The following is a 72089-nucleotide window of genomic DNA, read 5'->3' as shown; positions in this document are numbered from 1 at the left end:
CAGAAAGAAGAATTTGAAAAGAGCGGAATGCTAGTTCCAAGGCAGATACAACTATTACAAGCCCACTAACTTAGTGGGTAACGCAAGAAACAAACCGCTCAGAGCATCGAGAATCCAAACGGCTAAGGAACGCATTAATCATAGCACGTTCCACAAGGTAAAAGTCCACCAACTTTCAGCCTCTCCAATGCAGATACATCAAACGGAAAGCCCAACAGCAAAAAAAGCTTGCCTGCCTTTAACAAAGCCAGACAAGCTTGAGGGCTATGACGTGTCCCCTACAAACTCGGCAACAGGATTAACATCAGAACCGACCACATAAGACGGAGACAATCTCGCAACTTCGGCTCAGCATTCAAAACAAGTCAAATACTTTCCATTAACAATGACAAACGTCATTCACAATCCATCCAGAAAGATCGGAACAAGCAACAAACTAAACACTACACTCATCTATATAAACACACCAAATACCTCAGTAGGTTCAGGTGACAAACACACTTTCATTCTCTTATTGGTATTAATTTATCAATACTCTCTTTTGACTTGAGTGTCGAAGTGCTTTGTGCAGGTGCTCCCGCCGCTGTGTTTCGCATCGCCGAGGTCTACCACCACTCTCCTCGAACGACGTATAGCTCCTCTTAGAACCGAGCAGTCGGAGAAGGAGCCATGTACCTCGGTCAAGTTGGAACGAAACACCTATAAAACAAGAAAAAGGTAAAGAAAAGAGGTATGAAAAAAATACATTCTTATCTTATTGATATTATACTTTTATATATTGCCTTAGCATCAGAATACCTTGTGTAGGTATTTATCTTTTTTATTCTACAGTGACTGAAGTATAATTCGTTTCTGCTTGAAATGTCTGAGAAGATCATTTTCAAAACGAACTATACCAAGTTGATTGAAAGATCATATACTCCAGAACATAAATAATAACTGCTATTAAGTGAACTATCTCATATGAATCTATTTTTAGTATTGTATGATCCTAACTCAACTACAAAAAATAGAAAAATATTATTCATCTTTTAAAATATCATCCTTTAAACAGTCTTTAAATTTAATAATTTAATTATAATAATTTTTAATCACTAATTTTTCATTTTTTAAGAAACGGTATCTATTGAAATTTAGTTTAATTTTTATATATTTTTTAATTTTCTCTCATTTTTTAACTTTCTACACCATTAGATTATGTTTGGTTGGAAAGAAAGAAATAGAGAGAAAACAAGTAGAAAGAAAAGAAAAAAAAAAGAAATTAAGTGAATTTTTATTTTTTTTAGATATTTTTGGATGAAAGGAAAATAAGAAGGAAAGAAATGTTATAAAAAGATAATTTTACTCTTGTATTATAAAATGTAATAAAAAAAGAAAGTGATAATATTGAAAGTAGAGAAACATAATAAGTTTTCTCTCCCTTTTCCTTCCAATATTGGAGAAAAAAACGTAGTGGGTCTCATCCACTTTTTTATACTATTTAACTTTTTCTCTTAAATTTCTCTGATCATCAACCAAACGATAGAAAATAATCATTTTTTAATTTTCTTTCCTCCCTTTTCTTTCTTTTTTATTTTCTCTCAAATAAACATAACCTTAAGCTCCTTTTAGTTATTTTATCTTGGAACGTTAAAAACACATTTTTTTAGAAAAAATACCCCAAACAAATCAAACACAGACCATTGTCTTCTTATATGCACTTGGCTTTATAGTATTCTCTTTTTATTTATTTATTTTTTTCCGTTAAACATTATTAGGTACACATCCAAAATAATAAAATATTTTTAAAACACATCCAAAAATATATATAATATAATTTTTTTGATAAAATTAAGTAAACACATCTAAAATAACAAATAACAAACTAAATATTTTGTGAACACATCCAAAATTATCAAAAATCATAAAAAGATAGATACTATGAAGCGTAAAGATAACAGAGACTATGTTTATTTAGCTATGATAGTTTCGAAATCATTCTTGTAAGAATTAAGCTTTCTCCTTCAAATACAAACAAAAACATAGATTTAAAAAGATAGAATATTTTACCACAAGAGATCGAAAAGTGTTAGTTATAATTTTTTAGTGGTGTCTTTCGAAAAAAGTGATTTGATTTATGGTATAATTTTTAATTATATTCAAGACACATCCAAAATAATAAATAATAAATAAAATATTTTTAAAACACATCCGAAAATACATATAATATAAATTTCTTTGGTAAAATTAAATAAACACATTTAAAATAATAAATAACAAACCAACTATTTGGTAAACATATCTAAAATTATCAAAAATCATAAAAAGATGGATGTGAAGATAGCAGTTACTATGTTTATTTAGCTATAATAGCTTTAAAGCCATTCTTACAAGAATGAAGTTGTCTCCCTCAAATGCAAACAAAAACATATATTAGAAAGATAGAATCTTTTACTAGAGGAGGCAAAAAAGACGAAGAGCGTGTTATACATCCAAATTCCGGCAGAAGATCGGAGCGTGACGAAGGTAGGAGAGGGACAAGAAAAGAGCGCGGCACGACGGAAGAGCACAACTTGATGGAGGAGCGCGGTGAGGGAAGAGCATGGGGCGGGTGAGGAGCGCACGGCGGAGAAGGAGCTCGGTGCAAGAGAGGAGCGAGGAGGAGTGTGAGGCACTCCGGATCTAGATTTTACTAGCAGGTGAAAAGTTTAATGGAGTGAAACTTGTATTTTGAGATATTTAAGAGATGTTTTGGAATGTATTAGGGTTTAGAAAGCTTAAAATGGAATTGTTGAATTTTAGTTTTACTTAAACTATTTTTTGAATTTGTATTTTAAATTAAAAAATATTAAATTTATTTGAATGTGTTTGTTTTAATTTTTTTTTAATTAGTATAATAAAAGACTAATTAAAGGATAAATTTAAGGGATACCTAATCGTATTGCAAAAAATATTAGCTTATTTTAAATTGGCGTGAAATATATTATTTTAATTTAAGACTATATCAAATGATAGAATTTTTCTTTTTTTTTCTTTTCTTTTCCTTTAAAAAAAATAGTGTGTTAATTTAGTGTAGCTAGGGTCATTAGGTGATTACTGAGACCAAAATGATAAAATTATTATCTCAAGAAATTGCAAAAATACATACTCAACAATGACATGTCTTTCTTAAAATGGAGTTTCATCAGTGACACCCTTATGGATATTGGTCTTTTCTAAATGTATATAAAGTTAATCATTAACTACATCTCGACTATTAAGATGAGAGTCATCTGGAATGGTGAAGAATTTGATGAGTTCTCCCCCTTAAGAGGCATCAGATAAGGAGATCCTATATCTCCCTACATTTTTGTTTTCTGTATTGAGGGGATGTCCCAACTTATTGGTGCAGCGGTGGACCATGATTTTTGGAAACTTATCAAGCTGAAAAAGGATGGCCCACCCATCTCTCATCTCTACTTCACGGATGACCTAATCCTGTTTGCTGAAGCCAGTTTGGATCAAGCCAATATTATTAGCAAGTGCCTTGAGGCATTTTGTGAAAGCTCTGGTCAGAAAGTTAGTAAAGAGAAGACTCATATTTTCTTTTCCAAGAATGTGGGGCATAATGTCTAGAGATAAACAACACTCTACAATTTGCCAGGACTGATGACTTAGAAAAATACTTAGGTGTTCCTATTCGTCACTCTAAAGTCTCAAGAAATACCTTTGAAGATATCATTAACAAACTCAATGTCAGGCTCAATTCCTGGAAAGTCTCATCTCTTTCTCTTGTGGGAAGAGCTACCCTAGTAAAATCTGTCTTATCCTCTATACCTTCTTATGTTATGCAGTCTGCCTATTTGTCTTCCTCTACTTGTGATATGATTGATTGTAAATGCAAGGACTTCCTTTGGGGAGACACAGAGCAATCCAAGAAGATACACCTGCTAAATTGGAACAAAGCTTTCATGATGAAGGCTGGATGGGGTTTAGTTGAGAAGAAAGACACCTTTTAGGTCAGAATTCTTAGATCAAAATATGGCAGTGGTAACAATGCCATCCTTAGAATAGAAAGAAAAAGGAGAAACTCAAATCTTTGAAAATGAATTTGTCAGTCGTGGCCGGAAGTCCAAAATAATTGCATTTAGAGGATAGGGGATGGAGCCCAAATTCGTTTCTGGGACCATAACTGGGTTCAGGGCCTAGCTCATCTCGATAGAGTCGCAAATAAGGTAAGTAGTAATTTTAATTACTCAAATTCATTGATGAAGTTTCTTGACGTTTCAGGGTATTAGAATACTAGGAAGCTACAAAAACTACTACTGGAGGATGCGGTGAAAAAGATAGTGGCGATTTCTCCTCCCTCTCCATGGAAGGATACTGACCATTTAGCTTAAGGCCTCTCTCCTGATGGGTCTTTCAGCACCAAGTCAGTGTACCAAAGCTTGTCTGAAGGACAACATATTCCGAATACAGTTTTTAGGTATCAAAACGTTCCTCTAGTTGGTGGCCCATAATGCCATCCTTACTAATTCAGAGAGAAGGCGAAGACACCTGACGAACGATGATTCTTGCTTGCGGTGCCATCACCATGATGAAACGGTTATACATGTGCTACGAGATTGTTCCTACGCGTAATACATATGAAATTATCTTCTCCCACCCAAATTGGGTTAACACTTTCTTCAACACGGATCTAAAGGATTGGCTGATGCAGAACCTCACTAGCAAGAATGACTGACCATGTCTCTTTGGTGTAGCTGCCTCCTCTATATGGCACTTTAGGAACAAGCTCATTTTTAACGGCCAGCCTATTCCAATGGTTACTGCTGTGAGCCGAATTAAAGCTCGGTCGGAGGAATTTTTAAAAGTCACGAAAAGCAACATTCTACCCAGGAACCTCTAGGCTATCGGGGATTACTAAATTACTTGGTAGAGACCTTCTACAGATTTTGTTAAACTTAATGTTGACGGCTTCCTTTATGCCCATAGAAATAATGCGGCATGTGGTGGAGTGTTTAGAGATGTAGCTGGTAGATTTTTGAAAGGTTTCTCATGCATTTTAAGTGGCTGCTCTATTACGCATGCAGAATTATGGGCAATCGTCCGTGGCCTAAAAATTGCGGTAGTCAACGGATATCATTCCATTATCATTGAATTTGATTTAGTTGCGGCTATCAAGTTCATTAATCATGGCTACTCCCCAACTCATCTATGTGCCCCCCTCATCCAGGACATTTGTATCATGGCAGCTCGCTTGCAGCACACTATTTGGTCACACTCCCTTTGTGAATCTAACTTAGTAGCAGACTTTCTAGCCAAAAAGGGGCAAGACACACCTCTTGGTTTACACTTGTTCGATAGAGCACCATCTGATATTAGTTATGAACTCTTTTGTGATTGTTACGGGGCCCTCCATTTAAGAGGGTCTTGATCTGTTCTTTTTTTTTTTGCTTCTCTGTTTTCTCTTCTTGTTGGGGTTTTTCCCCCTTTGATCATCAAAAAAAAAAGAAAAAAAAAACAATTGACATGTCTTACTAGGTTAATAAAAAATATTTTTATCTTTAACGAGAGATTTAATTATAGGAAGAATTTCAAATGTATCTGAAATCAACGATTAAAATGACTGAAATACCAATGTGTTAGGTATATTTGAAAAGAGATATTCTCCACATCCAAGTAATTTTGGCATCCAAGTTCATCCAAGCAATTTTAGGTCACGCGTTTTTCCGCTTTCTTCTTTTCTCACGCTTCTTCTCTTCTTCTTCTTCTCTTCTCCCCCGCACTTCTTCTTCTTCTCACGCTCGTTTACGCACGGAGCGTCTTCTTCTTCTTCGCCTTCTTCTTCACGTTCTTCCTCCTCCTCATTCTCCTCCTTCTTTTTCGTGTTCCTTAGCTTCTTCTTCACGTGTTTTCTCCTTATCGTCATTCTTTTGTTGTTGTTGCTACTGTATTTTTTTTTGTTTTTTCCTCCTTCTCTCTGGTGAAGAAGCAGTAGAAGGTGAGGAGGAAGAGTTTTGAATTGTGCATAACAGAAATGAACCAAACATGTTATTATGGTGAAACAATTGTATAGTACTAAATGAATGAAACATTATCCATTATATAAATTCAAATTCGAACAGCTTTCGGCATAATGAACCGAAAACGTACTCATGGTAAAACAATTGTATAGTACTGAATGAACGAAACATAATCCATTATATAAAATCAAATTCAAACAGCTTTATGCATAATGAACCGAACACGTACTCATGGTGAAATAATTGTATAGTATTGCATAAACGAAACATAATCCATTATATAAAATCAAATTCAAACAACTTTCTGCATAATGAACCGAACACATACTTTTGGTGAAATAATTGTATAGTATTGAATGAATGAAACATAATCTATTATATAAAATCAAATTCGAAACACCTCTGTCTACAATTTAGAGATTATCAATTTAATTTAATTTAATTCTGATTCAGAGCACCTGCGTCCATTCAATTCAATTCAATTCAATTTAGTAATTATATTCCATTCAATTCAATTGAAAAAATAATCCATTAGCAAAATGTTGGTGTTGTTGGTGATGATGATAATGGAAGAGGAGAAGAAGAAGAAGAGAATGAGGAGAAGGAGAAGCAGAAGAAGAATCTGCGTGCAAGAAGAAAAAGAAGGAGGAGGAAGAGGTATATGTGAATTTGAAAAAAAAAAGAAGATGACGTATGCATGTATTTGAAAGAAGAAGAAGAAGCAGCGTGGGGGAGAAGAAGAAGAAGAAGAAGAAGAAGAAGAAGAAGAAGAAGAAGAAGAAGAAGAAGAAGAAGAAGAAGCGCAGGGGAGGAGAAGAAGATCTAGTGCGTGTAATGACGCTCTTTTAATGAGAGTGGTTTTTGTTAGTGTTGGGCCTACTTAGATAAAACTTGAATGAAAAAAAATACTTGGATGTGTAACATAATCCATTTAAAAATTTTTCCTATATATAACATGAAAAAAAGGTTAGTTTGATTTGATTTAAGTAAACCACTTCTTAAAAATAACTCTAATTATTATTTTGGAACAATTAATTTGATATATATATATATATAAAATGTAAGCTAAGGTGCTTGCTTACCTCAGTGGGCTAGGAAAGAAAGATAGAGAGAGAGGTGCGACGGCACGCTATTAAATCTATACTTTGTTGCTCTGTTGCTATGCCACGCTTTATCCGGTTCTACATGGCCAGGGTCCACGTCTGAGGCACTCTTCCCTTTCCATACTTGATCACACAGCTGGGCCGTCGAGCTGATGTGCCTTGGGAGGATGCTTATGAGAGGCCACCTGCTGCAGAATGTAAGAAGATCATCCCGCACAGCAGGAACTTTCTGGCCTTGGGCTACAGACCTCCAATCCTCACTGCTCCTGGTGACACTGCCACACCATCTGCCGGCCCATCTTCCTCTACAGCTACACCTGCCCCAGAGCCCATCTATCATCTAGTGCACCGCCTGTTTCGACGGCTTGACCAGATGGAGCATCGCAACAAGCGACGCTATGAGCACCTGAAGCTGATGATACGATCTGGCGACATCTCCTCTGAGCCTGACATACCATCCGAGGCATCTGAGGAGGAGGCGGATGCACCCGAGGCAGAAACCCACCCACAGCAGGAGGCAGAGCAGGCAGGCACCCAGCAGGCAGCACACCATCAGGAGGCTCCACCCCAGATTCAGGCTGTAGACCCTGAGATCCCTCTTCAGTCAGCACCCCCTCTACAGCAGTCAGACCCTCAGATCACCACCACAGAGACCCCAGCTACCCACCTTTCCAGTGATGACACTCCTTCACACCCTGCTTGAATGAGCATCGAGGACGATGCTACATTTTAAGTGTGGGGAGGTCGCCATCTCTGGCGTATTATTTTGGTGAACCACTACAGACTCTTTTTCTTTTATTTTGGATATTTTTCTGTATTTTTCTCCTTATTTTTATTTTTATTTTCTAAGTACTTATACATTGCTACTTTCATGTATTTTTACTCTATTTCTGCATTTTGCATTTTTATTTCATATTTTAGCCACTTAGTTTAGTTGCAATTCTAACTTATTAGTTATAGAAATTGTGGATTGATTAGTATAGTTTACCCTTTTTAGCATAAGATAACTCAGAATAGATTGAAAAGAAAAAGGAAGTAAACTAGAGACTTTAACAGAATCAAAACAACCCACACCTTGTATATATAGCATTACATGTTAGTTAACAACACTTCATCAAGGAGAAACACTAGAACTTTAAAGCCATTCAAATAAGTTTTACATTGAGAATAATGGGAATTTTTAACTAAACATGCAAGACATACATAAGTGATAAATGATTTTTGAGCTAGAGAACACATAGCCTGTGAGTTTTGAGCTTAATTGTATGGTTACATTCAAACCATAATTTTTATTCCTGTGTGTTCCGCCCTTTTTTTATATTCTGGTGTTCTTTACTTTGTTTTAATCTATATGTCCGATTATAGAATGTAGATACATACCAAGAGAGTGATTGAGGCCATTATTTGATTTTAGCTCACTTAATCCCAAAATAGCCTACCTTTTACATCACCCTTGTTAGCCCCCTTGAGCCTTTAAATCCCCTTTTATTCTATTAGCCACACTACTAGCCTTAAGCAGAAAAACAAAATAAAATCCCAAGTTGAATCCTTGGTTAGCTTAAGATAGAAAATTATGTAAAGTTTAAATGTGGAAAAACCTATTGGGAACATGGATAATAAAAAAATAAAAGGTAGAAAAGTTGAAAAGAATAAAATAACTCAAATAAAAAGTTTTGGGAAGCATGCTCATGTAAAATCAATTATAATTGAATTACCATGTGCATTAAAAAAATGTTATGAATAAAGGGGACACAAAAAGAATTCCCCAATTATGAAATAAAGCAATGCACATGGGATAAAAATAAATATTGAGATATGAGCATGTAACATCAAAAGTGAGAAAATATGGAAAATAGGTAAAGAAGCTTTGATTTAGAAAGTATGTATGTCAGGTGAGATCTTAGTCTAATTAAGGATTCACTTATTAGCTCACTTAGCCTTATACATATACCCTTACCTTTACCTTGGCCCCATTACAACCTTACTTAAGACCTCATGATTTTTGGTATGTCTATATTTTATAATTGTTGATTGGTTAGATGAAGAACAAAGTTATAGAAAGAAAGAATAAAAAGAAGAATAGAGTGATTAACCCAATAAACACTGAGTGATTAAAGAGTAAACACAAAATCCAGTGAGGGTTCAATAGCTCATTAACATTTATCTCTGTTTAAATTGTTAATTGTCTTGCAAGTTTTTAAAATATTTCTCTCTCCCATCTCAATTGTAAAGGCACTTCATCACTATCTAAGGTTTGGCTATATATACAAGTGAATAAAAAAATTAGAATTGCATGATGCATCATTCATCTAGGTAGTTGCATTTAGATTAGATTGCATTGCATGACATTCCACCACTTTAACCTTACTTTTTACTTTGGATTTAGCATGAGGACATGCTATTGTTTAAGTGTGGGGAGGTTGATAAACCCATATTTTATGATATATTTTGTGCTTAATTTGAGTGATTGATTCAATCCTTCACCCACTTATTCATATTAATTGCATGGTTTTACTTTCCCTTCCTTATTATGTGATGTATGTGAAAAACATGTTTCCTATGCTTTAAAATTAATTATTTTAATTACCTTTATTCCCATTCGATGCCGTGATTAGTGTGTTGAGTAGTTTCAGATCTTCTAAGGCAGCAATAACTTTAAGGATGGAAAAGGAAACATACAAAATGGGAGGAAAGCACAAAACAGAGTTTCTAAAGAAACTGGCATCCACGCGATCGCATGGGCGTCGCGGACGCATGCCAAGCGCGAATCAATAGCGACGCGGCCGCATGACTGACGCGACTGCGTGACAAGAAAAGCTCCGAATGACGCGACCGCGTGACCCACGCGGACGCGTGACAGAGACCACGCACCAGAAATTGCAGAAAACACTCCCAGCGAATTCTGAAGCCCTTTTTGGCCCAAATCCAAGTCCAGAAGGCATAGACCAGAGGTTATAAAGTGTGGAAATGCACCCATTCAGAGGGAGCTCGCCAATTTAGTTACTTCTCATGATTTAGATTAGTTTTGAGAGAGGCTCTCTCCTCTCTCTCTTAGGATTTAGGACTTCTCTTAGTTTTAGGAGTAACTCTCAATCCCAGGTTCTTTATTTTTATTTATTTTCCCAATTTAGTTATGAACTCTTCATGTTAGATTATAATTTCTCTTATTAATGCTATTTGAGGTATTTCAGTTTATGATTGCTTTCTTTAATTTATGTTATTGTTGCTTTACATCTGAAGGCATTTTTATTCCAGTAAATTTACTTTTTCCTCTTTTGGTCTTGGTTAAGAAAGCAGTAACTCAGGAGTTATCTTAGCTCAACATAATTGATAACTGTTATCTTTGCTAATTGAACTCAACTTCAATAATCCCAACCTTTTCTTAGGAAATAAATAGGATTCGAAGATCAAACTAATTAGTCCCTTGACTTTTCTTTGCTTTAGTAAAGGTTGACTAAGTGGAATTAAGATTCAACTTTCATTGTTTTTGATAAGGATAACTAAGTCTAGACTTCCAATTTCTCATACCTTCCCAAAAGTTTATTTTATAGTTATTTATTTATTTTTAATTGCCATTTAAATTACTTGTCATATTTGTTCCTCATTCTTGAAACCCCAAATCTACAATCTCCATAACCAATAATAAGAACATACTCCCCTGCAGTTCCTTGAGAATACGACCCGAGGTTTAAATACTTCGGTTATCAATTTTTAAGGGGTTTGTTACTTGTGACAACCAAAACGTTTGTATGAAAGGACTTTTGAAGGTTTAGAAACTATACTTGCAACGAGGATTTATCCGCAAATTTCTAGACCACGCAAAAGTTCCTCTCATCATCCATTCAATTCAATTTAATTCAATTTAGTAATTGTATTTCATTCAATTTGATTGAAAAAATAATCCATTAGCAAAATATTGGTATTGTTGGTGATGACGATAACGAAAGAGGAGAAGAAGAAGAAGAGAAGGAGGAGGAAGAGAAGTAAAAGAAGAATCTGCGTGCAAGAAGAAGGAGGAGGAGGAGGAGAAGGTATACGTGAATTTGAAAAAAAAAAGAAGATGACGTATGCGTGTATTTGAAAGAAGAAGAAGAAGCAGCATAGGGGAGAAGAAGAAGAAAAAGAAGCGCGAGGGAGGAGAAGAAGATCTAGCGCGTGTAATGATGCTCTTTTAATGAGAGTGGTTTTTGTTCGTGTTGGACCTACTTGGATAAAACTTGGATGAAAAAAATAGGGCAAATCACATAACTAAGCCAAAGGGAGCAGAAAATTACACAAAACAGCCAAACCAAAAACTGGTTCATGAATCCACCAATGCACATTTCTATATAGTTCGAGTTAGCATGTTTCGAACTTGATTTGCATGTAATTCGAATCACATTGATTCGAATTACACACACGTACACACCCACTAATTCGAATCAGCCTAATTCGAATTACACTTTTGCACGAAACCTAAGTAATTCGAATCTGGCTTATTCGAATTACTCACATTCTGGCTCTAGTAGTAATTCGAATTGGGGTGTTTCGAATTACACTGGATTCGGCTATAAAAGAAGTTCGAACCAACCTCATTTGAATCACTTTTTCATTCTCATACCTCACCAAATCCCAGAAAAAACGACCCAAATTCGCTCCGACAAAGGCTCGAGCAGGATACTCAGCCTTTGGGGGACGATCTGGAAAAACTATATCGTTTGGATGGAGTTGTTCATATAGCCGGGGTCATCAACGACGAGGTTAGTAGTTAAAGTTTTTTCTAGTGGTTTGTGTTAGTGGTTTTGCAAGTGGTTTTGTAAGTGGTTTTGCATGTGGTTTATTGTATTGTTTTATGTTAATGATTTTGCAAGTGGTTTTGTTAGTGGTTTTGCATGTGGTTTATGTTAGTGGTTTTACATGTGGTTTATTTTAGTGGTTTTGTTTGTGGTTTTCTTGGTGGTTTATGTTAGTGGTTTTTTTAGTGGTTTCGGAAGTGGTTTATGTTAGTGGTTTATGCCAGGGGTTTTGCAAGTGGTTTATGCTAGTGGTTTTGCTAGTGGTTTATGTCAGTGGTTTTGTTAGTGGTTTTGCATATGGTTTTTGTTAGTGGTTTATGTTAGGTTTTTATGTTAGTGGTTTCTGTTAGTGGTATGTTGTTAGTGGTTTATGTTAGTGGTTTTGTAAGTGGTTTTAATTATGCGGTCCTTCATACGCGTAGCCCCAGCGATGCATCTCTAGCATGCGGCGGCAGCAGGGCATGCAACTCGACAAGAGGTACGTTCCGTACTTGCAGATGGTGGGATTATACCATCTTGCGAGACTGAACGATAGATGGTTCAGATTGGATGAGCCCCTTGTCAGTGCTTTCGTTGAGCGGTGGCGTCCGGAGATGCACACATTTTACATGTCGTTTGGGGAGTGCACGATCACACTACAGGACGTGGCGTACCAGTTGGGATTGGCGGTCGACAGACATTATGTTAGTGGTTGCTTGATGGATTTCCAGACATACATCCAGGGTGGCCGTCCAGCTTGGGTGTGGTTCCAGGAGTTGCTTGGTGTGTTACCTCCTGCGAACCAAATTCAGAAGTTTGCAGTGAACTGCACCTGGTTCCAGAAGACGTTTGGAGAGTGCTCCGAGGGAGCCGACGAGGAGACAGTCAGGCACTATGCTCGTGCCTATATCATGATGTTGTTGGGCACTCAGCTGTTTACCGACAAGTCTGGCAACCGTGTTCACATTAGGTGGCTACCTTACGTGGCTAGGCTTGAGGAGATGGGTGGCTATAGCTGGGGGTCAGCAGACTCCTGTGGTCGCTGGAGATGGACGACGCGAGACACGTATATGGTCCGTTGTACCGTTTGACCTCCCAAATGCCCTTGCGCTGCCAGAGACTAAGCCTAATCAACCACGTGCATCCATTCCTAAACTCAGAACACTTCCCAACATACCGGCGATAGTCAGACTCCACCACCTTGTACTGTACCCCGCGTCGGATGTTGTACGTCTTCACACTTAACACAGCCTCATCTTTATCTTGAAACTGCTGACCAACCTGAAACTTTGTTAGACTTGCAGACCCTTCGGCATCTCTAGCACCAAATCCAGTAGGTTCCCCAGCAGCGCCCTCCTGTCTCATGGCATCCAAGTCCAAAGATGAAAAGTGCGGATGGTACTACTGTGTGCCAGAGCTAGAACCATCTCCCGCTCCAGCTGGATCACTCGCTCCAATATCATCGCTACTGTCATCAGCAATGATATCCGGCTCCACATCATCATCATCTACATCACCCAACAATGCATCCCCCAGACCAGACGGTGTAGCACACTGTAAAGAGGTCGGCACAATATCCCCTATTCCAACCTCGCCGCCTCCACTACAGTTGAGATCAACAGCGAACGAAGGGGAGGCGACAGGCTCGACCAGAAGTTCATACACAGGGACGGACGAAGATGCACCAATAGGTCTGGAGCTAGAACCGGCTACCATGCCTACAGTGTGGATATTCCGGTTCGAACCCCCCAGCTGGATACCACATCAACAAACTTCGCCAACAGTTCAGGTGTCCTAACTTCGAGAAACTGCCGACGACAATGAAACATGACCTGCAAGTCCTCATCACTCCCGATCGTGAAACAATCATACTTCACGATTTCTTGCAGCACCGAGATTGGAATGCGATAGAAAAACTTCTTAACCCGTTTCACGCCTTCCAGACCAAGTTTCTGTTGTACAGCATTAACAAGGTCATCATAACTCGTTGTATGCCTCATAAAAATACTGAGAGGATCCTTATCGGTGAACTTCACACCTGATCGTATTTTCCTCTTAATTGATCCTCTGTGGTGAACCAACGCTATAAAACTCTCCTCACTAGCCATTTTCTCACTCTAATGAGATCAATTCACCTTCACACCATATTTATACACGACTGGCCCTATATAATTTGAACCAGCCTAATTTGAACTAAACATTATGTAATTCGAATTAACCAATTTTGAATTACTTGGGATTGCGTGCTGGGGAGTAATTCGAATCACAGCTGATTTGAATTAGTGGGTGTGTGCGAGTATACATAGTTCGAATGACATTGATTTGATTTAGATGTAGTTTGAGTTCGAATTGACCTGGTTCAACTATATAGAAACGTGCATTGGTAGATTCATGAACCAGATTTTGGTTTAGCAGATTTGTGTAAAATTTTTCTCTCCTTGGCTTAATATAGTGATTTGCCCAAATAAATACTTGGATGTGTAACATAATCCATTTAAAAATTTTTCCTATATATAACATGAAAAAAAGGTTAGTTTGACTTGATTTAAATAAACCATTTCTTAAAAATAACTCTAATTATTATTTTGAAACAATTAATTTAATATATATATATATATATATATAAAGAATGTAAGCTAAGGTGCTTGCTTACCTCAGTGGGCTAGGAAAGAGAGATAGAGAGAGAGGTGTGACGGTATGCTATTAACTCTATGCTTTGTTGCTCTGTTGCTATGCCCTTGGACAATGGCAGTGTGGCTCCGAGTCCAAATTCAATGCTATTCTACTGTCGAGACTATTTCCTCATTTGGAAAATAGATGAGGGATATATTGAAGAATATGAAGATACACACGGGTGAGGACTATGAGAAATGCAGTAGCAACGTGGGTTTTCTAGTTTGGAAGATGTGAAAAGCCAGAAATCAAACAATACATCAGAAAACCAGACCAAATCCAATGACAGTTATATTCAAGGCAAAACTAATGGAAATAGAATTTACAGAAAATACAGAAGCACCAGCCAGAATATCCACAACTATGAGAAAACTAGTTAGAAGCAGCACTTTGAGACCACCACCATCGGGGTGGATTAAGTGCAATGTTGATGCTGATTTTATTAAAACCCTTGCTGGAGGAGCAACAGCAGCAGTGTTCAGAGCTCATTCTAGTAATCTTCTCACGGGATTGAACTCAAAAATAGTTGCTGGTTCAGCTCTAGCTGCAGAAGCCTTAGCAGTTAAGGAAGCACTTATTATGGCAAAAATTTTTCAAATAGAAAATATTATCATAGAGTCGGATAGAGTGATTCTCACTCAAGCACTAAAACCAGGGACATCAATTGTGGAAATTCAACCTATACTGGAAGACATATTGGACATTGTAGGTAGCATATCAAATTGCGGATTTACCTGGGTGCCTAGAGGATGGAATGCTCTGGCACATGAAGTTGCGAAGCTCGCAGCTGTTGGTACCTTTGGCAAGAATTGGGTCACTTGCATGCCTCAAACTATTAACAATATAGTGAAGAAGGAAAGATGTGTCGTCTTCACTCCATCTTGGCGGCGTCCATGGAGGAGCACTAACACAAGTAGTGCATATCAGAGACCAATCTGGCACAGGTTGCTACGGAGGAGGAGACGATGTTCCAAAACCCAGCGGTGGCACCTGAGGCAGAGATCGGAGAGGAGTCGGAGGGAGCAGGGATGGTAGGCGCATTGACAGAGGGCGGTGACGGAGGGCTCATCGTCATTGCACGGAGGGTTCTCAACGCAGCAGCAGCAACATAGTCACGCCAGAGAAGAGTTGTGGGCAAGGACCGACGGCGTCATAGAAGCACAATGAGCAAGGACTGCCGGCGTCGTGGAGCATCTTGCAGGGCGGCGACGTGGTGAATTCTTCAAGTAGAAGATGAAGGAAGCTGCTGAATGGAGGAAGAAGAGAGTCTTGGTCCTTAGCTCCTTGTTGGGTTTGGGTTAGGTCAGATAATGGATCTGTCTGGTTCGGGTTGGCTTGCCCGGCCGAAATACTGTCCAAAAAAAAATCTATGCTTTGTTTTGTTAATTTCTTGTTTTCTTCTAATTTTTTTTATGATTAAGTTTTTTTATGCTTTATTCTGTTAATTTCTTGCTTTGTTCTGTTAATAACATTTTGTATTTTCCGTTCTTTGATGACTTTGAAGAACTGAGACCTTTCAATGGACAATGTTACTATCGGAGCGTGAGTTTCGTGTGTCTTGAACTAACTGTGCAAAAAAAGGAAAGACAATTTGAGTTCATGTTGTGACTTGTAACCACCCTATCTCATAAGGTCTGAAATTTCTCATTCCTGATGATGTTCACTGACACACATAGGTTTAAGTATATATGCTATATAAATAGTAAGTTAAAATTATAATCCATGGCGCTAAAACTTTTTAGCTTTTCCCAAACGATAAGTTTTGGGTAATTAATTAATTACCGCTATAATCAAATTTCCTTTATTTTATTAATTTATTAAGTTCACTGAATAATAAATTAGTAGAGGAACAATCCTAGATGCATTATCAATCAATAATTGATACATGATCACAATTTCTATTCTTAACTCAAAATACTCTTATCATAGGATAAATCAAACTAATGCTTTATTCATTCTTATGAAAAACCCTAAGATCAACTAAACCATTAGTTCACCTAAGCCAATTATAATTTAACCATGATTAGAAGCAATAATGTCACTCCTTTCTTTTCCATTATTGCCACGGACATCACCTCTTCCCCCCTTCTCAAACCATGATTTCATCTCATGGTTAACTAACCTAGTGGATGCTTAGTCATTAAACTCAAGTACATGTGTTGCCTTATTCACCAACATCAGCCACGAAACACACATGCAAGCTTACACCCGTTCTTCACTTCATTATCCTCACTCCACTTATTCATTTGTTCACACACAATCTGCAAAAAGGAAGAGAGAAAGAGTGAAGACCGAAGTGACCCAGCAAACACGGTTGGCTTACCATCTTTCTCTTCCCTTCAATTTCGGTAGGAGCTTGAAGAATGTAGCCCTCCTCTTCCTCCATCAACCTTTGTAGCATTGAAATTCTTTACTGGGTAAGCTAGCCTCAGCTCCCCCTTTCTTCTATCCAATTCGGTTTCACCATTATTGAACAATTCAGCCTTGCTCTTTCTTCTAGTTCGTGAAGCTCAAGGGAAATTCCTCTAGTCTCTCTATTCCACTGAGCCATTCGGTCAGAGAATGTGAGAGTTGAATCTCCTCTTTTCTGGTTGTCAGGGTTCGGCCTCAAGGCCCTAATGATAATGATGAATGAAATTAAATTATGATACATTAGGTGTTGTAGCTGAGAAAGTGAGCTTAAGAGCAAAGCATATCAATTTTCGACATCACCAAGTAAGAGTTAGGATTATTAGATTGTTACTTTTGTGGTCGTACCTGTGATGAGAATTGATGTAGTATTATATGCTTGACTGATGATAAACATGGTTCTAGTATGTGTTTGAATGATGGATAGGGTATATGAATTGTTATGTTTGGTATAATGCTGAAAGGTGAAAGCTTGACTTTGTTTAGGTACTTGAAATTGTAAAATTTATTGAATTTGTTTTCTTGGACTATGTTGGCTGTGAAAGCATCTCTGAACAACTGAAGAAAGGTTAGAAGTGTGATTTTTGGAAGGGTTATAGGTTTAAGTATGGAATATGGTATGTAAGGTTGCTGAAAAGGTCTAGATAGGATTTTTGCATAATTGGCAGTATAATAGAACCATTTCTGGGAGCAGACTAGGTCTTATTTTTTAATGAAACTATTTTTTCATGAAACTTTAACATGTTTTGAGTGTCTCATAAAAAATTTAGATTTTATTGATGAGTGGTTTGGGAGAAATGAATTTTTCAAGATTGATGGTTTCTGCAAAAAATCATGTTTCTCTACTGCTGAAGCACCAACTTCCAACCCACCTAATTTGCAATTCTGAAGAGTTTTTGAGCTGAAACTAACGACATTTTTAAACTTCATGAGCCCACAATTTACAGTTTATATTTCGTATCAAAACTCTTTTTAACCAATTAGTCATGTTGCAAAGAGTGAGGGTAGCTCGCTGGATTTTAAAAACATAATTCTGAAAAGTAGGGCTGTGTTTCTAAACTCATAACTTTTTTATGTGACATGGTATTAATCTAAAATTTAATTTTCTGGAAAGCTGGAAGAGTCTTGTTTAAGGACATGAATTTTGAAAAGTAATGGGTAAGAATTGAATTTTTAGTGAATTTAACAAATCTACTGTCCCTGCCATTCCTTGCTGCATTTTCTCAAAACACAATAACAGCATCCTTTTTAAGCAATAGCACCAGTTTAAACTATGACCAAATTACCTCAATACCAAGCTTTAGGTTCTAAAATAGTTGTATTAGGATAACCAAGGAAGGTTTAAGGTCAATGGGTGATGCGGAGGTATGTATAATTAGGCGGTGATGTGGAGGTATGTATAGCTAGGCAGTGATGCGGAGGTATGTTATATAATGTTGGTGATGTGGAGGCATAATAGAGAGAAATGAAATGAGAAAACATGTATGAAAGAGATAATAAAAACAAATAGTAAATTATGAAAAATGTATGTTGAATGGTCCTTGTGCCAAACTGCTAATGTGAAAATGCCCGCTTAACGGATAGCCTGAGATTACTAATACAGGAATGTTCGCCTAATTGATAGCACTGTTCCTTACTGTGATGCACATTAAAATGTTATAGTGATGAGAAATAACTGACACGGGTAACCGTGATGCCAAGGTGTCTAACTGACACAGTAAAGGGACCATATTCGGGGTTCACTCCGAGTAACGTCGGATTGCGAGTAGACAACCGACGCATGAGCTCATGGCCTGCGCTAGGAACAGGCATGCATCATCTTGTTTGCGCATATGAACTTCTTGTGAATTATTTATTGTCATTTTCTATTTGTTATACTATTTACTTTTTGTATGTATGTTTGTGCTCTGTGTTTCTGTGTTTGTTCTTTTTATGTTTCACAAGTAATGCACAGAACCCGTTCCGCAAAAAACTGGTTCGAAAATTGATAGAATTAGCGGTTAATCAGTGAATCATTTAACCAGTCAAATTTTTAAAAAGATTTTTTATTTTTAAATTACTAAAAAAATTAAAAAAATAAAAACAAAACCCCTTCTCTCTATCACACAATCCTGGGATTCACAGACCCAAAACCCCCTTCTCTTTGCCGCCGTCTCTCTCTACGGCCAGCGCCCAACCTTGCGCCCCGTCGTCGCCAACAGTGACAGATAGAGGGTCAGCTCAAGCTTTTGCCGGTCAATCATCTTCTCCTCTACGTCATCGCCTCTGGATTTGCTGATCGAAGCTCGTGGCCATCTTCTCTGCGTCATCATCATCTCCTCTTCAAGCGCGGTCAGTTTGATTCTTCCCTTGTTGGTCAGTTTGCTTCTACGTCTCGTCTCGTCTCGCCGTCAGCTTGGTTCCTCCCTCCTCGGCAGTCGAGTTTCATTCCTCCGTCACTGTTGGTAAACTCCGTTTGTTCAATTTTTCAATGTTTCTTCTAATTTTTACTTCTTTATTGAAAATTCTGTATTTTTATTTTTTAGATCCTTCCCAAGTTTAGTAACATCTTGATTATCTTTTTTCAATAATCCTATTTCTTGCTTCGATGCTGAAATTTTTGCTCTTTTATTTTCCAAATCTTTCATCAACTTAGCAATATCTTGTTATCATTTTTCAATGTGTCTTCTAGTTCTTGCTTCCTTATTGAAATTTCAGTGTTATTAGCCATAGTTCTAAAAATCGAACCAAATTGGTTGGTTTAATTGAATTAACAAGACCAATCACTAAATTAATTCGAGTAGTTTTATAAATCGCCTGATAAAAAATCAATCGAATCAATAGTTAATCGATAAACCGTTAAAATCGGCCAATTTTTTAAAATATTTTCGGTTCGATAAAAATCTCTCCAAACAATGTCATTTTGACTTTAAAAAAAAATATGGAAACTCTAATTCTCTAAATCCCCAACGGCTGTAAGCCGGTAACCCAATCTCACTCCCACACTCCTCTCCTCTCTCCTCTCTCCTCTAAAACTAAAGTGAAAATTTGAAATTGAAAGAAGAACCCTAGTCACCCAATCGCGCAGCCCGCAGCCCCCGCAGCCCCGCGTCGTTGTCATCGCCGAACTCTTCTCCGCTGGGAAGCTCCGTCGTAGGAAGCTCCGTCGCTCGTAGAAAGCTCCCTCGCCGTCGTGTGGATGCTCTGTGACCGTCGTCGTCTCCTCTGTTCGAGCTCTTCTCTCTCTCTGTTCGCAACCTTGCTTGTGTTTGGATTTTCAAGAATAGGAAGCATGTTGAGATTCACTGTATCAACTGGTACCTGAGGTAAGAAATTTAACAGCAATAGCAAAATAGAAAACAGAATTGAAGAGTGGATCAAAGTGAGGAAAGGTTTAAAATCTAATAAGTGCATCTGTTGAAGAATGTTTAAGACCTTAGTCAGTGGTTGATAACATAAAATGGTAGCATTATCTTTGATGTTCTAGTAGATTGTCACCTATGTTGTATATATAACTACAAATATATTCAAGTCATACCATTATTTTAAATGTTAATCAGAGCTTCTCTTGCTGAATATATTTACTTGAAAGTTTTCCTTGTGCCCACCACTTTTTGAAACACAAAACAGAGTTTTCATGTTGAAGCTACATCCTATATTTAATTTGTACTTTATGGCTGGAAATTTTATGCTAGTGGTGGCAAAAAAAGTAAGTGCCTGCATACCTAGGACCTTTGCTTTTGTTCAAAAGTAAAAGATTTGATTAATTGTCATGACTCCATGATTTAGGAATCCTATATTATACATCTTTCATGCATTGCTTAGTGTTTTCCAACATGAATTGATGGTGCCTGCTGCACCTTATGCATTAGATTATGCAGTACTGATAGAAATAACCATTGGGGATAATCATATGGACAAAAAGTAGACTCACCAAGTTGAGGTAAACGAATAAAATAAACTGCATTGATCAATGAGAGTAACACTTACCGTAACAGAAAGTTATTAAGCAATAAACATGGACTGACTTGATTCAATTCAACTCAATGCGCCAAATTGTTTATGCTGGAATCAATTGTGAGTTATTTATGCTATGATTCTGATTTTGCATTGTTTATAGTGATTTTTCTGATTTGAGTTGTTGATGGTGCTGTGGTGCAGAGTTTCACTCCATTGTTTATGTTGGAATTTTTCTTTGTTTATGCTGATTTTTCTGATTGAGTTGTTTCTTATTCCGATTTGTCATTTATGTGCATTTTGATTTTTATTAGTTATAAATTTTTATGTTTGAATATGTTTGTGAATTTTTAATGATAAATTATGGATAATTTATTAGGTAAAATTGTAAAATTTTATCGACTTAAAAATCATTAAATTTAAATATTTAAAATTATATATTAAAAGATAAGAGACTTGTAACACCGCCAAAAACTTAATATATAAGTTTATTATATATCTAACTCTTTTTTCCTAGAACAATATGTCTTTCATTTCCACTCACCACTGACTCAACGGTCCATTTAACAAGTAAAATGTACAACTATTGAAATACTATTATTGCAAGCATGATTTGTTTCTGAGGGACAAGAGCAGCCTTATGCATGCAGACTCATAATTATAGGGATTAGCGAAGGTGAGGGTGTATGCATTTACTGTGAAGCAACTTAAAAACACGGAATAAAAATCACCTCAAGTTCACTAGCCAAATTAGCATGCTTGCTCCTAAGAGCCTCCATTATGTCTTTTGCAGCATCAAAAGCACTGGCAGCAGATGCCACAAAACCTAAAGCACCAGCACGCCTTAACGTATTCTGCCCAGCTTCATTGAGGTTTGCGACTTTGCGGTACCTTGCTGCAGAGGTTGATCATTACCATTATGCATGCTGCTTTCTGCACTTGTAGACCTTTCAGCTTCTTGCCCATGTGAGTTTCCACCATCATGGGATCCAATTCCACTTCCACCCGCAGATTGAGAGCTTTGGTGAACTTGAACATCAGATGACAAGGCGGTACCACCCGGACCTTGTACTCTTGTGCTACCATCGGCCAACCCACCAAGAGAGCCTCCACTAGAACCAGATACACTTTGTTGTGCTCTTTGCTGAACCATTGCTAGTGGAAGATAGGGAAGAATGCAGATTTGACGGCGACAGGGACAGTGACTGGGGTGGAAGGGTCGAATAGAGCTGGCGCCGGTGGGAAGACACTCGCGACGGCAACTGGCGGTGGCTGCGATTTTGACGGCTGAAAGGAAAGGTAGCTGAGCGAACGGAAAGCTGGCTGAAAGGAACTTGCGATGGTGAGTGACTTCCACGGACCTTGCGACGGCGGCGGTGGTTGGGCGGAGGTTGTGCCGGAAGCTCGAGGTGGAGAGTGGAGACTGGCCGGAGACGCGGGAACTGAGAGCGAGAGGTGACTGGTGAGCGTGGAGGGCTGAGGCTCGAGAGTGTGCTGTGGGTGTCTAGGTGAAGGCCAAAAACTAGGGTTCCCTTTTAGCTGCCAAGTCAAAACGCAGTGTTTTTCACAGTTTTGGCAAAATTTCAAAAACCGGCCGGGTCACGGTTCGGTTCGACCGACCGGTTTCCGGTCGGTTCGGCCGTCCAAATTCGATTTTTGAATTTGATGGTTTTTCATTTTGGACCGCTGAACTGGTCGGTCGAACCGAACCGTGACCTGGCCGGTTTTTGAAATTTTACCAAAACTGTGAAAAACGCTGCGTTTTGACTTGGCAGCTGAAAGGGAACCCTAGTGCTTTCACCCAGACACCCACAGCACACTCTCGAGCCTCAGCCCTCCACGCTCACCAGTCACCTCTCGCTCTCAGTTCCCGCGTCTCCACTCTCCACCTCGAGCTTCCGACGCAACCTCCGCCCAGCCACCGCCGCCGTCGCAAGTTCCTTTCAGCCAGCTTTCCGTTCGCTTAGCTACCTTTCTTTTCAGCCGTCAAAATCGCAGCCACTGCCAGTGCCAGTTGTCGTCGCGAGTGTCTTCCCACCGGCGCCAGCTCTATTCGACCCTTCCACCCCAGCCGCTGTCCCTGTCGCCATCAGATCTGCATTCTTCCACTAACCCTAGGTATAAATCTAATTTGTTGAAGTATGATTAATTGCTGGTTCTAACTTATAAACATTGCTGTTATTACTTGAAGTATGATTAATTGTTGGTTCTACATTCATCATTTTATTCAGCAACACCATTCGCATACAGACCGGGTCAACACCCATTTGAAGCATTATTAAATGATTAATTGTTGAAGCTGATTGCTTTAAGCATTGTTGTCAAACTCTCAAGTTAACTCGTAAACTCGTAGGTAGTGGAATCGAGTTAACTCGGACAGAAACTCGTTTTTGGGTAGACTCGCATAAACTCGGTCAAACTCGCGAGTTTACGGGTGAGTCAGCGAGTTTGCTTTGTTTGGCCTTTTTCGCAAAAACGGAGCCGTTTTGGGCCCAAAAAAAGAGGAAAAAAGGAGCAACGTATGAACGTAACTTTAAACAGCTAAATCCCTCACTTTTCTCGCCACACTTACTCAGTCACTCTCTTCTCCAAGCCCTCTTCGCGTTTCATCTGTCCCTCGCCGCCGTTCGCCATTTGTCGTTCCCCAAATAGCTCGTCATTGTCTCTCTCTCCACTATTTCCTCATTCTCACTCTCTCATTCTGCTCTCTATTGACTCTATTATGCATGAAAGCTCGTGAACTCGTGGAGCCTCTGCCGTCGCCACGCTACCGTCATTCATCACATCCTCTTTCGGTCGTTGCGTTCATGTCCTCTGCCGGTTAGTCGTGTACTCTGTTGTCATTCGTTCTTGTCTGCTTGCATAGCACAGCAATGGCTGGTTTCTCAACTGAGCCTACTCCATTCAGCCATTCAGATTCAGGTATGTTTAAAAAGATAGTTACGGAAGGATTTGAATGTGTGTTCTAGAATACTTGTTATAATTGTAGTATTATGTTATTTATTATGTTTTTTTTATGTTGAAATTGTTGAGTTTTAATGCCTATATTTGAGTAAACATATATCTTATACACGATATATATATTTTTTACAAAAAATTATAACAGGTAAACTCATACGAGTCTACGAGTCGAGTCTAGGTCAGCTCTACGAGTTTACCTAGACTCGCGAGTTTGACAACCTTGGCTTTAAGCATAATTAATTGTTGAAGCTATTGCTTGAAGGCTGAAGCATGATTAATTGTTGAAAAACTGTTTGCTTGAAGCATGATTAATTGTTTGGATGTTGTTTGTTAAGATATTGGGTAGTGGGTTGCTGTGATATTGTAATTGGATTGTATTGTTATTATTCTGCTAAGTCTGTTCTGAATTTGATTAGTGATTTTTTGAATGTGAAATCAATCAAAGAAATTGATTTTGTGTTGTCGAAATTATTGCTAAAAATGGATTTGTTACTCAGCTGCTGTTGTTTTTTTAATCTATGAGTATGCTGTTTTTGAATTTTTGTTGATAGATTTATTGATTTCAGAGTTTAAGCTTTTAGGGTGATTATTTGTTGCTGTATTTTAATTTTAAATCAAATTGATGCTTTCAAAAAATTAACAAACAGCAGATGTCCCATGTTATTGATTTAGAGCAAGGAAATCATGAAGATGATGCTGTTGTTGGAGGTCTTGGGAGTGATGATGATGATGGTATTGTATTTCTCTGATGCAGAAGACGGTGGTCCAAGCCACTCTCTTTTCTAATGTTCTTTACTTCATTCTTTAACTGCAAAATTTGGTTTTCGATGCTTTTTAATGCTGAATTTGATTGATTCTATGGAAATTTAGACACCTTTTTGTTTATGATTCATGGAATTGAGAATTGGATTGTTTGGTACTGCTTTATATGTATATTTATTGCATGTCTTGGTGCTGAGTCTCACAAATATTCTGAATTACTTACAGCTATGGTTTCTTTATTGAATGAGATTTTATTTTTCCAAAAGAAATCATAGAGGATTAGGGTTGTGGATTTTTTAATTGAGTGATGAGTATAAAGCTGAAGATGATGATGACAAAAGTGATTGGAAACATATATTTTAAGAGTGTTTTAAAAAGACTTTTGAGTTTGTAAATTGATAAGATCATATAGTTTTGGTGTGTTTATTTATTTTTTATTTATTATTTTATTATAAACGGTTTTTCGGTTCAACCACGGTTGAATCTGTAAACTAGTAGCTAGAACGGTTTAATAATCAGTTCGGTTTCAGAACCTTGATCGTTTTTGCTAACGGTTTTCGGTTCGAACTGGTTTTCAGAACATTGGTTTTGTGCATTAGATATTAATTGTTTCTATCACTCAACAATATAGGTTGTCATCACGTTAGATTTTATCCAGTTTTCAGCGTAAAATTCGTTGGTTCTGATTTCTTTTTAAAATGATTTTCATTTTAATTTATGGAAAAACTGATGGTGATTGTCATTTATAGAGCGTATTGATTTGTCTCATTGTTTTGTTTAGCTTGCTTGCACTTCTTAGAAGAAAACTTTTCATTGTAATTCTTCCATTAGAAGGGATAAAGATCCTTAGTTCATACTTTTAATAATAATAATAATAATAAGTAGCTAAATCACCACAAATAATTTTAATTTTTGAGTGTTTCTAATGCTATTAGCATAAGCATAATATTTGTTCAAAATTTTGAATGATAAAAAAAAACCTTCAATGCATCAACAATTGTAATCTGTAAATTATTTACGTGGTATGGTTGTTGTTAGTTAGTTTTCCTTATCTATTGTCTTATTATTTTTATTGATTTCTTTAGATTTGTTTACCGCCGAATGTTCAATTGAAAATTTAGACATTGTATTTGTTCTTTTTCTTTTCCTTTGATTTTAAAGAATGCTGTCTTTTCAAATATAAATAAATAGAATTTAGCATTTTCACTCCGGAAGAACAAAGTTTCTATGGTTGAAGAAATAGTTGCACGATTGGTGAAATTTCTGTCCTCTAGTTTCAGATCATTATCTCGTTTGGAGAAGTCACGCTTGGTCTTGGAAGATACTTTGGCCATCGTATATGTCCCTTACCATTTTCCTATCTTATTTTTTTATTTTCGTATCGTTCCGACAATTTTAGTGAGATGCTTGTTTTTTTAGGTTAAACTGCCCCGAAAACAGGCTGAAGCCATAAGTGCATCAACATATGATGTTCTAAATGACAATATAGAGTAGGTAGCCATTTTGGTGTTTTACATCTTTTTATACTTGTTTTGGTCAATAAATTTTTGGGGATACTCCCATAAACATGTTACAAACATCTTTTTTAAAGTTGTTGACATGTTACATTTTAATTGGTTGTATTTAAAAAATCGGTTAATAAATTATTCTGTAAACTCGGTTTAAAAACTCAGTTTGACCCTGTTTGGTTCACATAAACCGAACCGGTTCATTTTTTTTAATTGCTGATACGACGTCGTTCAGCAATCCTAAACTCTACCTTCTCCTCCCTTAACGTCACTCTTCACTGAAGCTCTCGAGCTCTCTCATCTCTCTCGCTGTGGCTCATTGCCCTCGCACGCAAGCTCTCTCCTTCTCTCGTCTCCGGTCTCCCTCACTGTCTCCGGACTGGCACTCAAGCTCGTCGTCGCTCTCTCGGCTCCGGTCTCTCTCACAGTCTCTGGTCTCCCACTCAGTCTCGCTCGCTCGCCTTCCCTGCCGTCGTCGTCGCCGACAGCAGAAGCAGCAGATCCTGGGACTGGTCGTCATCGTCTCTCCCTGTCTCGTCACCCTCTTGCAGTCAGTCCCGCACCTTCGTTGCGCTTGTTGCCGGCAGCAGAAGCAGCAGGTCCCAGGGCTTCCTCCTCGCTGTCAGCAACTCTCGCTGTCAGCTTCCTTCGCGCAACCAGAAGCTGGTCCCGATTTGGTGAGTCCCAACAAATTCCCCTGTTCTTTCTTTTTCTGTTTGTTGCTGTGTTTGATTTTGCTGCTGAAAATATCACTGAACTACTCTTTTTGTTGCTGAAAATAATCACCGACATGAATTTGTTACTGATTATCACTGAACCATCCATAATTTGTTGTTGAAAATATCATTGAGCTAGATTTTTTGTTGCTGAGAATCATCACTGAGATGAATTGGTTCCTAATTATCGTTACTGAACTTTGATTTTGTTGCTGTCTTACTCAAATAATTAGCTAAATCTTTTTTTTTTTTTGTTGAAAATCATCACTGAGTTGAATTTGTTAGTGATTGAACCTTGAATTTGTTAGTGATTGAACCTTGACTACAATTCCTCTTGGTATGTTGCATTTCCTCTACATAACTTGGTTTTAATTTATCAATTTCTGCTTTAAGGTTTGATGGTCTTGGTGTGTTATTTCTAGAGATCTTTCAGCTGGGGCTTGTTTGGGAGTTACGGATAAAGATTCTTATTCATCTGCTTCTCAGATAACAACAACATATAAATATCATCTGTGCATTCTGCTGGTAATTTTAATCATCCAATGGATTTTTAAGTAATGTGTAAATTTAGAGGTTTCATAATCGGGTTTTTTTATAGATGATGGATATAGAAGTAAAAGTAGAATTGGCTAATGTAGTTTGTGTAAGCAATTAGAAACATACCAAAAAACATTCTTGCTCTGAAAAAGCAGCATTATTTATTAGGAAGCAACTTCACAATGCTGAAACCCAAAGGCTGAACCATAGTTTGAGAAATTCTCCATCTAAAACACCTGGTTTCTTGGATGATTATGCTTTTCTGAACTCTGGATTATTACTAAATCTCTGTATTATGCCTTTCTTTGCATGTATAATTCATATTTAACGTTGAAAAACACATTCTGTGAGTAGTGTGTTATTTCATGTGTCATTTTTACCATGATAGTCGTATTTAATTGTTTATGTTTTGTTTGTCAAGAACCTCAGGTTTCAAGCTCTGTGTTAAGTTAATAAATATTTTAGGCAACTACTCCCATGAAGATGCCAAAAATATCTTTTCATGATGATCCTTGTTTAAAAAGTGTAACTTACTTGTTTAGCAACACTTTAAATAAAAGTAATACTTTTACTTCAAATAAAAATCAAGTCCTACAATCTATAATCTAATGGTCAAAATGATGTATCTTCACATGATGACAATCATTAAATCTTCATTGGAGTAGACACCAATATTTTAATCCTCTTATGTTGCATTTGGTTTTTTATTTAAAGGATCGAGCTAATGAGATATACAGGTGGGTTGAAGATCAGAAGTCTAGTAGATGAAGAAATCAGGATGCATTATTGGTATGAATAATCAAGCTGTCAAAGCTGCCCAAGAAGCTGTTCAGAACCTTTGAAGAACCTTTTGCAGCCCTTGAAATGTAGAGCAGAAGAGAGCATAAGGGCCATATTTACAATTATATCTTAGATGCCATGGGAGCATTCTGTTTTGGCCTAATTTTTTAACCACTCTACTTGATATTAACTCAACCGTTCATTTTGGTTCACCCTCCCTATTTGATTAATTCTTGGGGAAGGAGGAGCCATTGATATAAAAAGTTGCTCGACCTTCTAAGAGTTCAAAAGGGCATAAGAATCCAAGCAAAGCAGAGTGCCACTACAAGTTGAAGCCTCTCAGTTTAACCGTTTGTCAACTAAAGCCTCAAGGACATAAATGATCCAATAATTTCAAATTATCAGCAACTCAAATTTGAATGTTCTTCCCTTTGCTTTTCATCTGTAAAAAGTTAAAGTTTAAGCATACACAGCTTGGGGCAAGAGAAAAACTGTGTCTATGTTTCTTAATAAGTGAATATAGTACTTTCTTGATTTAGTTCATTATCAACATACTTAAATGAATTGTAGCCTTCGTTCAACCGTGGCTAACTGAACAGTTTTAATATATTAAGACCATCACAGCTAAGTTATATTGTTCGTAGATGATTATAATATTTAAAAAGAAAGATAGAATAGTAAATAAAAAATCCATTATTTATATAGATAAACAAAAAAAAATGTATAATGTCAATTTAATTTTAAACTTTTACATAATAACAAATAAGATTAACACGTTCTAGTAAATACAACAAAAGAACAACAAAAGATTGAACAAATACACGTGTGTGTCATATCATCAAATAAGTAGTCAAGCCAGGATCAATTAGGCTCTTTGAATAAATAGAACTACCATAGTGATCTGAATGGAACTTCATCTGAAGTGTTTCTAATCTCTAAAGTTAGAGGTACAAAGACAAAGGCATACTCAAGTCACAAATACGAACAAAGGCAGAGATAATGCCAACTCATAAAAATCTAAATCTTGTGCACAATGTCATTAAAACAATTCAGCAGCATGTTTGTTTTGTTGGTGCTCATCAAATTAGGAATTAATGGTGTCCATCTGCGTCAAATCCATTTTAGGCTTTTGGTCCTAAATTTTCAAACAAAAAGATATTAGCTTCTATCTGATCTTAATCTTGTATGTAGGTCAACTTCATACTTACAATTCAAAATATAAAATTCCAAACCTTGCTTATTGACAATGGCATCTTTTAACATCCAACATATTTAATAAAACAAGATCTGACAAACAATTATGACAACATTTATATATATATATATATATTAAATTTGCGTGAGTTAAGACAGACTATATACAAACGAACTAAACACAATTCTAAAACAAAAGAGATAAGTTTAGACAAACCAACCTGAAACTCAGCCATCTTGTCCTTCACTTTTTTTTCAAAGAACTGCAAAAAAGTTTAATACAACAGATGGAGATAACATTAGTCAAACATTAAGCAAATAATAATTATTGTATAATACTATTACTTTAGAAGTCCAATAGTGTGATCTAATATTATAGGTAGATTTCACTTTCTGCTATCTTATCCTTTCAAAAATTAAAACAATATTGAATCCTTTCAATAAACCTTGCAAGAAATGTAGTATTAATTAAATTATTGTCTCTTTAATCTAGTATACAAAAGTTGAAAAATTTTGATAATAAAAATATTCGTAGTACTTCTTTTTTCTTTTTCTTTAAATTAAAAAAAAATTTGTTCCCTTCCATAAACCAATCATAAACCAAAACAAAGCTAACCCAAAACAGAATCACAGAGAAGGCCACTTCATTACTGTTTAGTAGTATATACACCTAAATGAACAATTTTCTAGCCTAATAAAAACAAATTTCCAGTCCTCAAATCTACCTGACTACAAAACATAGTATTTTTGAAATTCTACAAACTGTAGTACAAGCAGGGATGGTCTAGCAGATTCAATTTATAGAATATACAAACAATACAAAAGTAATTCAGTTCGCAGATTTCTACAGCTAGATAAACACAAGCAGGGATGATTTCAATACCACAAATTACAGTATAATCAACATCTCAAAGTTATGAAAGTCAAAAAATTATAAAAAAATCTCAGGACTTCAATTCATAGATTAAAATTTAACTTGTAAATGAATAGCCAGATGTAATTTGTAAATAAAACTTCTCATTGAGTATCCAATATTAATGACTATAACTTCACATCAAAATGTCCTTATTTTCAAGCATAATTGTCGTGAATAATAGTATTGCCTATAATTATTTTTTAACAGAAAATAATCTTTTATTTTCACATCAAACTTGTACAATTCTTGGCCATCTCTTTGGTCATCAAAAAATAATGGTATGATTTGACAAGAATTCTTTTTAAAGAAAATAATCTTTCGCTTATATTTGTAACTTAATGAGAAAAGGAGACAACAAAAATTAATCATTGAGAAGAGATACCAGACACAGAGCTGCAATTTTTGGTAGGGAGGAGTAACATAGTAAGCATAAAATGATTAATTTTTTATGCGTCACCTGTTTCTGTTTATCCAAAACTTGCATGTCTCATATTTTCTTCTCACCGATTAATTTTGTCTCCTCTTCTTGTTTTACTTGGATGAGAAATGGGAACATATAAATATAAACAAAAGATTATCTTTTTAAAGAGTACTTGCTAAATTATACTGTTATTATCTAATGACAAATAAGATAGACAGCCAAAAATTGAATAAGTTTGATGTGAAAATAAAAGATTATTTTCTCTAAAAAAAATTTTGCCAAACCATACTATTATTCTCTAATGACAACTAAGATATGCATGGAAATAAGTACGCTTTGATGTGAAATTATAGTAATTAATATTAGATTATTAATGAGAAGTTTTATGTATGGACTACATTTGGCTATTTCCTATCTAGCAAAAATAAGACCAAGAGTCGAAATAGAAATTATAGTTACTACACAATAGCTTAATTGAGCTCTATAAATTGAGCTTTTGTGAAATTATAGTAATTAATATTAGATTATTAATGCTTCATATTTTTACTGTGAGAAGAGAAGTTGAGAGACTAATGAAAAATGATAGAATTAAATTTTGTTGTGTTAAGTTTTTTTGTGTTGTTGACTTGTTGTTGAATGCTTCACAATTTTATTGTGAGAGAAGAAGTTGAGAGGTTGAAGAAGAGTGTTAGAGTTAGGGTTATTTGAAAAAAATTATATAAAAATAATTATTAATTTGTAGTGATTAAAAATGGTACGTAATTATACGACACTTGAAGAACATATCATCAATTATTTAAATCATCCAATTTATTTAAGTTCATAAATTTTATTATTTTATGTATTTAAATTAATTTTTTTAATTTTTGTTGTTAGTATTATATGAAAATATAATATTATTATTTTAGTATTATTTTTTTTAATAATATTTACGAATAGTTGTCTAATATAATTATATATTGTTTTATATAAATGTAAATATTATTTAAATTTTTTTTCGAATATAAATGTTATATATTCGTTTATTTTTTAATATAAATATTATTATTGATATTTATGTATTTTCAAAAATAAATATTATTTTTACTAATTATATTTATGTATAATATTTAAATAAGTAAATGTTTTTTAAAACTCTTCCAAGACGCTTCATCTTTCTTATTTATTTCGATTTATTATTTTAAGTTGCTAAATTTTTATTGGGTAGGCGCTTCACCGTGTGCTCTTAATAAATGAATAGAAATAACAATATTTTATATTCATGTAAATTATAATTATAAATATTAATTTTTAATATTTTTATTTATTTAAACTAATATTTAGTGAATAAATGTTTTTGTTCAACCAGCCAAACAGGAATTTGATGGTTCATAAACTGGATTTGTCGCTGACGTGAAATCCGCTAGTCGAAAACTACTTACGCTCGACAGGATTCTACCACGTTTCTAGAATTGGGTTTATAAGAGGATTTTACCTCTTATTAGCTGCTTTGGTGGAAAGGTGGAGGCCAGAAAAACTCATTCGTTTATATTGTCGGTGGGTGAGATTACTGTGACACTAGAAGATGTCACTTATATGTTTGGCTTACCCATTGATGGAGAGCCTGTGAGCGGATGGACAGATAGTAATAGCGACTTCGTACAGAGCCAGAGCATCGCGATATTCGGTCGCCAACCAGCTCTCATTAGTTCTTCGAAAACTTATATTAAATTGGGTTGAGTTTGGACTGTTAGTATTAGAGACGCTGAGCCATTGAATATCGAAGAGTCTATTAAAAGATACTAAGATGCCAGATTTTTTTGTAAATATAGGGGCCTTGGGTATTCAGGAGAAAACAGATCTCACTAATCTCACCCTTTATTTACATCAACAGTGGTAAGTGACACATAATAACGACAAAATATGTATATTTAATGTCTTACTAAAAAGTCGAGATACAAATATTAGATATAAGATTATAAATTTTAATTAAAATAACCCTGTCTTTTAAAATTGTTAGAATTTCACTTTTTATCGTCACAGCATTATTACCAACAACTCTTTTTTTATTAGTGGTAAAATTTGTTTTTAATGACAAAATATGTGTGTGTATTTTTATTAGTATATATGTGTATCTTTCTATATATGTCTTTACTGTTCTGAATCAATAAACAAACACACAGTCTTACAGACTAACTCCAGTTAACATCTTAATTTGATTCACTAAATTAAACTAGGAATCTCCATGTCCAAGGGTTAGAGTTTATTTTAATTTTGATCTTAGCCTTGTCAGGCTGTGTGGTAGGTGCGTTACAAATTTACAATGTTGCCGGCTTTTATCCACACATAAAAATTGGTAGAAGGAGAGGTATATGCATGATGCATGTAGCGGGCTCAAGCCTGATCAAGTTCAAGATTCCATTTACAAAGCAACTAATTAAGCAAGTGGTATATATTGACGATCGTTTCTTTTAATTTGGTCAAACAATTAATTTAAGGTAAATAAATATCCACGATCCCTGCATGTCACAGTCAAACACATAGATTGTAACGTTAACGCACAAGCATCAAATGGCGAGCAACTTAGCTTATTATTGCGTGCTAATGAGTCGTGATTATTTTCGTTAATCTCAAACTAATTAGATTATCGACATGCAAGTTAAAGGAAAATGACATGTGTTGCTTAAGACATTGTAGTGACATCGTTTTCCTCCCCGGTGCCGTCCTTCTCCTTTGTAACCTACTTCCTTGGCTGCTTGTATTTGTTGACACGACAATTATGCTTTTCAAAGCACCAACACTCAGAACGGTCAAATAATATATATTACCAATGATCAAAGTATTCCATCATGACAGTACACAAATAACAAGCTTAGCTATCATATAATAATTCAGATCATCACCATTTAATTTATAGAAGTGACTCACGTAAAAACACTTAAAATAATTTTTTTAAAGATACTTTTAATAATTAAAATTTAATATATATAATTGATTAAATTGTATTATTTTTGTCAAAATTAGATCATACAAATAAATTTGACTAAAAAATCGATAAATCAAATTTTGAATCGATTTAAATTAATATTTTTTATAAAAAATAATTATAATACTTCTATTATAGAAAATGACTAAAATACTTTTATTATATATATATATATATATAATAGGAATATTTTAATCACTTTTTATAATAAAAGTATTGTAGTTATTTTTTATGAAAAATAATATTAATTTAGATCAGTTCAAAGTTTGGTTCATTAATTTTTCGGTCAAACTAATGTATCTGGTCTAATTTTGACAAAAATAACAGTTTAATCGATTATATATATAAATTTTAATTATTAAAAAACATCTTTAAAAAAAAGCTTTAAACGTCTTTATTCAAGTGGCTCCTTTAATTTATTAAAAATGCTTGGTAGTAAAAAAGAAATCAGTCTAAATTAACTACAACTTACTTTATTTAGCATTATTAGTTATTTAGTATTATTAATTGTTGTAATGTTATACAACAATTAGGGCAGAGTAACATATCCAAATTAGGTAAGAAATACTGCTAGTGATACATCATACATGGGCCTTAGCTTGTGGAAGCAATTAAGTTGCATTGAATATATCCAAATTGAAGGTGCGGGGTCTCGTCTTTAATTAGGCAGAGTAACTAATCTTGCCGGCCCGCTAATTACATATATATTAAATATTAATACAACCAACACGTAACTCTCAACTCTCAAGTAAAGCATATTAAGATTTAGATCCCACTTCAATATCTATTATGGTGGATATTCACAAAAAAAAAAAAATGGTGGTTGCATATATTCCATTCTTATCTACCTAATAAATAAACTCTAATCAACAACTAACATAAGCTCCATTTGATGGTAATACTATATATTAAATTCCTTAAAGATCATAGCGCCAAATATATTTAATTTCTTAGCTATATATATATGAGGGTATATAACTATATATAGATGGATTTTGTTGTCTGCTCTATTATATTCCCAACATTGTGGAGCGTATCGACCACATTATCACGTGGAATATTATACTTGCGACCTAGAAATAGAAAGGTTGCACCACCCTTTGTTCGAGTACAAGATTATAATTAACGGTGAGAAGATGATATGATTAACGAATAACTTGCCATGTCCGAAAAAAAAGAGAATCTCCTGTGGCGTAATAATAATAAATATGGACGAACAAAGAATCATTATTACTACCGTAGTGTGAAGGGACGCCGCCTAGTATATGGGATAAAATTTAATTTTGAACATATTACTGTGAAATTCAACTCTGCCTATGTTTACATAGCAAGTTTCAAGTGCGGAAAAATAAAGTTGTGATAGAATTGTGACAATCTACGTAAAACTTTTGTCGCAGCAACCTATAATGTCCTTAAATTCCTGATTTAAAAAAAAAAACTGAAATTGTATGTGAATTAAACAACATAAATACATCAAAATATTTTGGGAACACAAATTAAAAAGATGCATCCGGCTAATATTGAGGTGTCCAAATAAAAAACTGCATTCGAAGCCCCATCGATCTTTGCTTTGATTATTATTTAATTTAACCACAAGTAATAGACCTTTAACCAATGTATAAGACAAGTCACAATAATTGAGGAGCATATCATCAGCATATTATATATTATATTATTTATTAAAAAGGCTTTTCTTGTCCTACTTTTAGTCTCTCTGCTGGTGATGAGGAAGGATCACTTGAATGGCTTTTGGCTGCATGTATGTCAGTATGTCTAATGTCTTATATATTAACTCATCTAGTTGGTGGGAGTTTTCAACATCGGCATATTGCATATATGATAATCTTATCAATAATTTTTAAATTCAAATAAACTTAGCTTGCCCCCTTAAAATCACCATTATCTTTTTATAATTTGGGCACCAAAAGTCTTAGCTTAATTACAGCCCTAAATATAGATGTTAGTTGATTATAGGTTCAAAGGCGTTAATCACCTTCATGATGGACTTTATTTAGAAACATAATAGGAAGAGTCCATACCGAGAGCATATTTAACGATGGTTTTAGTTCAATTTTATTTTAATTTATATCTTATAAAATGTTATATCACCATTGATGAAAACAAATGTGATAAATAATTATTTAAAACTAAATGTAGGAATTATAACTCTAATGTTTGATTTTAATTTATTTTAAACTTTATATGTGATTAAATTTAATTAATTTTTTATTAAAGTAAAATTATATATATTTTTAAAATGAGACCAATCTCATTTTGTCAATTATCTCTAATGTAAATTGAAATTTAGAACGGTTTCACTTTAAATATATGTCAAATTCAAAATTCCAAAAATACTCCATTAAAATTACTCTAACGCTATTATTATCTTATTCTTTTAGTAGTTAAAGAATATAGTTTTTGGATTTTGTTGGCTAGCAAGGTGTTACATGTATTAGGCTTTTTATTTAAATAAAATAAAGAGAGATCAATATTATCAGATTTTCCTAAACCAAATTTTAAAATGTAAATCTCCTAAATCTATTAATATATAAATCGTTCCAAGACTGTGTGTTTTTTACAATATGTAAAACACCACATCCTAGGACAATTTATGCATGGAACTCCTTCACGAAATGAACGTATATAAATTGTCCCAGAGCACTAAGCTTTTCAAGATGAATGTAACTCGTTCTAAGGTAGAATGAATTACACATTTTTTTACCTAAACAATTAGGGAGTAGCACGATTTACGTGTTTAGCACAATACATAGCAACCTAGCACGATTTACGTGCAAAAATCTAAGGCACAATAGGCTGTGACGATTTATGTTCGAATACGTAAAGCTCAAAACCCCGGGACGATTTATGAAGACAAAGAAGCTATAAATAAACGAATATGATGTATAACGAGCTATAGATGAATTGAAAATTTTGGGAGAGATGGTTGAGAGTGTGCTTTTGTTAGTTCATCACCGAAGAAAAATTGATGAAAACACAAGTGAGGGTGTTACGATCTCTAATAAAAAACATATTTGAATGTTTGTAAATCCTTCAACGAGTTTATTGGATTTACAAAATAGTATATTACAAAAGCTAGGAAAATGCGACAAAAAACATGTAAATCAAGTATTTTTTTCAGATTCCTATTTCACTTAGGCAAGATTATGTTAAGTTTGAAAAGTATGAGATGCTAGGCGATGACGACATGCGAGTTAATTATACTTTACAGTCAATCTAGATTTCCAGATTTAGGGGTTATGGAGTTGTTTGCGAGAATGGTTCGTGTAGAGGATAGCTCTGGTAGATCTGCCCTGAATCTACCAACCGGCGTGATAGAAGGGGGTTCTAACACGATTCCAACTGGTCACGAGGTTACTGCCCATGTTTTGTCCCCATCATTTGCAGCAGAATTTTTCGTTCAGGCAAATAATGCAAATGACTTGGATGATGTGCGTACTTTCAGGAAGCTTGCATCTGCAATGAGAGCAGCACCTGTATTGGATGGTGCACCGGTATTTTTGGAGGTCAGAGATAGGGATCCACTTGCTGAGGATATAGGTGATGATTGGTCGGATTCGGAACCACCCATTATTGGTGATGATACCGACGGCAAGGAAGACATAACACGAGTTGGGAGATCGCATGCTCAGTCAAGCTCTCTGACACAACAGTACCCTCCACACTTCTATCTCTAATTTGGATCTTGAGGCAATGAATCAATCGGCATTTCCAGATCAACAACTACCTGCTATTCATGGAGACGGGCTTGATATGCTTGGCACAAACGAGTTTCAAATCGGCCAGAGGTTCCAAAGCAAAGAGGAAGCTGTGTTGACGGTGAAGAGTTATAATATTTGTTGGGGTGTTGAGTATAAAGTGTTTAAGTCTGATCAATTGAAGTATCACGAAAAGTGTGTGCAGTTTGGGCATGGATGTAATTAGTTGATATGCGTGACTATGTGGCAGAGGAAAAGCTACTAGGAAGTCCGAAAGTACAATGGGCTGCACACATGTCTTAAAATAGAGATATTCACCAATCACAAGCACCCAGAGCCACCCGCACTACCTCCCCAACCAGAGCCACCACCACCCCAACTCCAACCGGACTCACCTCCACTATGTTCCCAACCTCTTTGATGTCTCTGACTTTCCCCGTCGTCATCATCATTAATGTCTTGTGCCTCATTCAACCCTAATAGATCATCGACCCCCATGCCATAGGCTAGCTGTATCGGGTGCCATCAATCTCACAAGTAGCCCTACATTGTCTGGGAAGTTTGGTCCCTGTTGTCTAGCTGGCATAGCAATATGACCCCGAATAGGAGCATCTGCAGGAATCCCAATTTGGCAAGGGTCAACTAGGTCCCGATCATGTGAAAGGAATCTATGGGATATCCTATACCACCAATCAAGATACTCAACCGAAGGTCGAGGATCTGACATCAACTAAAATGAGAGCACGCTCTGATGTCTCTAGTCCCAATACTCATGTCATGTGGTGAATACCTCAAGGAACCATCAGGTCGGTCCTCGAACATCCTTCGACAATAGGAAGTCAATGTTGATGGCTGGATTGGGGATGTGCTGAACACCCCCAAGCTGAGATAGAACTCTATCAACCTGATGTCACTCAATTGATACAAAGTAAATCAATGCAATAGTCGACTTTCATAAGCGCGTGTGCTCAGGCCTAAAGATATTAGGATGGACTACTCGAATAACCTCAAGAACGCTATACGACATTCAAATAAACTGCAACATGTCAATTAGTCAAATTCAAGTATTATGGCATAAACATCAACAACGAACCAGTATAATTGAAAGCAAGTAGTGGAAGCTTATACTTACATTATCTACACTCAACCTGTCTAGTCTATGTCGAGTAGCGATGACCCGAGGAACCTTCTCGTCTGATGATGGCAGGTACCTACCCCACTTGGAAGATTCATAATGACAAGCATTAAACTTATAAAAACAAGTATATGAACTAGTGCACTATACACATCATTCATGAAACGTACTCACCTCGATACAAGCGGCTAGAGAATGGTGTCAAACTCTCTGGGCCTGAATGTGGGTAACCTCCAAAATATCTAAGACTGCAGCAATGCTAATGGCCTAGCTAGGTTCTTAACATTCCAGTTAGCAACTCTGTAGAGACACCTATACAACCAAGACAATGTGGTCGAACCCTAGCTATACTTGCCGAGTCCGTCGAGTTCCGCAACACAGGGGAGCCACCATAAGTGAACTCTGGCACCAGATTTGTTCCCGAAAAGCATCGTGGACAACATCATGATGTAACTACACACATAAATCCGTACTATGGCCTCTGATGTATTAGCTGGCATGACTTTGAACTAGTTATGAAATCAGGAAAACAATACGGTAAACTCATCAATACAATCCTCAGGTGGAAGTTCACCAAACAACTCTTCAAACCACACCTACGTTAGCTTTCCCCTTTCATTAACTGATCAAAGTTACTAAGACATCCACTAACTGGAAATCCATCAACAGGGAGCCGAACTGATATGCCACATCCTATAAAGTTACCGTGCATTCTCCAAATGGCATGTGAAACGTGTGTGTTTCGGGACAACATTGCTCCACAAATGCACTAATCAGTAACTCATCAAGCTTAAACTAATAATCATTCATCATTGCAACATGTAGTAATCCGACACTATCTAGGTACGGCATTATACGGTCATGAATTATCATCTTTTATTGCCTACGAATGCTCCTTACACATCGAATTGGCTAATAAAACACGAATATATATTCGCAACTCAACAACGCATAATAATAATAACATATATTAAAAGTGAAATCACACTTAAACCCCACAACAACCATAATATTCCTAAGAATTTTAAACCTAAAATATTAACAAATATCTAATTTACAAACTATATAGATTACATTAAGATAATTACTAAGATAACTCAATATATTAAGGCATCAACTATGTAGATTGTAAACAAGTTTGACAACTGATATCTTCGTCGATAAATTTGACAACGTGCGCAATACCGTTCAATCAGTACATGTCTCTTTCGTTCCTCGCTATCTTTCACCAAAACTGCTTATCCCCTGCCCTACTTGGCCCCACCGTGCACTTCCCCCCTCCACTGCCCACTGAAGCTTCAACCACCATGTTTAGCAGCTGCCGTCGCCGCCCTCTGCAACCTTCTGTGCCGTGCATCGGTACCCATTTGGCCGTGCTCCGCCATTGACCCAAAGGATTTTTCTTTCTCCTCTGACATAAACCGTCTTTTTTTCTAACTCTCCTTCTTTCGAAGAGCTTCCTCGCCGTCAATGGAGGCTATCCTTGGCAAACATTACTCATGGGAAGCTATTAAGGGTTTCATTAGAAATGTAACTTGTGCTAGGCTATTGTGCCTTAGCTTTATGCATGTGAATTGTGCTAGGCTATTGGCTTTAGGTTTTTACACGTTAATCGTGCTAGGGTATTGTGAGTATACTTTTTACGCATTAATTATCCTAGGGCATTGTGAGTTATCTTTTTGCACATAAATCGTGCTACCCCTAGTAATTTAGGTCAAAGACATGTAATCCATCCTATCTGGGATAAGTTACATTCAACTTGGAAAGCTCAGTGCCTTGGGACGATTTACGTTCATTTCATGAAAGAGTTTCATGCATAAATCGTCTTAGAATGTGGTGTTTTACTTATTATAAAAAACATACAGCTCTGGACGATTTTTATATTAATAGGTTTAGGGGATTTACATTTTAAAATTTAGTTTAGAAAAATCTGATAATATTGATCCTCTTTTATTTTATTTAAATAAAAAAGTCTATGTATTACGATAAAGAAATATAAAAATGTTATTTATACATTAAAATTAGCTACTTAAATTAGTACTATATATTTGTATATCAATACATATATTATTTAGTTCATTTTAATGTGTATTTTATATTTCAACATATATTTTATACTAATTAATAACTAATTTTAATAATTGATTTTTAGTATATATATAATATAATTAATTAAAAGGGTAAAAAACCTAAACAAGCCAAAGGGAGATCAATTTTACACATATAAGCCAAAGCAAAATCTGATTCATCAATCAACCAAAGGACATTTCTATATAGTTCGAACCAAATAGGTTCGAACTCACTTTCCAAGTAATTCGAACCAAATAGGTTCGAATTACACATGTAGAACAAAGCAACATAATTCGAACCAAATTGATTCGAACCCTAACTTGATAATTCGAACCTAATAGGTTCGATTTATACTGAATAAATATTTACAAAGTAATTCAAACCAGCCTGGTTCGAATTACTCAGAATTCGTTCCAGCAAGCAATTTAAGTTACGAACATAGTTTCCGCATCATGTCTTAATAAAAATCGTAAAGTTATTTTTGTCGGTGTGCATTAGACATACATTTCGTTTAAAACTGCGGTGACAGAAAATATTCATTAACTAAAATCCCATTCAAAGCACATCGCACTAACGTTAACAAATTCTATCAGTCACCAACTACAAGCAAGAAAACCGATAATAGTGGAATCTAAACGCGAAATTGAAATAACAAAAGTACCAAAGCCACCAATACACCTAATCATTTCCTCGTGTGTGCTCTGCTCCTCCGAGCTGCGAGCAACTCCGACGTGTGTGGCCGGACTGCCGACAAAGCCCACATCTTTTTGGCCGGTTCGGATCTGCCTCGTCCATATTGGTCCGTATCCGAGTGGACCTGGGACGACCCTCTCTCGCACGCCTCTTATCGGGGTCAGGGATGACAATCGGCCCATTATATGGTGGCCAAAAACCCTCCGGAATGGGAGGTGTGAAACCCATCTGATACACACTGAAGACCGAACTAAGACGATACACCTGGTGGACGTAAGGCTCCCATGTAAGCCGTGAGTAGGCACAGCATGCCAGTGCGTGGGGACACAGGAAATGAAGTGCCTGGAAGTATCCGCAGTCACATGTGTGAGATGCAAGCGAGACTCTGTAGGTACCCAGTGAGAAAGAACCAGTCGGAGTTGTCTCTGCGACGGTGAACTCGGAGTTATCCCTGTCGTACACAGTTACCGTGAAGCACCTAGCCGTCTTCAAGTTGGCCTCTATACACTTCACCAAGTGCTGACTAAATTGTTGTCCGGTACCCATCTGCGCCTCAGCCTCCCTCCCTTTGTGAACAAATAATTCGGCCAACCTTCCGTATGTTGCCTTGACTAGCGAGCACACAGGGAGATTTCTGACACCCTTGAGGATCAAGTTCACACACTCAGATATATTCGTTGTCATATGTCTGAATCTACGCCCCTCATCACAATGCTGTGTCCACAAGGAATACTCAATCCGGTTAGCCCAGTCACACATCGCCGGGTCTTCGGTCCTAAGAATATCAAACCAGTACTGGAACTCAACCTCGGTCTTAGCGTACGCCGCATTCACAAGTAGCATCCTGGCGTCTTTGCCCTTGAAGGTGATGGCGAAATTTGCTGCAACATGTCGAATGCAGAATGTCCGGTATGCAGACGGAGGTAACCAGCCTCTGTCAGCTCAAGGGCGGCCTTGATGCCGTTATGCCTGTCCGAGATAACCAGCAGACCCGGCTGTGGTGTCACATGCTCACGCAGGTGGGAGAGAAAGAAGGACCACGACTCGGCATTCTCACCCTCGACTAATGCGAATGCAACAGGGAGTATGTTGGAGTTCCCGTCCTGTGCAATCGCGACAAGCAACGTTCCCCCATACTTGCCATACAGATGGGTGCCGTCAATACTAACTAGGGGCTTGCCATGACGGAATGCCTCGATACATGGTGAAAAGGTCCAGAATAGTCTGTGAAAATAAGCTCGAGACTCGTCCAACTATCCACCGACACGAACAGGGCTCGTCTTTAGCACTGCAACAGTACCAGGCATCGTCAACTGCACTCCTAACACCCACCTTGGGAGCTCGTTGTACGACTCATCCCAGTCACCATAGATGAGGGCAACAACCTTCTGCTTCGCCAACCATACCCTCCTGTAAGTCGGCCTAAACCCAAAGTGTGCGGCGGTAGCATTTATGAGCACTTTGATGCTGACGGATGCATCAGCCCTCACCATTGGCATAATGAATGCCGATATGACATGGTAATCCAAACTCCTGTGGTCTCTGAAATGGAGGTGGCGAGACAAGTATGCGGTCCGTTGTAACGTTTGACCTCCCAAATCCCCTTGCGTTGTCGGAGACTGAGCCGAATCAACCATGTGCACCTATTGCCGAACTCAGAACACTTGCCCACATACCGGCGATAGTCGGACTCCACGACCTTGTACTGTACCCCTCGCCGGATGCTGTAAGTCTTGACACTTAACAGGGCCTCTTCTTTATCTGGAAATTGCTGACCAACCTGAAACTCTGTCAGACCTGCAGACCCTTCAGCATCTCTAGCGCCAAATTCAGTCGTCTGCCCAGCAACCCCCTCCTGCCTCATGGCATCCAAGTCCAAAGAGAAAAAATGTGGAGGGTACTGCTGCGTGCCAGAGCTAGAACCACCGCCCGGCCCAGCAGGCACACTTACTCCAACATCATCGCCATTGTCATCAGCAATCATATCCGGCTCGACATGATCGTCCTCTGGATCATCCAAGAATCCATCTCCAACCCCAGCCGGTGCAGCACACTGTAAAGATGTCGGCAGATACCCACCTTCACCGACCTCGTCGCCTACACTGCCGATGAGATCAACAGCGAACGAAGGGGAGGCGACAGGTTGGACGGGTGGCTTGTACGCAGGGACGGAGGAAGATACAACGGCAGGTCTGGAGCTAGAACCGGCTACCGTGGCTAAAGTGGTGGTATTCCGGTTTGAACCTCCCGAGCTGGACACCGCGTCAACCAACTTTGCCAACAGTTCTGGTGTCCGAACCTCTGAAAACTGCCGGCGACAATGAAACATGACCTGCAAGTCCTCATCACTCGTGATCATGAAACAATCGTACTTTACGGTGTTCTAGAGCACCGTGATTGGAAATCGATAAAAAAACTTCTTAACCCGTTTCACACCTTCCAGACCGAGTTTCAGCAGTACAGAGCTAACAAGGTCCTCATACCTCGTCGTAGGCGTAACGATAATACAGAGAGGATCCTTATCAGTGAACTTCACACCGGAACGAGTTTTCTTCTTAATGGATCCTCTGTGGTGAACCAACATAGCGAAACTCTCCTCACTAGCCATGTAACCCCACTCTAATGATAGCAACTCACCTTCACACCATATATTACAGCTCTCCTCCTCACTAATTCGAACCAGGCTAGTACGAAATATGGTCTCTGTAATTCGAACCAAGCTGGTTCGAATTAATTTACGTGTAAATCGAACCTATTAGGTTCGAATTATCAAGTTAGGGTTCGAACCAATTTGGTTCGAATTATGTTGCTTTGTTCTACATGTGTAATTCGAACCTATTTAGTTCGAATTACTTGGAAAGTGAGTTCGAACCTATTTGGTTCGAACTATATAGAAATGTCCTTTGGTTGATTGATGAATCAGATTTTGCTTTAACTTATTTGTGTAAATTTGATATCCCTTTGGCTTGTTTAGGTTTTTTTACCCTAATTAAAAAATAATATGAAAAAGGTTTCTTTGTCTTGTTTTTAGTCATTGCCATCGTTGGCATTTGGTTAACTTTTATTTATTTATTTTTAAAATTTTCCATCGGTCGTCACCACCTCACAGATCAGATAAGAAGATGATGGATAGATTATTAACTGATATGTATGTAGTTAATGAGAATTATACTGTTTTTTGTTTTAAATTACAGTAATTCTAAAAAGACAATATTTAAAGTTATCTTATATATTATAATATTTATCATTTTAGATATATAATATTTATAATTATATATTTATTAATTTAGAATTATAGAAATATAAAATAATTAAGTCTTATTTTTAACTAAGTCTAACTAAGTCAATATTTATATATGTGCATTTTTTTGTACGATTTTATTCTTTTATTTTTTTTTCTTCTATTTTTTTTCGTTATTATCATCATCATTATCACTTCCTCTTTCTCCACCTCTTCCTCTTTTATTATCATTGTCACCGTCATCATCCTCCTCTGTATTCTTTTTCTTTATTCTCGCTGTCGTCATCTTCTTCTTCCAATAAAAAAAAACGGTAGCATTTTGTTTTATACTTTTGCTTCTTCAACGTTGTCCTTGCCTTCTTCTTCTTCCAAAAAAGAATAAGAAAAAACTACAACATTATGTTTTACGTGTCACGTATAAGAAATTTAAGTGTTAAAATTAAAAAAAATTTATGTCAATATTAAAAAATTTTGGTGCTATTTTTTTTTAAATAATCTTACTCCTCCTCCTTCTTATTTTCATAATTTTTCTTATTTTATATTCTCATAATTCTTATTGTTTAGAAGAATAAAAACAAAATAAAAAAAATCAAACTAGAATTACGCAACTTTTTGTTTATTTTTTATTTATCCTTTTTGACAATAAACACAAAAACCTTTGAAGGAAAAACACATAACTTTATAGATAGAAATATAGAAATTCTGCATGAATAAAAAAGAAAGAAGAATAAAAAAGAAAAAATATCACAATATTAAATTTAAAATTCTTAAAAAATTTTAATGTCAAAATTAAAAAATTTATGTATCATAATTAAAAAATTTTGGTATTATTTTTCACGTGAAGAAGAAAAAGTATGTGATTTTATGCGCATATCTGTGAATAATTTTTGTTGTATTTGGGTCAACTTAGTTAAACTTAGTTAATAAAAATATTTGAATGTATAACGAGACTCTTAAAATTATATAATTATTTTAATAATAATTAATAAATATTAAATAAATTAATTTTAAATTGTTTGGATTAATTTTTTATTGTGTCTTAAATATTATTGTTATATTATAATTCAGGAACGAAACTAACATAAAATTTGAAGAAAGACTAAAATTTAATTTTTTTAATATAAAAAATTAAAATAAAAAAATTTTAAAAGAGATTAAACTATATATAATTTTTTAAAAATTTGAAATTTATGAGAGTCATTACTCCCTCCAAACATGAGGGCTTCGCCCGTTTATATGTATACTAGTGTTAAACCTGTGCGATGCATGGATTTATATTTTAATTTGACATGATAAATTAAAAATAGTATTTTATAATCATAAATTTTTTAACTTCAGTATAATACTATCATCGTTATTATATAATAAGTGTATTGAATATGTTATTTTATATTTATTTAAAATAAATTACAAATAAAATAATTTATAATTTATAATATTCTTGAACGATAAGAAAAGAGAGCTAAAAAGATAAGAATATATATAACTGTATTGATAGCATATCAATTTTGCACTAAACTTTATACCAAAAAATTAACAAAAGTTTATCGATAATGGAACATTTTACTAACATCATTAGATAAACAATTGCCATATGATGTTGTGCTCTATGTTACACATTTCATTTTAAGTCTAAAAGTATAGTTATAGATAAATTAGTTAAATTTACGACAAATATTCGTACAAAAGTATAAATCATAATATGTTACTAAAACGAAAATACTATTTTTCTTACCTAAATATTATTAAAAACTTCTTTGAACATGACATTGTTGTTGATGACTTTGGATTGCTATCTTAGCCTAGAATCAGAATATTCAAGCCATTGCGACTCTTAACTCTTGACAAAGCAACGTAAAGCTGTCCATAGGTGAATACTGATTTTGCCAAGTAAAGTCTTACATGTGATAATGATTTAATTACCACAATAAAATACCTTAGTTTTTCAATATTTTTCTCCTCTTATATAGTATCCCGTCAGTTGATAATGTCCAAGTTGCATTCTAAATACAATTTAGTTTTCTAACACTATTAGATATCAATAATATCACAAATAGTTTTCTCAATTGATGACCAAACCTCGTTAATAGCTGTAGTGAATTTTCTATAGTCATACAGTAGTCCCAATGAATAAAAAAAGCATCTTGAAAGCTAGGATATATAATCCTATTAACTATCATAATAGACTCATATATTGTGCAACCTTTCTGAACAGTTAACAAAATTCTCATATAATAGATATCACCTATGCTCGGTAGAACATAGTTTAACCTCACAATAGAATACCCTCTCTTGCGTGAATGTCATTCCCTTTTTTTTCTATCATAAACAAATTGATTTGGAAACTCAACATGTTAAAGGTTGATTTGCTTTAAATTCTTTGTTGGCCCCATCCATTCTAAGAACATTGTATCTGTTTCTTTCTCTTATTCCATGATTTTTTTAAGATTGTCATCGTCTTTAAAGATGATATTTTGCTTTTCAGACAAATGAAAGGTTAATCTCATCACTGAAGGTCATCTCCGATAAATATCATATGTCAAAGTTCTCCACACAGCCTTAACTTAAAATCGGAGGTTATCATGTCAAGCTTAATTTTGAACACTCTACATAATATATATGGTCTGTTTTCAACCTTTAAGTTCTTTGGATTATTAACTCTACCAATCTCTTACCAACTCGTGTTACATGTCATTGTGATTAAGAGATCAGGATATCCATATATTTCTTACAATTGCTAGAGTATCTTGATAATTATGAAACATGTATCTCATGCTACCTGTGAAAGATGCAGATAGCTAGAATGACACATTTATGATTTATCTTACTTGGAAGCATAGATTTCATCCCTAACAACTACATCTTAAATGCTAACCTCCTGTATATATCACTCATGATCTTATCATTAAATTAATTAATTAATTAATTAATTAATATTTTTATTTGACACTCCTTTCAAACTAATGGCATGAGAAAAATTAAAATTTAATATTATTTTAAAATATAAAACTCTTTTAACCTAATCAGAAAATAAAAATTAAAAATAATTGTTTTAGTTTTATCATAAATTGTATCTATCCTATTATTTGTCAATAAAAACAAAAAATTAATTACAATTTAAAAATTAATAACCTTATAAATTATATAAATATCTAAAAATAACAATCTAAGTAAAACAACTTAAGCAAATAACTTAAAATTTGAAAGATAACCACCTAAACAAATAACTTATAATTTATAAATAAAATTTTAAAAATTTTTAATAATGACACCGTAGTAAATAATTTTCAAACATAATGTATTAGCGTTACACCAACAAAAAAATTTTCCATTTTTTTTGAACTACTAAATTAGTTCAATTTTTTAGGTACGGTAGAAAAAAAATTAGGTATAAAAAAATATATATTAGTTTTTTTAAAATAGTATAAATAATCTCACATTTTAAAAAAATAAATAATTTCATTCAATTTAATCTAATATTTTGTAGTTAGAAAATTTACTTATTATAAATTATGTAAATAAAAAAGATATTTTCAAAGACATTTTTTTATTTAAGAATTAAAAAAAATTAAATTGAAAAGTCTAAACAAAGTGTTTAAATTAGCCATTAGAAATTAGAATTAGGTTATTTTAAATAATTACACATTAAAAATTAATAACTAACTTAATTATATCAACAATATTTCATATTAGAAATATAAAACTAACTTAATATTTCATGATTTAATTAAATTTTTGAATCCTATTATTTTTTTAGTGTCGTCATAAATAATATCAATCCTATTATTTGTCAATAAAAATAAATAAAATTAAATACAATCTAAAAATTAATAACCTTATAAATTACGTAAATTTAAAAAAAATATTTAAAGAGAAAAAGATGAAATTACTTCTATTGTGCAGAGACAATCTAAAATATAACAATGTAAATTGAGTGAAGAGAAAATTTATAAATGTGACAAATAAAAAAATTTAAATTTAAAAATCGAAACGGTTAAGAAGTCACTTAATTAGGAATTAGTATTAGAATTTCAAATTTCAAATTTTTAAATAGAGTTTTCTAATTAGCTAGTGCAAATTTTAAATTTTTAAATAAAATTTTCTAATTAAACGATCGTTCTTCATTAGGAATATAGGAATTTGTTAATTTAAAAATGATTTTTTTAGTTTCTTCATAAATAGTATCAATCCTATTATTTATCAATAAAAATAAATAAAATTAAATACAATCTAAAAATTAATAACCTTATAAATTACATAAATTTAGAAAAAATATTTAATTTTTTTTAGAATATTAAATTAATTTAATTTTGTCGGAACAACATTAGAGATAGAATTAACTATAAAGGAATGTTAAATTAAAATTTTTTTAATAGTATAAATAACCTTACATTTTAATAAGATTGGTAATTCTGTTTACTTTAATATAATCTTTTGTATTTAGCATATTTGATTATAAATTATACAAATTTTTAAAAAATATTCTTGAACCATTTGCTTACTTAAAAATAAAAAAAGTATATTTTAAATTTAAATTTAAAATTTTAAACATAATACTTTAATTAAAAATTAGAATTAGATTTTTTTAAAAATAAGTACACATTAAAAATTAATAACTAACTTAATTGTATCGACAATAATTCATATAAAAAATTTATAACTTTATGAGTTATGACATTAAAGACTAAATAAAAAATTAACAAAATATCAACGGTGTGAATCGAATTAAAAAATAAAACTATAAGTAATAACCAAATAACTTCAATTTATATTTAAAAAAATTCTAAATTCCAAACATAAAAATAAAAAAGAACAACAAAATAACAACTCAAGAAAAAATAATATTTCTACCAAAACAAACATATATTTGACATTATTCTATTAGATAGACTCTAAAAAGGAATTCCAAAACATGTGCATCCAAATTCTCAATTTTCATTCTCAATCTTGATCTTCTTCTAAGTTAAAGTTTTCCTTCCACCTCCGAATCTTTCGACTCCGAAGATAGTCGCTTGGGTGGTGTAATAGCATTTTTCAACACTTTAAATTTACTATTGTCTACAACTTTATTGGAGAATTCAAGCAACAAATTATGTACAAAATACTATATTAAATTAAAGACATCATTCTCACTTTTAATTTTATCTCAATAATATTTTTTTGAATAAAATTAAACTCTAACTTTGAGAAAACAAACAAACAAAAAATTTATTTTTTAAATAAATACCTTAGCACCTTCTACTTCCTCCCCTTTAATGATTGAGAATGCTTTTGAAGCTGGAAGCAAACTACCAGTGTAGTCAACATCCTAAAATTACAATTAGTTATTAATTATTATTTATAAATTAGATACTACTAATGATCAAACAAGCAAAAAATAAATTATTTTTTAATAAAAAGTACACTTATAACTGTACTCACAATTTGAATAGGGTGAGTCTTTTTGAATTTATTCATGAGATCTACATTATCAGTCATCTTCTTAACTTTATAAAAAGATAAAAAATATGGATTATCAGATATTTGAACTTCAACGATGAAGAGAAATGGCTTATCAATTAGGTTGAGAAAAAATGTAGGTGTATCCAATAGATCTCCTTTCAATGCAGGGTATCATATAATATATTAATAATAAAAAATATAACAAATACCATTAAAAATATCATCACTAATATTTTTAGAAATAAATATTGATTGGAACTTACCAATAGAAGTGGATCAAGTATCTCTACACAACTCTTTCCCAACACCAAAATATCTTACTTGGTAAGATATTCCTTCTCTTAGCAAATTCACGAATCGAGACACAAAAGCTCTCTTAATTAAGGAGCGTGTATTATTTCTCCCTATAATTAATAAAAAAAATAAAGAATAATTAAATGGGGATAAACAAACAAATTTAAAATATAAATAATATAAAAAAATTAGTAAGAAACTCACGTCTTCATCGAGCCAAATCATCTCAATTGAGTATGGTAATTGAGAATTTTTGTAACTTGATAGTATCCATAACCGTATCACTTGTATACGTATACACAAATTGTCAATTGTAGGATTGGTCTCTGCAATTTTGTGAATACTAGCCATTAGAATAAGTAGAGTAATTTTAGATTTTGGATATATGTAAAGAAAGCGATAGATATACTTTGAATTGTGGTGTTATATATGTCTCATAACTTATACTTTTATAGTTGACTCATGACTAAAATTTTTTAAATTTAATTGACTTTAATTTAAATTTGAATTAAATTTGCAGATAAAGTAAAATAATTTAAAATTTAAAAAATAACCACCTTAGTAAAATAATTTAAAATTTAAAAAAATAACAACCTAAGTAAAATAACCCAAACAAGTAATTTTGAATTTAAAAATAACAATCTAAGCAAATAATCATTTATAATTTATAAATATAATTCTAAAAATTTCTAGTGACGACACTTAAGTAAATAAACTCTCAGACTCAACGTATGAGTGCCACGTCAGCATATGAACTTCCCATTTGTATATTATAAAGATAAAGATATAAAGATAAAGATAAAGATGTACTATTTGTCTATTTAATTTCCTTTCAGCATACAAGTCTCGACGAAAATTTTAATTTATAGGTAGTAGGATGCATATTTACACAATTACTATACATCATTTATCATTTAAACGAGTTCGGTTTGGAGTAAAAAAAAAATTAAAAAGTTGTGAATTGAAATGTAGGAACCAGGTTTAACTAAAATTTCATTTTATTTTATGGGTTTAACTAATCATTAATGAAAAATTTTAAATATTTTTATTTAATAAAAGCAAAATAAATATATTAAAAACCTAATTTTTTTATATTTTTAATATAAAAAAATTATTAATAATAAATTTATCATGTGTCTTAGAGCACATGTTAGCTAAATCTTTATTTTATTTATGAATAAAACATTTGATCGTCTATTTTTAATTTTTTACCCCGATAGATAACTTAAAAAAGAATTTTGAAACCTTTGTGGGTTTCGATTTAATTAGTAGCGAGACTTCATTTGACTGAGGCAGGTGCAACAAGATATGAGGCGAGCAATATCGATATGGCCCATTTGTTACGGTGTCATTCGAAGATGGAAAAATATTTGGAAATTTAATTTTGTCATGTCAGTAAAACCAAGAGTATAGTATATATGAATGATAGAAGATGCGGAGAATTTAAAGAAATGAGAGGATGCATGTGAATGTTAACAATAGTGACAAAATATTCCACACCAGCATAGAGTTTAGAGTTAGGACTTGGGAGCATTAACTACCGCACTTGCCGCCACGATCGGTGCAGCATTGACCCTCCGCCTCCATTCCCACATGCCATTCATATTCACTTCATTCACGTTCCTTCTGCTACTCAATCCACCACCTAATTATTATACCTATACACATCTATAATATAGTAATAAAATTGTTATTCACGAGTAGCTATAGTGCTTCACCGCAGATCTCAAGGGTTCATTTGGGTCCCTATCAAAATTTATTATCTTGCATGTGATGTTCCAACTCTTCGCGTCTATATCACCAACTCGCTACTCCTACTCATTATAATTACACGTGATCCTGTTTCTCTATTTTAAGCAGATGCATATGTTCTCTCTATATCTAAACCCTATAATCAAAGCCTTTAATTTGTGAGAATTGATTGAGCCTTAGTTGAAGATCCCATCTTAGTTATTCAAATTTCAAGCAGTAACACCCTACCACCGGATCGGAATATAAGATCTTTAGCTGGATCCAGTTACATACGATGATAATGACAGAAGGCGGACCCCGAAAAATAAATGAAAATGCTGGAACAGAGAAAACAGCAAGCATAATATAAAAAAGGCTAAACTTTTCTACACTATTTTTGCCTATCTTATTTTTGTATCTTTTAATAATAAAAACAAAAATATGTATTCCATATTTAAAAAAATGTATATATATACAGACTGTAAAATACAAATAGTGTTTCTTTTATAAAAATTGGAATTTCTCACCACTAACATTCATATTCATATTCATATTATATATTAATAAAGTAACCAGTTGGCCTATATACAAATGAACTAAGTGCTCTATGAATAACGAACCTAATTTCCTAAACTTATCTTTACCACCAAGAATCCCCCCGCACACTTTGATATCACAACCATCCTCAACGACAAGGTCAGGGAACCAGTATCTCTTAACTCGAGCCTTTCCTTTTCCATCACAAAGCATTTAAAATGGTAAGGAGCCCCAATCTCTTCCAGCTGTACAAGATACCCATCTCTTTCCACCTACCATACCCAACCCAACTAACTATAACTACCAAATTCCACCTTTAACCTTCTTATGTACACAGTCCGATCCTCGCCAAGAAAAGAATTTGTATTATTATGCTTTAAAATTCCTCATCAAGAACATGATTTGATTAGTCCCAAATTGTACAAATTCCTTCTCACAAGGCTCCCAATAGAAAGCCACACAGCTCCACCAACTGTTTGATCCTCTCTCTCTTCCTTCTGATGCCATAGCAATGGCAACTCCTTCACTTCCAAATTACTTAACCCGATTAATTGCCGAACAGATTCGATTATTTTTGGATCGGCTGTGTTTCCAATGGCGTCCGTCACATAGAACACATTTGTGGCCATGTTTCCTGCGGTGGATATCTCTGCCCTTGTCACATTCAGCGCATTCTCTCGGAAAATTCTCATCACCTCTGCTAGAAGCCCCTGTTTATCTTCTGCGCACAGCTCTAGTCGAACACCCTATAATCAAAACAAATTAACACTTAAGCAATCTTATCATATCAAAAGATTATAAAAATGTAACAAATTTGATTGAGAAGACAGCAGGGCATGCATACCTCAGATGCCCTTCTCTCAACTGCAGCCTTTAAGCATTGGATTACTCGTTGCCGCTCTGGTTCTGAACTAATTGGAGTGCCATCCTTATGTCTTATGTAAAACTCCTGAGATGACAATTTGAACATTGCCGTTAATTAATTAAGCCCATAAAACAAGCAATAGAGTAAGTGAAAATATATATAGAATTTGATAGAAGGAAGTTGAATAACAGTAAGTACCAGGTAGGCTTGGTCACCATTAGTGGTAATAGTTGCATGGAACACAACATATTCCATGTCTGTCAAGTTGCATACAAGATCGAATAATAACTTGATTCGATCCTTGCACTGCACATTCACAACCGAATAACCCCTTTCGGCCCAATTCTGAACAGTCACTAACGGAGAATCAGAAGTAAACTTGAGAATGGGAGTTCTCTCATAATCACGGTCGGCAAACATCATTTGATGCAGCCTTCTTTCCGTGTGCATGACAGACAGAGCAACAGTGGTTTTGGCACTTCTAATGTCATTGTCTCCCTTCAAAATATTTCTCAACCTCACTTCAATCCTATTTATTTTCTGGGAGTCCTCAATGGTGGAACCAGAATCACAGTCTTTAACATAGATTAGGGATGCAATGCGTCCATTGTGAGTCCAAACTTTAGCCTCAACAACATCACATTGAAGATCAGCTAGCACTGCAAATACCTCCGATAGAAGGCCGACTCGGTCTGTACCGGTTAATTCCAAAGCAGTGAGACCGTTTGAGTGATTGGTTCTCTCATTGTGAATACTTCCCAATGACTGTCAAAGCATGCACATAAAGATTCAAACTTAGATGAAACAATACTAATAAATACACATTATTATGGTTGGGTTTTGAATGAAAGAAAAATCAAGTGAGATTAATGTCAATAAATTAGAATATGTATAGTCAAAACGAAATACCTGTTCGATGTATTTTATAACGCTCTCATCTGTTAGCTTGTTTCCTTGTTGATCCGTTACATGGAAAACTGTCCAATATTGAATATATTCAGATGTTAGCGGATGAGGATTAATAATTATAATTATATCAGTTTCGGAAAAGAAAACAGAATCAAAATAGACAGAGTATGGTCTAGGTTACCATCCATGAACCACTTTCCATCGGAGGAAATATAGGCCTTCTTAATTGAAAGGTTCAAATCAGTGAGCACTTGCACTGCATCCAATAGTATACCATGCCTTCTGGCACTATCAACCTGTGAATTTCATCAACACAGAAAAATTGTTGTTATTATTTATTTTTTATTCCATGTTTATTAAGAAAAGAAAAATAGTGCCAAATGGGAAACATTTTGGGGCGGTGCAATTACCTTGACCAGAGTCGCTGTGGGACAGACAGCATTGTCAATGGCAACCCTGTTTCATGGGGAAAGGTCAAAGTCAGCGAAATTAATTTATTTTTCTTTTTCTATTTTCCGGATTTCTGTTCGGTGTCTGGAATCTGAATTAGAAGAGCGCATAGTTGAATTAAAAATACTATAAATGGGAACACAAGACATTCTGGAAGGAAAAAAGAGAAGGGCGGAAACGCGATAATGAAAAAGAAAAGTCAGAAAAATAATAAAGTATTGGCGGAGGACCAATCAAATTCAAAAGTCGGTGCCAACTTGTAAAATAAAAATTGAAAATAGAAAATAATTTCTTTCTTAATTCTTTGAAAATTCAAATCTATGCACGTTTTGTCACTATTCCGATTATGAATCTGAATCAAGAGTAGACAAGCAAGGAGAAACACACATTCTCGTCTTTCTAAAGAATTTCTTTAGATGGAAGGAAGTAATTAAGACGGTGAAGAAGATGAAGGATTTGATAGAAAAAAAAAAAAAAAAACACAAACCTGGGTGTGTTCATCCGTCTTAGAAGCTTTTCGTATTCGTTCGTACAAGCTGGCCACTCCATGGCTGATCTGTTGGGAGTGGAAACCTCGAAGGAGAAATGCGTTGTGATTCCAATTCCTAGCTTTTATATTTGCACAAATCCTTCGACTAAATCGCCGTTAAAAAACACAACTCACCAAATTCTGTTTGCTTCGCTGTGACTCCTCACTTCTCTCTCACTCTGCAACTCTCTCTCACTATTATATCCTCCCTCCCTCCCTCTGTCTCTCTTTCTCTTTCTCTCTCTACCCTCTTTCCAAGCGCCAAGCAAAGCACGCCCTTTTTTTTGGTAGACAAACCAAAGCACGCCTTGTTCTTAACTCTCGCTTCTTACACTACAAAGTCGTTCCCTTTAAATATATGGCAACTACTCAAATGAAGATGCTAAAAACATCTTTTTATGAAGATTCTTGTGTTAAAAGTGTACTTTGTTTGTTTAGCCACACTTTAAAAAAAATAACACTTTTGTAACACATCAAAATCAAACCATACATTTCATCATCTAATGGTAAAAAAGAAGCATCTTCATATAAAGACAATAATAAAATCTTCATGGTAGTATCCACCTAAATATATATAGCCGCTAATTAATATTTTAAAGATATTTTTCTCCTCACTTATTTTATTTGATTGCGTTTGGTTATAATAACATACTAAGATAAAACACCCAAGATAAAATATAAAGAATCAAAATATAAAAGTTATTATTCTTATATTTTATTTAATAATAAATTAAAATAAATTATAAAATTTAATTTATTTTTATTTTTTATTTAAAAAATTTTAGAAAATGTATCATTATAAAAATTAATAAAAATAATTAATATTTTTATTAGTATTTTTATATTTTTATTAGAATATAAAATATATTAATTTAATATCTTTAAAAATAATATTTTTATTAATGTCTAATTTGTCAAATATAATTTTATATCTTTATATTTTTTTATATTCAATATCTTATGCCCGTAAATAATTAAAAATAGTGTTTAATTTAATAAAAATATTAAAAATTAATATTTTATTTTTTGGTTTTTGAATTAATATTTAATTTAAAAATATAAAAATAAACAATTTATATATATTTAAAATTTATGATAAAAAAATAAATTAGATAAAAATTAAACACTAATTCATAAGTACTATATTAATCTATTTTATTTACTATTTTGTTACCAACTAAGATGGCAATCAATTAACAACGTAACAAGTGAAAAAAGATTGAGAAAAAAAATTAAGAAAAATAATATTAATTAATTATTAAATATTATTTCTGAATTTTTTTTATCTTACCATCTAAGTTAAAATAATAATAAATTAAGTAAACTACCAAAATAGATTTTCAAAGGTTTTGGGGCTAATGTAAAACGTGATTCACAAGTTGTAATGGGAAAAATTTTCACAAAAATTGTGAAGTTAACAAAATTATTATGTTGTTAATTTGCTTCATTTCTATTAACATAAAGTGTTAGTGTCGTTCAAACTCAATTTTACTAAGTAAAAAAAAAATCAATATTACTATCTCATTATTCACATCAATATTTTCTATTAATAAAAAAACTTATTATCAATTGAATGATTTTATCAAATTTTATGAAAGTTGGTCCAAGTAGTAAGAGGCTTAAACATGTTTGAAGGTGTAAGAAGTTATTTCTGTTAGAAGATTAGAAGACACACTCCCTAGGACAAAATAAAGTGTGCGACTCGGGTTGGGTTCGAATTAACGGGGACAACTAAAATTTTCTTAAGGTATAAAATTAGTTAGTATTAAACTATTAATACCTGATATTTTTTAGTGCAAAAATATTTTAAGATCTATGCTCAATTAACAGAGACCACGACTGTACGCAGAGAAATAGGTTTAGCTCATGGAGCACTATGACATATTCATAAGGCGTGACTAATACCTGCCCCGCTGACCCTGACCCAGCCTTCTGTTCTTCAAGTTCCTATGCATCTCTACTTTCCCTGTTCCACATCACACCCAAGTTAAAAAGTAACTCCGTAATGTATTCCAACGTGTCCATAATTGAGGATGTACACGTGTCTTTCGTGACTAATCATAGTGTTTAAGCACCCACCCTGGAAGACACGTGGGAGCCCAGAGATGTTAATTTGCTTGCCTTGTACTCAACAGGTAAATGTTGATACTTGATAGAGCTAGGTGGGGAGGTTAAGTCTTCGGTGGTCCCCAGAGAATGGAGTAAAACTTGGTGATGAAGGGTGTGGATTTGCCGACCCAAATCACGAGCACTGCACGTGACCAACACCACCCCTATTGGGTTTTCTTCTGTCACTCGTTTCGGCTTCTTTTCTTGTACTTGTTCCCTCTCTGATCATCACCTTGCTTATAACTGTATCCACGCACGCACACTTCTTTTTTTGTTTCCATTCCATATATCTGCCGCCTCTTCTCTTTCATTAACCAGCACATTTCATTTGATTAAGCAAACAGTAATCTATTCCAAATACTTTAGGGTTTTTTTTTTAATTAGGCCATTAACCAAAGGATAGGACATGATAAATGATAATACAGAGACCGCACAATATAACACCCGAGCGAATCACATAAGCTCCGATCATCTTTTATTCTTTTAAAAAACAAGCAGAATATTCTCGCATTTATCCACGAATGAAAAGGACAGACAGAAGAGAAAATAAACCATCTTCCGAAATCCTTTTTAAAAATTTAAAGAAGAATATGCGTATACATTTTAGTTTAAATTTTTTTCTTTTGTTAGATAATCAACAAAAAGTGTATTTAACTGCATTCAATTAGTATTTTTTGTTAATTTTCTGTTTAAAAAGAAGGTGAATTCAAGTTATCATAAGAAATATTAGTATTAAACTCGTGCGATGCACGGACTTATATTTAAATTTGACATGTTAAATTAAAAATAATATCTTATAAATATAAATTTTTTTAGTTTAGTATAACACGATCATCGTCGTTATATAATAAACGTACTGAATATGCTGTTTTGTCTTTATTCAAAGTAAAAAGCCAATAGAAGAGTTTAAAGTCTATAATATTCTTGAACCATAAGGAGTGAAACATGAAAAAAATAAGAACATATATAACTGTAATAATAGCATGTCAATTTTACACTAAATTTTATATCAAAAGGCTAATAAAAATTTATCGACAATCTAGTATCTTACTAACTTCATTAGAAAAGGAATTAGCATATGATGTTGTGCTCCTTGTTACACATTTCATCTCAAATCTGAAAACAGAGTTATAGATAAATTTGTTATATCTATAGTAAATATTTATACAAAGTGTAAATCATAACATGCTATTAAAATGAAAATAATATTATTCTTACCTAAATATTATTAAAAACTTCTTTGAACATGACATTTGTTGTTGATGACTTTAGATTGCCGTCTTCGTCTAGATTTAAAACCCTGAGGCCACTGCGACTCTTAACTCTTGGCAAAGCAACATAAAGTTGTCCATGGGTGAACACTGATTTTGGCAAGTAAAATCCTAAATGTGATAATGATTGACCCTAACTCTTGTTAATGGTCATTGCAAAAGAATACTGTTAATGGAAATTGTCTTCGTTGAAACTTAAATGGCAACCCTGAATTTGAAGGGATCGAGTTCATTCTTGAAATGTACACTTTATCTCCAATATTTTTACCGGTCACTACCGTCACTCCAATTACGTTGCTGCCAAGTTCGTTAACTATTAATCTTGTCCCATTGCATAAACCTGAAGTCTGGTCTATCTTTCGCAGTAGCATTACAGCGACTCCTGACTTCAAAGTTAACTTGTGATTGGGTAGTCCTGAACATTTGATGTCATTTAGGAACTCTGGTGTGAACTACTCTTGTTGTACATCTTCATTCTCATCAGCTTGACATGTGTCAGAATTTAAATACTCCTTTTCCATTCATGGAAAGATTGTCAAGACAAAATCGTTTACCTTCTCGACACTCTCAAGCGTGGGTGCATGAATTGCCCTACTCTGAAACTACCTGTAATCTGACATGTTTTGTAACAAATTTGGATATGTAAAGTCTACCAAATGAAAGAGAGGGTCATCAGTAGTTGTAATCAATAGATCATCTGGAATTTCAATTTCTGATTCATCACCAACAACAGAACCAATATTTCCATTTCCAACATCAAGTATCCAATTAGCAAATCTCTTCATTTCACCTTCATCTTGATCTGAAGAAGACATTAGAAGTCTCATGTTTGTATGCAGTTTCAGAACCTTACAAAACGACCACATATGGGATGAGTTAATAGCTGATGTCAATATATCGTGTCTACTCCCTTTCGGAATCACCGGAAGTATCTGTCTGAAATCACCTCCTAGAACAATAACCTTACCACAAAATGGTTGATGTGTCTTATGTTGATCGGTAACTGACATAAGATCCATGAGCATCCGATCAAGTGCTTCAAAGCACATTTTATTGAGCATTGGAGCTTCATCCCAAATTATTAAGCTACTTTGGATGAGCAGCTCAGCCTTCAAACTTCCATACTTGATATTGCAAGTAGATTCATCAGTAATTGTAACGGGTATTGAAAATCTAGAATGAGCCGTTCTGCCACCAGGTAGGAGTAAAGACGTAATTTCACTGGATGCGAAATTTAAAACAATCTTTCATCTAAATCGAATAGCAGAAGAAAGTCCATTCCAAATAAATGTCTTACCACACCCACCATGCCCATAAAGGAAGTAAAAACCACTAGAGTCTGTAATAACAGCATTGAGTATCTCATCGAATACTAACCTTTGCTCATGAGTTATCTTTTGTTCTATATATAAGTTTGTATGAGTCAACTCATTTGTGTCATATACTAACTCTTCCTCTATTAGCTTATTTTGAAAAAGGCGAACATCAGACATCTCAGGATATGGCATTGATTGATAGTCTCTTAAAGATCTCGCATTGCTGTTGAGTATCTTCTCAATCTGAATAAGGCAGAGGTTTTTCAATTTGTCATCAGTCATGTTTAATCCTAGCAAAAACACATGGTGATTTTATGAAATATTTAATAAGTAATTTCAAAATAAAACTATTAATATTATTAATAAAAATAAAAATTAAAAATAATAAGAGAATACAATCTTGATATAAAAAAAAGATATAGTAAAATATCTTGATTTTTCAAAATTTTTCTCCTCTCATATAGTATTCCATCAGCTAATAATGTCCAAGTTGCATTCCAAACACGCTCTGGGTTGCTAATGCTATTAGATATCAGTAGCATCGCAAATAATTTTCTCAATTGATGACCAGATGCAAGTTCAGCTACCTCATTAATAGCTGTAATGAATTCCCTATCATCGCACAGTAGTCCCATGGAATAGCAAGCATCTTGGAAGCTAGAATATGTAATTCCATTAACTGTCCTAATAGACTAATATGTTGTGCAACCTCTCTGAACAGCTAACAAAATTCTCATATAATAAATATCACATGTACCCGATGGAACATAGTTTAACCTCCCGATAGAATACCCTCTTTTACGTGGATATCATTCCCTTGCTTCTCTATCTTAAACAAATTGATTTGGAAACTCAGCATATGTCAAAATTTGACTTGATTCAAATTTTTTATTGGCCTCCATCCATGCTAAGAACATCGTACATTTTTCTTCCTCTTCTTCCACGATTTTCTCAAGATCATCATCGTCTTTAAAGATGATATTTTGCTCTCCAGGAAAATGAAAGGTTAATCTCATCATTGAAGACCAATCTAATTCGATTTGTGTGCTCCAATGAATCTATAATAATTATATAGCATATACCAAAGATTGTTTTTAATAGACCAATTAAAAAATTACATGTTTGGTCTTTAAGTAATAAAAGCATATTAACATACGCTGGCTTTGTAACTGGTCGATATTGTTTGATGTTTGTTGAAACTGTTGTTGACTTGTCTGATGACATGGGCTATCATACGCTCCACGTGTGATACCCGAATTACTAATACTATTAATATTGGCACATTGTTCTTTTTCACCTACAGAGTGTAGATTAGTAGTTGGAGACCGTAGTCGATATGGTGTTGGGTTATTACCTAATAAGATAATTCGAGACATTAGTTTTGAACAAATTTTCTCTTAAAGTTTATAGTTGAATAAATGGTAGGAAAATCAAAATATATAAAGTAAATGCATATTCACATAAGCAAGTTTCAAAAAAATCATCCAAAAATCAACCTGTATTGATGCTGCTATTTGTAATGTCCGACAATACCGATTCAAAATGCACACAATTGGAACTATCACTCGGATTTTCTATAATTTTTTTATAAACAAATTTAGTAAAATATTACGAAAACAATATAAACTAATAATTTATTACTTGTCAATAGCTAAATAATGTATAGAAAATATTGTATTTTATGAGATTTTATTTGGCCAAAATACCCATGACCCACCACGTACATTTGCTCTTTTTTCTCTGTTCCTATTCCATCAAAAATTCTAAATCAATCATTATGTTTTGTTATATATTTATATCCATGTAGTTCTCATTTTTTCTCTATTTTTTTCCAACCATTTCACCAACCATCCTGTTTGAATTTAACATTCTCACTCCTCTCCATCTCTACTCAATAAAAATAAATAACTAAATGGTCAGTTTAACTTCAATGGTGGCTTTAATTTTCTTTTCATTCTCATTTATTTAGTTACGTAAATATATTTTACGAAAATAATATATATTTTTTCACAAAAGTTTTTTTTTTCAAATAAATATAAGTTTAATCTCAAAATCAATAAATTCAACTAATAGTTAAAATCTTTTTTTTTTATTTTTTTACATAAAAAAATTAAAAATGAATAGCTTATAATTAAAAAGAGAGAAAAAGATGAAAGTACATCTATTATTGTACAGAGACAATCTAAAAAATAACAATGTAAATGGAGTAAAGAGAAAATTTATAAATGTAACAAATAAAAAAATTAAATTTAAAAATTGAAACGGTTAAGAAGTCACTTAATTAGGAATTAGTATTAGAATTTCAAATTTCAAATTTTTAAATAGAATTTACTAATTAGTTAGTGCAAATTTTAAATTTTTAAATAAAATTTTCTAATTAAACGTTCGTTGTTCATCAGGAATATAGGAATTTGTTAATTTAAAAATGATTTTATTAGTTTCGTCATAAATAGTGTCAATCCTGTTATTTGTCGATAAAAATAAATAAAATTAAACAAAATCTAAAAATTAATAACCTTATAAATTACATAAATTTAGAAAAAATATTTAAAAAGAGAAAAAAATGAAAGTACTTCTGTTGTGCAGAAATAATTTAAAAGATAACAATGTAAATTGAGTAAAGAGAAAATTTATAAATATGGCAAATAAAAAAATTTAAATTTAAAAATTGAAACGGTTAAGAAGTCACTTAATTAGGAATTAGCATTAGAATTTTAAATTTTAAAATTTTAAATAGAATTTTTTAATTAGTTAGTACAAATTTTAAATTTTTAAATAAAATTTTCTAAATTAATTTAATTTTTTTGGAACAACATTAGAAATAGAATTAAATATAGAAAAATGTCAAATTAAATTTTTTTAAATAGTATAAATAACCTCACATTTTAATAAGACTGGTAATTCTATTTATTTTAATATAATCTTTTGTAGTTAGCATAGTAGCTTATAAATTATATAAAATTTTAAAAAATATTCTCAAACCCAATTTCTTACTTAAAAATTCAAAAAAAAAAAAGTTTATTTGAATTTAAATTTAAAATTTTAAACATAATACTTTAATTAAAAATTATAATTATATTTTCTTTTTAAAATAATTAAGTACACATTAAAAATCAATAACTAACTTAATTGTATCAACAATAATTCATATGAGAAATTTATAGCTTTATGACATTAAATACTAAATTAGAAATTAACAGAATATCAACGGTGTGAATCAAATTAAAAAAAAAAACCATAAGTAATAACCAAATAACTTCAATTTATATTTAAAAAAATTTTAAATTTCAAACATAAAAATTCAAAAGAACCAAAAGAAAAATAACAACTCAAGAAAAGATAATATTTCCACCAAAACAAATATATGCTTGACATTATTCTATTAGATATACTCTAAAATGGATTCTAAAATATGTGCATCCAAATTCTTAAGTTTCATTTTCAATCTTGATTTTCTTGCAAGTTGAGGTATCTCTTTGCACTTTTGAATCTTTCGACTCCGAGGATAGTCGCTTGGTTGGTGTAATAGCATTTTCCAATACTTCAGATTCATCATTGTCTCAACTTCATTGGATAATTCAAGTAACAAATTCTGTACAAAATACTACGTTAAATTAAAGACTTCCTTCTCACCTTTGATTTTATCTCAATAATATTTTTTTAATAAAATAAAGATCTAACTTTGAGAAAACAAACAAACAAAAAATTTATTTTTTGAATAAATACCTTAACACCTTCTACTTTCTCTCCTTCAATAATTGAGAAAGCCTTTGAAGTCGAAAATAAACCACCGGTGTAGTAAACATCCTAAAATTATAATTAGTTATTAATTATTATTTATAAATTAGATACTACTAATGACCAAAGAAGAGAAAAATAAACTGCTTTTTAATAGAAAGTACACTATAACTATACTCACAATTTGAATAGGGTGAGCCTTTTTGAATTTATTTATGAGGTCCACATTATCAGTCATCTTCTTAACTTTATAAAAAAGGTGAAAAATATGGATTACTAGATATTTAAACTTCAACGATAAAGACGAAGATCTTATCAATTAGGTTGAGTAAAAGTGTAGGTGTATTCGATAGATCTCCTTTCTACAGGGTATTACATAATATATTAATAATAAATAATATAAAAATTAACATTAAAAATATATTCACTAATGTTTTTAGAAATAAATATTGGTTAGAACTTACTAATAGGAGTGGATCAAGTATCTCTGCACAACTCTTTCCCAAAACTTATTTTGCCTCCTTGCCACGAATCGAGACACAAGAACCATCTTAACCGAGGCGTGTATTTTCCTCCCTAGAATTGATAAACAAAAATCAAAGAACAATTAGATGGGGATAAACAAATAAATTTAAAATATAAATAATATAAATTTAAAATAAAATAAAAAAATATTAGTAGAAAACTCACGTCTTTATCGAGCCAAACCATCTCAATTGAGTATGGCAATGAAGAATTACCGTAACTTGGTAGTGTCCATAATCGTATCACTCGTATACGTACACACAAATTATCGATTGTAGGTTTGATTTCTGCGATTATGTGAATACCATCCATTGGAATAAGTAGAGAAATTTTAGATTTTGGATGTATGTAAAGAAAGGAGTTTGATGTACTTTGAATTGTGGTGCTACACATATCTCATAACTTATACTTTTATAGTTGACTCATAGCTAAAATTTTTTAAATTTGAATTAAATTCGCAGATAAAGTAAATAAATATATTAACAATTTTAAAGTTCTAAATTAACGTATGTAGCTGTAATTTTTGAAAAAAATCTACAAAAATTTAAAAATTAGTGCTAAAAAGAATCAACAAATTTTTAAAAAATAGTGTTAAAGTTTAAAAAATAACAACCTAAGTAAAACAATTTAAAATTTAAAAAATAATAACCTAACTATAACAATCTAAGATTTAAAAAATAACAACCTAAATAAAAAAATTTAAATTTTAAAAAACAACAACCTAAGTATAACAACCCAAATAAATAATTTAAAATTTAAAAATAACAACCTAAGCAAATAATAATTTATAATTTATAATTTATAAATATAAATCTAAAAATTTCTAGTGATGACACCTAAGCAAATAAATTCCCAGACTTAACGTATGAGCGCCACGTCAGCATATGAGCTCCCCATTTGTATTATTATAAAAATTTAAAATTTAATAGAAAAATATGTAAAATTATTTTAAAATTTTTTAAATTATTATAAAAGATTTTAATAAAAAATATATGAAACATAATAAATTTTTTTTCTAAAATTTAACAAAAAAAGATATTCAAAATCATTTTAAAAATTACAAAACTTAACAAAACGAAACATAAAAAAATATTTAAAAAGAACATCTTAAACTATTAAAAAATATCCAAAATTCAAAAAAAAATAAATATCCAAAAAATAAGAAAAAGAAACATTCAAATTTTGAAAAAAAAAAACATTTAAAAGTAGTAAAAATAATAATCCAAAACTAAAAAGAAAGAGGAGGAGGAGCACAGCATTTGGATGTAGTGTGCAGCGACCCTTGGCAGCTGGACGCACGACGGTTGGCTTTGAAAGGGAAGGGCAATGTGTGCGGCTCTGCAATGTGAGATGGCGGGAGAGAGGCATGGCGTGCGACTATGCAAAGGAGGGAAATAAAGGGTTTGTCTTGTTTTTTTTTTTTTAACTATGAATAGGATTGGGGTGAGTGAAATTAGGTTAATTTATTGGGTGCTGGTTTTTTTTTATTGAATCTTATTTTTTAGTTGACTGTAGTTGACTGTATCACTAATTGGTTCTCTATACTTTTTCTAAATTTTCTAAGAAATTATAAGTTTTGTATACCGAAAATAAGAAATGGTCAGAGTATATACTTCACTTTGTTTCATTTTTATAAGGTGAAAACTCAAGTGTAATTAATTTCATGTGAAGTTGATAGTTGAGAGCCATTAGATGATAATTTAGTCAAACTTATCAATCCATTTAATGACTTTTATTTATTAATTTCATATGAATTTAATTGCACCCAAATTTCCATCTTTTTACATTCATACATACGCATTTATAATCATTTTTCACTAAAGGTTTTTAATTTGAATAAGTATCTAGTTTGATTTGATTCATATTATATTGATTAACTATGCTAGATGTACATTAAAATTAGACACTAAAATCAATCATCAGTATAAAATATATATTAAAATATAAAATACACATTAAAAATGAGTTAAAATTCACATATATTTTGTTGAGTTTGAAAAACTAATAACAATTAATTGATGGTGACAAAACATTATTATTGGATTAAAAGTCCAATTAGATGTGTCATTCGTTTGTTAATTGTGTAAAAATTCAAACAAACCAAACAAGCCCAACAACAAACTAATAAAGCCGAAAGTGGTGAGAAATCGTGAGAAATCTGGTGGAGAAATGAATTTGGACCAAAAACAAACTTAAGGTCAAATGGATGATCCAAACCCAAGTTCATATCTTTCACTTATGGTCCAACAGAAAAGGTAGCTAATTAAGACATGAAACTTCATTTTCATCTGAACCAAATCAAAGCCACCAAACCAGTTCTTTATCTTCTCTTCGTCTCTCTCTTTTCTGTCACCCACGTGAAGCCTTCCAAAAGTAAAGCAAGAAAACAAAAATTTGATTGTGTTCAAATCAAAGATAAAAAAATGGGTTACCAAAATTAAGCAAAAAGATTATGTTAGAAAATTGTTTAATTTCCTAATTTGTTTGTGGGTAATACATATATTGATTATAATCACAAGTTATGCTATTTCGAATTAAATGACTTATATAACGGTAATCTCATTTATTATTATAAATTCTAAATTGAATAAGTCATAATTACTTTTAATTTATAATTAAATTAGAATAAAATCAGATATTATCTTTTGGACTTTAGATACTATTTTTATTTGGGCTTTAGGATTTAATGGGTGTCATGCTCAAATATAAATAATGACTTTAGGGTTTCGACCCCTAATATACCAAAGCCGCCTCATCAACTCTTTTTCCATCAGAAAAGTTGCAATTCATCCGTTCTATTAGGAATACAGAAGGTTTTAGTTGAGGAAAACTAAAACAACTCTTTTACTAATTTCTAATTTCTAATTTCTATGAGTAAAGGTTCGCTTTCGCACTATGATATATATTTTTGGTGATTCAATATAAATAATTTGGATTAATAAAACAATTTATTCTAACAAGTGGTATCAGAGCCATCCATAATTTAATCATAAAAAATATTCAGTTTTAGGATCAGTAATAGGGGACTGTGGGTTTTGGGATGGGTTAGAGTGGGTATGGAACTTCCAGTGGAGAAGGAAACTCTTCCAATGGGAGATAGAGTTACTCGATCAGCTTCGCGAAAGGTTACGTGGCGTAAGACTATCGGTTGATAGAGCGGATTCTGTTGTATGGAAATTTGATAAAAAAAAGTGTCTTTTCTACTAACTCTTTTGTGCAGATGTTACAGAACGAGACTCTCTCAAAGGACATCACGAACTACAGTTTTGCTAGTTCCATGTGGAAAGGATTGGTTCCTCCAAGAGTTGAACTATTTGCATGGTTTGTTTTAGTAGGCAGAGTCAACACGAAGGAGAGGCTGAGTAGACTTGGCATTATTAATCATAATGACAATATATGTGTGTTGTGCAAAAAGGACATAGAATCATTTCATCATTTATTTTTTGCCTGTGAGTTTACGTGACAGGTGTGATGTGCTTGGTTGACGTGTGCTGATAGAGCATGGGCCACTCCGGGTACTGTTAAAGAGTTCTATGGGAGTTGGACTAATGTTCCAGGTGGCAAGTTTGAGCAAAAGAAATGGCTGATAGGGTTCTGTGCGGTTATTTAGAATATTTAGTTAGAGCGGAACAGCAGAGTCTTCCAAAGTCTAGAGACAAATGTTGAAGGAGTAAAGATTATGTCTTTCTTGAGCTATAAGGAATGGTGTGGAGTTAATCCGTTTGGTTGTTGATGGCAATGCCGGAGATGACAACGAATTATACTCTGTAATTTGTGTTTATGTCTTGTTTTTTTGTACTTTTCCTTTATGCTCCACTTTATTGTGTTGAGCTCCCTTTGTTCAAAAAAAAAAATGGATCGATGTATATTTGTGTTCCTTACATTATGATATTGCATATATAAGAATATACATATATGTGTATCATGTGTGCGCGACTGTGCGGGTATATATATGACCTTAGTATTGTTCAACAATGCATATTATTGTCGCTATATATATATGACCTTCGTTCGATTACATATATATTGTTGTGTGCTTGTAATAAAATATAAGCATGTTTTGGTTTTTTTTTTTTTTTTTGTAAAGTACTAAATTAGTCTCTTACGTTTAGGGTGAATCCTATTTTAATCCCCAAAATTTAAAGTGTCTTATTTACATCCAAAATAATTTATCAAGTCCTGACATTAAGAGATAGTAAAATTGGTAATGGCGTGTCCGACGTGGCCGTTTAAAGAAGTAGGGGTTAATAGACATTTCAAACGGCTACGTCAGATACGCCGTTATCAATTTCACTATGACTTAACGGTAGGACTTGATTCAGGCTAATCAAAACTATTTTGGATCTAAATAGGACACTTTAAATATTGGAGATTAAAATAGGATTCACTCCAAACGTAGGGGACCAATTTAATACTTTACCTTTTTTATATATAAAATGATACTCATAAAATTAATAATTTATTCTAAAATATTAATGGAGTATTGATAAATTTTGATTGTCTTAAATTTAATTGTGTGTACTATTAATTTGGTGTAAAGTTAATTGATTATCCTTTTCGGATATAAGGATTATTGTGTATATCACTTATGCGAAAATTAATCTACCCAAAGGAGGTTTATATTTGGCCGAGTTATGTGTACACATTAATAATATTTGAGTAATAGAAAATAATATTCATTATTTATGTGAACAGTAATCGACCCAAAAAAGTTTATTGTTTGGCCAAATAATAAGCATTATACACTTTTGTTTATTTTCTATTAATTATGCGGTCAATAATCGGTTCATAGGAAGGTTATTGTTTGGCCAATTAATAAAAAATATATGCGGTAATAAATAGGTTGCGAAGTTTAAGTTTTTATGTCTGCAATCAATCGGTCCAAAGAAAAGGTTTAATGTGTGATAGGAATTTTGACAATATTTGATTACTGCAATGAGAATATCACTTACAGTTAATTTTTCTATGCAAAAATTAAAAATTAATATTGTTCTAGATATCTCAATATGAATTTTTTTTCCTATTATTTAACTAATGTTTACTGCATATTTTTTTTTCTAATCCAGAAACTATGGCTTTAGCTACCAATATTTCTGCACAAACTAGCAGTATTCCTATGTTGAATGGTTCAAACTTTAAGGTTTGAAAGGATACCATGGAGATTGTCTTCAGTTGTATAGATTTGGATATAGCTCTTCGAAAGGAGAAACCCACTTCCACTCTAGAAAATCTCAATGAGGTTAAAATAGAGAAGTAGAAGAGATCCAATCGAATTAGCATTATGATTATGAAACGCTCAATTCCTGAGGTGTTTCGAGGCTTAATTACTGAGGATAAAGATGCCAAACAGTTCCTGAAAGATGTTGAAAAATTCTTTGCTAAAAATGAAAAGGCGGACGCAAGTAATCTTTTAAGCAAACTTGTCTCCATGAGGTATAAAAGTAAAGGGAACATAAGGGAATACATTATGAAAATGTCTCATCTTGCTTCTAAATTGAAAGCACTAAAGTTAGAGTTGCCTAAAGATTTACTCATGCATTTCATTTTGATCTCTCTTTCTACACACTTTGGACTTCATAGTGAGTTATAACACTTCGAAGGACACTTGATCCTTAAATGAGCTTATATCTCACTGTGTGCAAGAAGAAGACAGGTCACACTAAGATAAGATTGAAAGTGCTCACATGGTTTCATCTTTTCAGTATAAAAGAAAGCGTGATGCTACTGCGGATGCGCCTTCTTAACAGAAAAATGCTAAGAAACAGGATCAAGTTTTAACCTGTTTCTTCTGTAAGAAGGTGGGACACATGAAGAAGGATTATACCAAATATGCTACTTGGCGTGTAAAGAAGGGTATGATTCTTACTTTTATTTGTTTTGAGGCTTGTTTAAGTTATGCACCTGTTGATATTTGTTGGGTAGATTCTGCTGCTACTACTCATATAAGTGTTACTATGTAGGATTGCCTGTGGAGCCAACCGCCAAGTGATACTAAAATATACATCTATGTGGCAGATGGTAATATAGTTGCAGTCGAAACTACAGGAACCTTTAGATTATGTTCCAAGAGTGGATTTTACTTAGATTTATTTGAGACATAATTATGTACCAACATTTAGATGGAACTTAGTTTTTATTTTTTGTTTGGACAAATCAGGTTATTTTTGTTCATTTAGAAACAATAAAGTCAGTCTTTTTTATAATTCGAATAATATTTGTTTTGGTCGTTTGATGGATAATCTATATAGGCTTAATTTGAATTCCTATAATAATGCATTACTGCAAACAGGCACAAAACAAAAACTAAATAAGAATTCGGCATCATTATGACATAAACACCTAAGTCACATTTCTAAACAGAGAATTTAGAGGCTCGTGTCGGATGAAATTTTTAGACCTCTAAATTTGGCGGAAGATACAGATTATTGGGAAGTTACTGTCATTGGTATACTTATTTTTCCTCCTATTTTTGTTAATATTTATTTTAAAAGTCCTTTACTTCTATTTTTCTTTTGTGCAATGATTAGATAGTAATTTTTTTTACCATAAACTTCTTAGAGGACGGCGTAAGAAAAGTGGCTAAACTACACGTGAAGGAGGCTATAATACTTCCTTTCAGTACAAAGATAATACTCCCATTTAACAAGGAGTTGCAACCAATTGGTTAGGCAGCTGGATTATTAAGTGGTTTCTTAGGGAGTTTGGGCGCTAATTATTCCCAGTTTTCCATATGTGAAGAGAGCTGGAAGCACGTGAACAAAGCTAAGAAGGAATATGCATACGACATGATTAAGGTACATCTTTTAGTTTCAACATATTAAGCAAATTTAGTATACAAATTTTTTTTGTAAGAACTTTTGCATGGGTAAATTATGTTGCTAGTTAAATTTCCATTTTTCGTTTTTCACATGTTTATGTCAGCATTTCTATCTTATACGTAATTGCGACTTCTTGTACTGGATTTGAGTGTTATACTTTTTCAATTTAAAGTACCCTGCTTTGGGTATTGATATTCTTTAGATTACTAGTGTTATGCTTGTTAATTGGTTTTGGTTAATGACAATGGCAAATCATTGCAGCGAGTCTTTCACTATGAGGACGATGCTGGAGGAAAAATAAAGCGAAAAATTATGCAAAGGATAGGAAAAAACTGGAAGGATATAAGACACAACTTGTATCATAAATTTTACAAAGAAACAAGGACTCTTGAGAAAAATCTTAAGCATCGCCCATCAGAAATAGAAGAAATCACTGGAAATGGTTCCTTGAATATCGCTAGAAGGAAGAAACAAAGGTAAGCCTTGGTATTTTTTATTATTTCCATGAAAACATAATTGTGTACTCATAATAGAATCCTTACATTTTATATCCAACATCCTATTCTCATTTATATTTGTTCTGTTATTTGTTCTTAGAAAAAGTATAAACAAAAAACGCTTTAAATCGGAGTAAGCAACTTTACACACATACTGGGGCTCTAAGACATTGGCAAGAAAAAAAAAGACAAAGTGATAATAAATAATTATTTGCTTTGAGATTTTGCTTAATCTTCCTGAATATGGTGTTGTTATTTATGAACTACTTGTGTCGATATCAATGTTATATGAGAAAGCACGAGAAAGGCCCATTGGTAGAGGAGAGTTGTTTATCATCACTCATAAGAAAAAAAATAGCTCCCATATCCATGCCGATGCGCGTGTTGTTGGTGTAAGTAATATTTGAAATTTTTAAACTTCTCTTATTTTATATATCGTGCTAATTTTAGATCATCATAACCTAATTTCTTATATATCTGTAGGAAGCAATTGCGAATATTGAGAGCCAAGATGAATCCTCTAAACACCTTTCGCAGAATGATTCGTTAGCACAAGTTCTTGGAAAGGATCACCCAGGATAAGT

At 33.5% G+C, this 72089-nt stretch overlaps 2 protein-coding genes and 2 long non-coding RNA genes across 4 annotated transcripts; 1 reads left to right on the top strand and 3 right to left on the bottom strand.

The window, feature by feature from the left end:
- Nucleotides 1-19746: 19746 nt before the first annotated feature.
- Nucleotides 19747-22403, bottom strand: LOC112747959 (uncharacterized). The gene is made up of 2 exons (XR_011873173.1): nucleotides 21591-22403; nucleotides 19747-20223 (listed from the first exon to the last, which is right to left on the bottom strand). It is a non-coding gene; the product is annotated as an uncharacterized lncRNA (long non-coding RNA).
- Nucleotides 22404-22666: 263 nt separating this feature from the next.
- On the top strand, nucleotides 22667-24800 carry LOC140179604 (uncharacterized). The gene is made up of 3 exons (XR_011873174.1): nucleotides 22667-22977; nucleotides 23593-23781; nucleotides 24471-24800. It is a non-coding gene; the product is annotated as an uncharacterized lncRNA (long non-coding RNA).
- Nucleotides 24801-41218: 16418 nt separating this feature from the next.
- LOC112747958 (uncharacterized) lies at nucleotides 41219-42540 on the bottom strand. The gene is made up of 3 exons (XM_025796167.1): nucleotides 42505-42540; nucleotides 42162-42336; nucleotides 41219-42114 (listed from the first exon to the last, which is right to left on the bottom strand). Exons 1-3 carry the CDS (start codon nucleotides 42538-42540, stop codon nucleotides 41219-41221), a joined length of 1107 nt encoding a protein of 368 aa, XP_025651952.1.
- Nucleotides 42541-52425: 9885 nt separating this feature from the next.
- Nucleotides 52426-55772, bottom strand: LOC112749580 (ACT domain-containing protein ACR8). The gene is made up of 7 exons (XM_025797872.3): nucleotides 55190-55772; nucleotides 54663-54708; nucleotides 54434-54548; nucleotides 54253-54320; nucleotides 53542-54108; nucleotides 53323-53427; nucleotides 52426-53224 (listed from the first exon to the last, which is right to left on the bottom strand). Exons 1-7 carry the CDS (start codon nucleotides 55249-55251, stop codon nucleotides 52868-52870), a joined length of 1320 nt encoding a protein of 439 aa, XP_025653657.1. The 5' UTR covers nucleotides 55252-55772; the 3' UTR covers nucleotides 52426-52867.
- Between the last annotated feature and the right edge of the window lie 16317 nt (nucleotides 55773-72089).

The sequence above is a fragment of the Arachis hypogaea genome, chromosome 15 (genome assembly GCF_003086295.3).
Source record: "Arachis hypogaea cultivar Tifrunner chromosome 15, arahy.Tifrunner.gnm2.J5K5, whole genome shotgun sequence".
Classification (NCBI taxonomy): Eukaryota; Viridiplantae; Streptophyta; class Magnoliopsida; order Fabales; family Fabaceae; genus Arachis; species Arachis hypogaea.
This window is presented reverse-complemented; position numbering and strand designations above follow the sequence as displayed.

Bases quoted from the DNA above. Each gene is read 5' to 3' on its own strand.
- LOC112747958 (XM_025796167.1), bottom strand. From the start codon at position 42,540: ATGCCTGGTACTGTTGCAGTGCTAAAGACGAGCCCT. The intron at 42,337-42,504 runs GTTCGTGTCGGT...GCGATTGCACAG, and splicing joins CAGTGCTAAAGACGAGCCCT to GACGGGAACTCCAACATACT. The intron at 42,115-42,161 runs GTTACCTCCGTC...GACATGTTGCAG, and splicing joins CCTTGAGCTGACAGAGGCTG to CAAATTTCGCCATCACCTTC.
- LOC112749580 (XM_025797872.3), bottom strand. From the start codon at position 55,251: ATGGAGTGGCCAGCTTGTACGAACGAATACGAAAAGCTTCTAAGACGG. The intron at 54,321-54,433 runs GTAACCTAGACC...AATATTGGACAG, and splicing joins TGGAAAGTGGTTCATGGATG to TTTTCCATGTAACGGATCAA. The intron at 53,225-53,322 runs GTATGCATGCCC...TTTTGATTATAG, and splicing joins TTGAGAGAAGGGCATCTGAG to GGTGTTCGACTAGAGCTGTG.